Raw genomic sequence first — 72,089 nt, forward strand, 5'->3', positions numbered from 1 at the left:
CCCCCCATTTTTGTAACCAACACTCCAACATAATGGAGTCGCATGTAAAAATAGCAAGTTTTTAATGTAAACATAGCCGGCCAAACCAAGCGTAAACGCAGTGTGTTTGCTTACATTAAAAGTTTACATATCGACATAGTTGACGACCTGTGAGCACGTCAACCCAAAAAACCGGCAGGACGCAACCGTGTGAGTTCTTGTTGTGTTGCGAAGATTCAGACATGCTACCTGTCAAAACCACAACTAAAATATTAAAAGTATATTGTGACAAAGTGAATCAAAACGTTATCAAAAGGCATTAATGAACGCATATTGTTTCAAAGTTACTGTGCAGCCACGGCCTATTGTCGCCACTGTCGGCTCAACACTGTGCCAAAGACTGCGAGAAAGTTGCACGTCATGTTTAGCCATGAAAGACTGACCTCTGCACCTTGCAAACATAGCTAGGCGGCACTCTTTTAACTTTACGGCTGCTGGCCGTTCTAAGGCCAATTTGCGGCGACGGTAAGGCAGGCGTGTTTTTATCACCGCCCGCAAGACGGACTTGTTTACAGATTGAGAGATTAAAGGTTAAATGACAGGCTAGAACGTGGCGAACGGACACGACTAACTCAGGAATATAGCTTTAACCGCACAACAACATCAAAAATGGTATTATGTAACTGAAGAAAATGTTTGGCAAACGAAAGCTGGAACTTTATTTAATTTATTAATTCGTAATATAACTTAATGAACTCTAAGATTTGGCTTATGGCAATTATTTTATTTACGTGTATAATGTGTTACACCCACCCCCTAGGCTATCACAGCCTCGAATCTTCACATGCTAAGGCCAAAAAGCACATAGCACATTGCTAACCCCACTACCCCCTGAGGTACCGGAGCCCCCTCAAAAGAGAATAATATGCCAAAGAAAAGAATCTCGTCAGGTCAGAGCCACCGCCTCTGAACGACGAGAACTTTCCTCCCATGGAGGTGCTACCAGGGGACCAAGAGCGAAAAAAGAAGAACAAGAAAAGAACAAAGAAAAGAAAAGAGCCTGATACAACAACCCCGCAGGCATCCACTTCCCCGCCAATCACGGTGTCGAATTGACTTCCTCTCTCGAGGCCCAGCTACTCGAGGAAGATGGTTTCATGGCAACCAAGGCGCAAACAGTGACTAGGAGCAGTCAACTCAATGTGACGGACTCAAAACAGCTCTCTCTACAGCAAGCTGCAATGCGAGCTCCGGTTCGACTCCCTGTTTTAAATCGCACAATACATATAGTTACATGTATACCTTTATTACTTTGCTCATTTTCAAAGTTTAATAACTTTAAGTATTTTAGCAGCAACATAAAAAATTTTTTCTTCAAAATCAATGTCAACAGTTTTAAAAATCCTCGAAAAATCTTGATTTACCTAATCCACAAACCTCCAATGATCCATTGTCGCCTTGCATCAAATGTTTTTTGCATATACTCTTGCACTTTGGAAAATGGAGTGTCATTTGCCTTTACCCACTTTATCATACCTTCAACCACTTGTAGAAAACAAAATTTCATTTAATTAATATTACAAACCTGAAAATGTTGGCACATCCTTTAACTTTTTGTTGTTTTGAGATATGACGCTGAACATTCAAAATTCTTTCCTGAAGAAAACCTGACGCTGGTAAGCCATCGCAAGCTGGTTGAAATAGGTGTTGCTGTAAATAAAAATGAAGGTGTTAAGTTGCAATATTACATAAACAAACATTTTAATAGTTTAATCTTACATAGCCAGGAGGCGAAGCACAGTGCATCTTAGGAAGTTGCATAACTATTTCTTTTGCTAAAGTTTCCTTTTGGTGTGAAGAAGGGCTGAATAATAAAGTACTTTTAGCATAAAAACCATCTGTTTCCCGTAAAAATGAACTTACTGAGTTCCACATTTTTCCATTAGGCTGTTAACCAGTACTTGCACCAATTGACAACGGCTTGTTGTCGACAAATTCTGGATGAAATGCATTAAACAGCACATGCTCATACAAATAGCAAATGGTTTTAATTGAATTTCGTCATTGCATGACATAGATGTGTACAAATAACACTTGCAGCCTAAGTTCTTTTAAATGTGTTGCTAGTAAACAATGTCACATATATATTTACTACTAGATATCTTAATTAAAAAAAAAACTCAAAAACATGTTAAACTTCTCACATAATTCACTGAAGCAAGAAATTTTTTTCGTGGGGGTGTTGCTGCTTCAGAGCTCTGGAAAAAGCATAGAAATTTTAGACCAAAAATATAAATTTAATTTATTGTGTACTAACTTGGCCAGCTGTTAAATCTGTCATACTTGAATTAGATGAAACATCATAAGCCAGATCATTTTCTAAAAGTTAAAAAAGGCCTGAACAAATATTGATACACCAAAAACATTAACAACAACACACACATTTAGCTTTTACACAATTCAACAATCACAAAACATAAAACACTTAAATGTAAAACTTGTTTTACTCTTAGGTAGCATTGTGAGTAGAAAAATAACTTGCACCAAACAAAAAATGTATCTATAACAGTAAGTTTTCAGGATTATATATCAAATAAAGTCAGAAAACAATAAACTTTTGACCACAATAGTTGCGTTTGAGTGTGTATGGATTATAATCTTTTAAATCATCAAATCTTATAACCTCTTGTAAGTAATATACTCAATATCATAAGAAAACCAATGCAAATTAAAAAGAGTGGCGCATTCCACAGCTCAACAATAAAGTAAACTCTCTAAAGTACTTTATTTTGCAAGATTTAGGTGGTAATAATACCAAAATGCTGGAGCAGCGAAGCGGAAAAGATAGTATCTTCTACATCTAAATATTTATCTAAATCAGCAAACCTTATGTTGGCATAGGATACCATTTTTTCCTTAACAAAAACTAGTTTTTTTGTATCAATATGCTCTTTAAGAAAGAAACGACAGGATAATTACATTTGGTGTCTAAAAGCCATGGTTTTACAAATATTTTTAAAATTGCAAGTGACATGACTAATTTGTCGGAAGAAATTATGTTTTGCTTCGAATCTCATGCACCAAAACTTTGAAAGGGCCAATTCTGTAATACATCTTGGATAGTGGAGCAAATAGTGTTGTTTGGGTATGATACGCAATTCAGGAAAAAGGCAAACAAAGGTTTTAAGATGTTCCTGTATCAGAAAAAGTATGTTGAGCTAATAGAAATGGCAGGAGACATTATAATTTCCAGAATTTGCAACAAAGACAACAATAGATTCCAGTATTTATCACCATCAGGAATGAAATCACCAATCATTAAAGGTAAGTTTATGCCACATCTCCGAAGCTGATTGCTTTAAATGACCATTTTCTGAAATGGCATGTCTTGAAATTTCAATTGGCTTATTCTTAGCCTCTGTGCTAGCATATCCAAAAGACAAAATTCTTGTGTTTAGTTGCTCCAGAGTAAAACATTTTGACTTGTATACAAATACCCTTAACAATTCTTCACAACATAGGGACAAACACCTTCAAAAAGATCATGCATGATGTCAACAGCATAATTTTCCGTAACATGAAAATTGTTTAATGTATTAAGTATGCACTTATTAACAATTCCGAAGTGTGACTTTTTGTTAGCCAAGTTTAGTTCTACAAGATGACTTTCATAATTTTCTTTATCTCTTAAACAGAAACTTTCCTTGGCAAAAGATGACTGCAAGTAGCCTGAACTAAAACATTCAACGAATCCAAACAGCCCATGAATTCCCAGATTGACCTTTACATTTATTAACTTTCTATCCACTGAAATTTTAAAGCCAGTACGTGAACAATTAGTATTAAGAATTTGATTCATTCCATATTTTTTTCTATCAATAGAATGATAAACTTGTAGCAAAAAACAATTTGACAAGGCAGAGTTATACACATGTGGCAAATTAAGAATGTTATAATAAAAAAACCCAAGTTTATGTTAGACGTGTGTGAACCCAAAGGATTGACTGTTTCCATATCATCATTAAAAATATTGAGAAATATATTACAGCTTTCAGAACAAAAATTTTTTTGTGTGATTAAATTTCCATTGAAAAAATTACGCAGAACAAAACTACCACCATTTATGTTTTTTCTAATATTTTGCCAAACACCAGGTAGTTCTAAAAACGATTTAAGTGTTGTTTCAATAGAAACATGATAATATATGTCATTTACAATGTTTTGTCTGCTTCCTTTGCCATCTTTACTTGGTACAAATTTAGTTCGCTGACCCCAAATTTTTTCATCGGGCTTAATAAACGCACCACAATTTTCAAAGAATTAAGTTCATTATAGTTTGTGTCCATGTTTTCAAATATATTGTTGTAATGGGACATTTCTACTTCAATGCAATCCTTAATTTCAGAAAACTGCAAATTTTTGGAAAATGTTTTATTCATATTCTTAATTAAATTTACTTTTATACCACTGACAAGTTCAGAAACCAATATCTTTGTTTCCTCTTTGACAAAATTAAGAACAGCTCCAGTCACAAAAGTGTTTGTTCGAAGTCTGGCTAAAAACACTGCAGAGTTCCACATTAAACTATTAGAGATTGATATTTCTTGGGCATTGTTAGACCAATCAAATAGGTCTTTATCTGGTAACGCAGTTATCCGATCAGAGTATACCACAAAGAGTGTTTGCTCCAGAGGTAGCAGGTGATTGATTTGGGACAACTTCTTGAACAGTTTTCGTTTTAAAATGCGGGTTTACAATGTGCTTACGTAATGAGCTATATCTGGAAAATGACCGAGAGCAGTTTTCTTGAAAATGAAATCCATCCACAAGTGAATGTTCTTCACGAAAATGTCGACCAAGACGAAACAAATAAACTGATTCATGGCATTTAAAACATAAACATTTCTTATCCATAGTAAATATACTTCTATGAAAAAAATATATTATTTTGAAATGGCAGGTCAGGCATCACAAAATGATCTAAGAGAAATAAAAACGTGTACTGTTTTTTTAATTTTTATGGCTTAAAAAGTCAGTAAAAAAATAATTTAGTGGCCCACCTCTTTGATGGCAGCCATTTCCTTAACGTCACTCATTGATAGCAATAGAAATGATTCTTCTGTTATACATTGTTCTGTTATATCAAAATTTTAGCAATGTTGATAATGACACATACACATCAACAGTAAGCCCTTTGCTTTTAGGGGAATGATTATTTAAATAACCTATAGAAGAATCCATTTATGCAGAACTATCCTATCAGCTAGTCTGCATTCTGTGGCACATCCGAATTATTAAATTGCACAGACTTTTTTTTAAAAAGGTTGCGTTGTGAAAGGCCACTGTTGAAAGTATGGCAAGTGCACTTACGAGTTTTTTTAACCTCTAAAAACTGCACCCCAAAAATATGTAAACATCACCAGGTCAGTGAGGTGCACTTTTTTACCTTTGTTATTTTTTGGCCTTGTACCCCGAGATTTTGTCAAAATCTGCCATACTTTCCAAACCGGGTGGTAGGATAGCGAACCTCAGGTGATCGTTGCTGGTCTAAAATCCTTCCACATTTCGCTAGGTTTATATTGCAAACATTATTTCGGTTAAGGAGCTTTTAGTATTTTTGGGAGGGTCAAGAATTATTTTTATATTTATTCTTCCAATTTCAATTTTGACAACTTGTTTTGTTACTAAAAATAAAAAAAAAAGTGGTAGAATCCTAAAACAGGGCCGAATTTTTTACAATTTGATTTTACTACAGGCTTAAAGTTTTATAGGAATGACCTCTTGAAAAAATATTTAAACCTGTAGTAAAATCGAAATGTAGTTGCTTTTATTATAACTGTGTTTGGTTCTGAAGATATTTAATTTAATTCTAAATTATTAACTAAATAATAAACAATTAGACCTTTCCCCTCCTGAACTGTGAACAGTAAAATTTTTGAAAGTTGACCGGTCGGCAGCAATACAAAGGTTGAGCACCGACCGTACTTGTTAGTCAAATTTTCGATGTTATTGACTTAAACCCCAATTCTGTAATTTGCTTGACACAAAAGAGTCAGCCATGCTGCGAGCTCCTTCACTGGTAATCGCAAAAGAACGCACGACATGCTAACGTTTGATTGGCTCATTGCAAATGATACATAATGACGTAGGAATAAATATTTTTTGGGGTGCGATTATTAAAAAACATTTAACAAAGTTATCTAATTCACAAATTTATCTAATTAAGCTTTTAAATACTGCTTTACATTGTAATATAGGCTTCATTTATTTTACTTAAGATACAAATTATACATAAATATGAGGAAAACTTAATACTTACATAAAAAAATCCGACGTCTTTTTTTTGCAAGTTTATAATCTCTTTGGGCGGGAATAAATGTCTCTTGAAATACATTACCCAGTATATTTGTAGTGGACACGACAGTTCAACTGTTTAATACAGGATTGAAGTGTTCTTGTTTTCAAATAGCACCCACGGGTGTAGCCTATACTTGGCTTTCTGCATAGCAGAGCTCATAGTAATCATACATCGCTAGTACGTTTCTTCAAAAGTTACCTAAGCGATATATCTTACCTGAATAAATTGCATAATATATACATAGCAATAGGTACGTCAAATATGTACTACGCGTCTGCGAAAACGGTTTTCTTTTGTGTTATGTCACAATGAGAGTATTCCTATAATTTTTAAGCTTGGTTTCATTTTACACAGTTTATGTTTTGTTTATTAGAACAAAGACAATGGCAAATAACATCAATGTGCTTTTTCACCAGTCACGTTGGTAACAATGACAAATAATGTTGGAAAAGCTAAACAATAGGCCTAAACCAATCGAAATTGGTAGGGCTCCAACCAATTTTTTTTTAGAGTGTAGCAAAATACGCATCGAATGAGACGAAACTAAAGTGTATTTTATTTATTTTCGTATTGTTTTTTATGTTGCACAGACTTTATTATCTAACTTATACGTACAGTGCACACACATGAAACGTTGTTGTTGTGGTCAATAAGAAAATCCTAAAAGCAAAATTATATCCAAATATATCTGGTAGCCATGAAAAAATCATTGCCAAACCTAAATTAGTGTACAGCATTGGTAACCAACACAACTAAACGTTTTTCATATCAAAGAAGAAATACACTCAATTTTTATAAAGCAGGGTGAAAGTATGGTTCAATTCATCAATTGCCTAAAAAATGGGCTAAATTAAGGAAAGCATTAATAAAGTTACAAGTTTGAATAGTTTTTTTTAGCGAAGTCCTGTTTGCATTTGATATAATTCATTTAAGACCTCTAGTCCAAAGCTGACAAACTGGAATTTTACCAGATATGCAATTTTCTTAAGTCCGCAGCACAAAGAAACTAGGCTACTTCTCAACGCAATAAAATCTTGTTAGTCATAATCATTAGTGCGTGTTTAGAAGTCTTTAAAATTATAATTCACATTGTTCTAATGGTCATTTTAACACGGCATAGAGATTTATGTCAAACTTGACATTATTTAACTATTTAACAGTGTGATACGGCGTAACGCTGCTTTGAGACGCATACTACTAAAAAGGCGAGGAAAAGGTTAATTACCAAACGCCAGCTCACAAAAGCATATAGCTTAAAACAGGGGTCAGCCTTGGCAAAATATGTGTTCCAAAAATTTAACTTTTTTTTCAACCTTTTTGCTCACTTAATGTGCTGTTACAATCTCGCTTATTGCAACGTTACAGGTAATCACTCAAAAAAATACGAGCAAGGCTGTCGAGAACTATATATAATTTCTATAGGTGCCTCAATCCAATAAAGGTTGCGAAACACTGGAATCAAAGAAATATAAGTGACCGACAAACAGCAAGCATGTTCGAATTGTTTGGTAATGATAAAATTTTCCGGCTCCGCCATTAAATAAACCAGTTTACTATCGCTGATCAAGTTCGGATACAGGGGTGTTGGCCAGAAAGACTAATTTTGGTGTATGTGTTAGACCGGTATTATAACTTTTTTAAATTTGCGTTTTGTTTTCCGTGGTATTAATATAAACATAACATAAAAAGTACAAACTTACAATTTTTGCAACTTGGCCCCGACCAAACAAAAATAAATTATCCGCCCCTGGAACGCATGTAGCACCTTATGTGGCCCGCAAAGAATATGCAGGAAATATTGTGAGCCGCGATGCCGTCAACCTTGGCACCCTGGCTTAAAAAAAATAAGCAACATATAAAACTGTTGAAGCGAACAGGCGACAAATTGTAATAAATTGAAATCAGAGTTGCCCCATTAAATCCTATAACGCGTGACGTTAAGGTCCTACGCTAGTAAATTGAGTGACCCAGGTCACCCGATCCGACTCGTTTGGGTCGCTTCAAGTCGTCTTATAATTTCACTTCTTCGGCCTTAAAGCAGTCCCGTGGATGTCCACTGACCCACTGGTGGGTAAACTTGCCTGCTTTATGCCAACAGCTTATTCCACTCGGTTCATAGCACTCACGAATCTTCGTGAATGTGATTTACTGGCAATCGGCTATAGAGAAACGCAATATTTTGCTTTTTTATTACACAAAGGTAACGATTTCACCCGAGAATGATGCAAAGATGAACTACTTAAGTAATAACGAATAAAAACAGCAAAAATATATTTAGTTTACGAATAACTAGGAAATACGAAAATGTAGAATTTTTAATATTTTTTTTAAAACTTATACTCTCGTATAAGGGGACTCCCCATTGTAGCGACCGTAACACTAAAAAACTTCAATTCAGCTTAAAAAGTTGTCTTTCTGTCAGCACGGTTTTAAAAATTATGAAAAAAGGCAAAAAGTAATTACCTGATCAGTTAACATTTCCTGTCAGCTATGTTTTAGTCATGATAAAGTGTATTATATTCGGCCCTGAGGGTGTCATGTAGCCTGCAGAGCCACTGCCTGTACAAGTAGCTTTCCCGGCGCTGGTCTAGAATCCTACCACAGTTCTAAAATCAACGCACAAAATTTGAGTTTGGGTGCGGGTTAGCGTTCGGGTGTGGGTGGGTCAAGTATTATTATATTCTTTGTTTAATAATAATACTTGACCCACCGTAACCCAAACGCTAACCCGCACCCTAACCCAAATGGTGTTTCGTTGTGGTAGGATTCTAGACCAGCGCCGCTTTCCCTGTTATTGCATTGCAGCAATAATATATTGTTGAAAATGTTAGGCGCAATCTAACCTATAGAAGATGGTTGCTTACTAGTCTTTACTACCGTTTTGGGCAGCCTAACGTATAGTAAAGGGCTTTGTTACTCAAATAACGCTATACCTGCAGAACGAGTCTGTGACACGACTACCGCTAACATTCGGTCACATTTTTATTAGTATTTAACTGTTTTCACTAGTCTGGACCTATCACTTATCAAGAAACACAGCCGTTTAAGCAATCATTTTTTGTGGCTTGTCTAGTTGCCCAGGTCTAAACATGTAGCGAGCCAACATATTTGTAATTATAACTTGTGCGCTGTGCGTAAATAGACCAAATCTTAGTTTAAAACTGTCCTGGCATATTTCGTTTTCCCCCGAACCAAAGTCAGCAACTGACTAGCTTACCCGCTATCGCCCTTGTCCCGTATGGAAAATATGACAGATTTTGATGAAATCGTGCGATTGCACTGCCAGAAAATTTGGGGTGACCTGATGCAACTAAGGTCAAAACTGCACCCGCCAATATAATTTGTTGAAAAACTGCTATTATGCTATTATATTCATTTTCAAGGGTTGAAGGTCTAGTCCAGTGTTTCTTAACCTTTTGACTTGGTGGCACACCTATATGAAAACGTGGCGGCGCACCTTGTGAGCGAAGCGAGCGAGAATTTTTTTAGGTGTACCCGGTATTTCTCTTACTGCAATTTTTCAAATATTGTTTAATAGTTGCATATCTTTAAAGGGACTCCAGTGTTTAAGACTGAAAACGCCGGGCGCACCGGTTGAGAAACGCTGGTCTAGTCTGTTAAAAATAATTGTGGGTGCACTTGTCATACTTTCCATGATGGACTCTTGTGCTATAATATAGTTTAACACGGCTACTGGAAATACACCCAACCATACACAACAATCATATTGCAATACTTGCGAGACATGTTCTTGCTGCACTGTGAACTGTATTTATTAAAAGCAGAGCTATGCTGAATTTTTAAATTTACATATTTTCAAGAACCTGACAATATGCACTTTAAAACACTGAGGCAGTTTCTTCCGTTTTGATCTTTTTTGTGTTGGCTCATGGACTGCCTCCTTAAACGACTCTTGATAACTTTCACATTCACTGTAATGTTTTAAAAAATGGTGTGCTTGTAATGTTTTAAAAAATGGTGTGCTTAGGAGTATTTTTTTACTTTTGCTCATTGTAGCATCATAGTGCCACCGTGCTATACATCCCCCAAAATCTATACTGCATTAAACTGTTTATGCCCCAAATGCTGTGCATACTATCGTATGTTGAGCTGTGTGACTTATAAATGCTACAAAGTAAATTTTTATTAAATGAAACTATAAACTTTTTGCACTAAACGTCTAATTATTAGTATTAAGTGTTTTATGACAAAAACTCTGTGATATAATTCGCTTCATGTGCTGGGCCTTTAAAAGCTCTTGAAAGAGCATTTTGGGCAGCGACAAAAAAGTTTGTAGGCCACTGCTTAAAGAACATTGTACCCAAGTTGGAAAGTTTGCCTTATCTCATGCAGTTGCACTTTGTGCATTTTATGGAAATTTACTGTGGAATCAGATTAACTCCACAATCACAATATAAAACCCCTAGTACAGTTTTCAGTTGAACTTTATCTAAACTAGACAAATTGCATTTGTAAGGTTATTACAGCCTATTCTGTTCTCCAGGACAGGTGCACACCCAAATTAGTAAATTATAGAAAAAGATGTAGTTGTGGTTGGATTCAGAACTTTAATAAACATTAAACCAGGGGTGTCCAACTCAAACATGCCAAATTTTTATCTTATAACTTCTTCCCGAGCCAAAGCGTGCCAATTTTTATCTTATAACTTCTTCCCGTGCCAAAGTATCGTAACCGAACCAATTCTTTTTAATCATAAAAGCGCTTTTTTACCAATAATCAGAACGTTTATTTAAACTTGAAAATAACTATCTAGTAGAAAGGCGCATCCCTACATCAAAGTGTCTCTCGGTGAGCTGACTTTTGTTTCTTTACACCAAGCTATATAATATTATGTGAATGCTAGCCTCCACACAGTATAATGTTACTATATCAAAAGTAATTGTTGGTTGTCGTGATTGCCGCGATTGTTTTATATTCTGAACAAACAATGGCAATTGGTTGTATAACAAACTTAATATTTTCTGAAAATTGGCTCTATAACAAATTGAGCTTTTTTGTCAATTGGCTAAATAACAATTTTAGTGTTTTTTGGGCAGGACTTGCGTGCCATTTTTTATTAGGTCACGTGCCACATTTGGCCTGAGTGACGCTTGCTGGACACCCCTGCATTAAACCTTGGCCCAACTGAAAATTTGATGCCACTCACCTGAGGTCTTGACCAAATGTGCCATGAAATGCTGACTGAAAACAACACATTTAACGGTTACTAATACTAGCAATTTAGTAGAGTCAGAGCTTTATTATTCACGATATACTTTTAAAAAGGCAATACAGCATTCAACCGCAAAACTATTTGCTAACATTTATATTAATATCATGAAATTAAAACAAATATTCAACATTATAAACAACTGACATTTCAAAAAGTTGTATAAATTGTAGTCCATAACTACCAACAAAAAATATCATAACAGAAACACCTGGTTGTTGCCCAAACTTAATTTTTTGTTTATTTAATGAGTGCGGTGCAACACAATGAGCTCTTTACAAAGGGGGGGAACTGTTGTATTGTATTTAAGTTTTGCTACAACTGATCTGGTTAATCAGCTGAATATGATGCTGAAAAGAACATGTTACTATTTGCCATTATTATCACTGGGTAAAGTAACCTTTGTTAACCTCGAGTAACCCCACGCAAATATTATTATTAGGCGAAGGTTAACAGCAAATAATTAGAAAAACGCTGGTGTCGCAGTACATGGCTACCTTTATAGCAAGTACAGTAATTGTTTCGCCACTGCTACAGACCTTTGTTCAAACTTGCCACTTGCGTATGTACAATTAGGAGCAACTCTTTGCACTCCAAACTCAACCTATACTTCAAGCTAAAAACTATATTGGTTCCAACCATCAAATACAGCAAAATTAGATACAATATAAGCTTAAAGATTCTCTATTAAATATTGAATATCCCTATGTTTAACCCACTCTTCAGCTAAGCATAATGGGTGCAACAAATTCAGTCTGCAATTTCATTAATATTTTAAATTGCGTATGTACAATTGAGGCAATTTTTTGCTGTAAAACTTGAACTATATTGGTTTCAACAATCCAAAACAGCGAAATTAGATACAATATAAATTTGGATTTGAATCTTAAGATCCTTTATTAAATATTGAATATCCCTTTGTTTAACCAACTGTTCAGATAATCGTAATAGGTGCAACAAATGTCCATCAGCAATTTCATTAATATTTTAAATATACTAAAATTAAACAAATTATTATAAGAATGATTAGTATTTGATTACATTCCATAGGATTTAATACATTTTTTGGTATTAGTTATATGTAGGGCGATTACTTTTTGATAAAATGTCCATTACAAATCAGTTATTTTTTCGGGTTTACAGATCTCTTTAATGCATAGGTGATATTTTAGTTATATCTAAATAACAAACAGCTATGAAAATGCCTCAGAAAAACAAGACGCTGGTTATTTTAGAAAAATGTTGTTGGAAATATCTCTTATTGCAAGACAGAATCACAATTATGTTTAATGTTACTTTATACCACTGGATTCTAAATAAAAAATTATATGTAATTTTTTGTACTGACAATATTTGAGACTACTAAATTATTTTCCCTGGATTTTTACACATTATCAGCAAAGATGTACAGTGTACTTTATACTTATTTCTTATCGATAGATAACTTTAAGTATTTCAACCAGCACTTCTGCTAAACTATGTATTGTCCTTCAAACTTCATGAGCATTTTGAGGCATTTTGCTAATAAAGTGTATCTGTACTGGTACAACATTCTCGATTACTAGATAATATAGGTATTTTGGAGTTCTAACAACCTGTTTATATTTGTGTCATTAATTGGAAAATACCAATCAAATTTTAACAACACTTCTGTTTTAATTTATACATATTTTTAATAAATAAATCCTATTAGAATGTTGACTAAAAAAAACAACATGACTAGGCATTTGTTTAAAGAATTGCTTTGCCTGTATTAAAATTGGGGTTTGAAGGCATAGATTTAAACAAAAAAATCAGCTTCCAGACATTTTGTTAGATAACAGGAATCCTAGTTCATTTTTTTAGCTTTAGGAAAAATTAATTACAAATTGGTTACTTGCTTAAATCCTATAGATAACATGTGGAACAGTTTAACATTAGTTTTTTAATCAGGATTGTTTTTCTTTAATTTGTTTTTTAGATTTCAGCAATAGTCTATCAAAATGTACAGTTGCTTTTCTCTGAAAAGAATGATACCAAATGATGAACATGCTATTATTATACTACATGTTATAAAAAAACAGATGAGATGAATATTGAGGATACATCATTGTAAAAGAATTGATTGATCAATATAAACAGGTATTTTAAAATTAAAATGACAAATTTCATATTTCATAAAACAGGGAATTTCAGTGTTGACTAAAATAAAGCAAATGGTATTTTCAAACTACCTATTCTGTTTATAAATTTACATATACATTCAATGGGTATCTTACAGTCCAGTTTGTTGTAACTTAGTAACGGTAAGAGGGATTTTGCTACGACTAGCACTTGAACTATTTATTTTACAGTTTTAGTCAGATATTGAAACCTTTGCACACTATATACTTTGATATTTACTGTCAGATATTAACAACTTATGTATATATATACACAGAGCTACTTTCCAAAAGTCAACTACACAAAGACAACTGCTTGTAAGTTAAACACAACAGGATTTTCAACAGACTAATGTTGCTTGATTAAAGATTTACTCAAACGTTCCAAGAATGCTACATAGTTCTCTATGGGCTTTGATTTTGTTTAAAGCCAACTACAACCTCTAGTTTGTGTTCCAAACTCATTGGCCAATTTGTTAAAAAAACTAATTTGTTTAAGACCGCCATAATTTGTCACTCCTATTACAAGTGCAAGTATGTTTAGTTATGCGTTTGTTTTTATACATTGTTTTTCATTTTTGCTACATGACGTTAATTAATTAAAATTTCCAATAGTGCATGATGTTTTTAAGGGGTTAAATAGCAATTGTACGAATTCGTTAACGGTTTGTTAAGTTGAACAAAGGTTAACCACCACTTATTTACCCCGATATCCCTATTCCAAACGACACTTTAACCTAACCCTTAGTTTGATAAACAAACAGACCAGTGCCCAATCGTCCCATTGCTCTCTAAGCTAAATATTTTGATGTTTTGATTTCAATGTAAGGGTATTCCGGTTGGCCACGGTCTACTCCGTCGTAGGATTACATTTGAGTTTCATAAAAACGTTATTTTATTGCTATTTTGCGCTAATGGTGCTTATTCTCGTTACGCTTTTCTATTACGCTGTGTAATAAATAATAAGCTCATCTGTCATTGGTATATGTTTTTCTACTTAGATTTGTGACTCTTACTCACTAATTGGCTCACACTTTTGTTAAGAATTGCAACTTTCTTTTCGTCAATTTAGAACAAACTACTATGCCATGTAAAAAGTATCTGTTTTGTGTTGCTTTTGGGTAATATTGTTTATTTTTTCCGTATTTGTCTGTGTTTTTAACGTTCTACTCTGAAATGGTAAGAAACAGTTATCAATGTAGGGCGGCCTTCTTTTTAACATTGTTTTGAATATGCTTCTGTGCAAAAAAACAAATACTTTTGACCGTAGTCACTAACTTGATCGATTAATATTGTCATAAATCGTCATCTCCTGCGTAGTATAACTTGCCAAGAGTAAAATTTGATTGTGCCTAATAATATGAAATAAACAAAACAGTTGTTAATAAAATACGATTTTAATGCTGTTACCAAGTTATTTAGAAATGTAGTGCTAGTTAAATCAAGAAAACTATTACGTGGTAAATAACGTGTTATTACAAAATATTACTAAATAACGTGTTATTACAAAAAAATTAAAATTTAAGTGCACTTTATCATAGAAATACATTGTTGAGGAAAAAACAGCTCCATGTTGTGTAGTGTAGTGATCTTGTGACCTTGTGGGCAACAATTAAGTTGTGCGAGCCAAGTTTAAAAACGACTTCGATAACTTATTGTTATCTAATTCACTTTTAATAAAAGCAAAGAATTCAGTGTAAAGCAGGTTTAGTCACGTTCTTTTAAAATATAGTGTTAAAAATTTAACATATCACATATTTTTTCCGCTTTTGTTTAACGTACACGATGGAAAAATTTCATCACTCTACATCTATGCCTATTAATTTGGATTGCACTGGTGTTTTACCAATTTTTATTAAGAATGGTTTAATCTTGTTTTGAAACAAATCCGGTCAGCTGGGTTGTGGTGTTTCAGTGCAGACGACGTTTAATTCGCCTTTGCAAATTGTACAAACGACCTTGTTATTGCGGTGAATTCTATCGCCACCTTGCGGATTACATAATTCTGCGATTTCGTCAATTTATATAAAATATTTTAGTGGAATTTTATGCCTAAGCTCCAACAGATATAATTAGGACAGATATACAACGTCCTAAAATATCGAAGTTTTTATCGATTAGGCCTAAATTTTACCTCAAAAATATTCTAAGGTTCCGTTTTATAACAAAAAATATTGTAAGGTTTTATAACAACAGGAGCCTAAAATGTATAGCTCTGCTGTATTGCTTGGTTTATCTCGACATTTTTTTTAAATAAGATAATCTAAGTGTTACATTAGTGGAAAAAATGATTGAGATGAACTATCATAAGAGATACAAACATTTTGAGACCGAGATAAACACTTAATTAGTATTAACGTGTTCGCTTTACAATGGACATATAATATTTTAATCTCAATATCCAATTCTTGAATCGTGATACAGATTGTAAGTTTAGTTTATTGCATTAAAAACGGCCCGAACAATTAAGGTCATTTCATTTGATTCACTATTAAAGGGTTGAATATTTACTTCGCAAACGTGACAAACATTTAAACATCGACGCATTGTTTTCACGATCGAAATATAGATTCCCAGTTTAAATCATTTACTTCCGAAACGAGAGGAACATTTCAATATCGACATTGATCGGAAAACAGATTTCGTGTTTGACTCATTTCCTTTGGAAAGTAGATGGATATTTCAAGATCGACACTGATCGGAATATAAGCTTCGATATCGACTTAGTAACTTCGCGATCAAAATACAGATTTCGGGTTTGACTTATTTACTTCAGAAACTAGATGGACATTTCAAGATCGACACTGATCGGAATATAAGCTTCGATATCGACTTAGTAACTTCGCGATCAAAATACAGATTTCGTGTTTGACTCATTTGCTTTGGAAAGTAGATGGATATTTCAAGATCGACACTGATCGGAATATAAGCTTCGATATCGACTTAGAACTTCGCGATCGAAATGCAGATTTCGTGTTTGACTCATTTACTTCCGAAATGAGACTAACATTTCAAGATCGACACTGATCGGGAATATAAGTTTTGATATCCACCTATTAACTTCATAATCGAAATACAGATTTCGTGTTTGACTTATTTCCTTCAGAAACTTGATGGATATTTCAAGATCGACACTGATCGAAATATAAGCTTCGATATCGACTTAGAACTTCGCGATCGAAATACAGATTTCGCGTTTGACTCATTTACTTCCGAAATGAGACTAACATTTCAAGATCGACACTGATCGGAATATAAGTTTTGATATTCACCTATTAACTTCATAATCGAAATACAGATTACGAGTTTGTGCCATCTTCTAAAACAATCATCTCAACAATTTCATTTTTTTATGAAAATATAACTATTTTTACAGGAAAAAAACAGATTGTTCTTTAATATTTACCGCTACTTAGTATGTATGACGATATTAAAACATCTCGATCATAAAGTAAACATGTTGATCTTATTCTTAATGTAATCGTTCGAAGGTTGCTCCCGATCGTGGAGCTAATAAGTCAAACTCAAAATTGCTATCTCGATTATGAAGCAAACTCGAAATATATTTTTCTATTGCAACGTTGATAAGCCGATATCAAAACTGATATTTCGATAAGTGTCGATCTTGAAATATTCATCTCGTTTGTGAAGTAAATGAGTCAAACACGAAATCTGTATTTCGATCGCGGAGTTAATAAGTCGATATCAAATCTTATATTTCGATCAGTGTCGATCTTGAAACATTCGTCTCGTATGTGAAGTAAATGAGTAAAACACGAAATCTGTATTTCTATCGCGGAGCTAATAGGTCGATATCAAAACTTATATTTCGATCAGTGACGATCTTGAAACATTCGTCTCGTTTGTGAAGTAAATAAGTCAAACTCGAAATCTATATTTCGATCGCGGAGTAAATAATAATTCGAAATCAAAACTTATATTTCGATCAGTGTCGATCTTGAAATATTCATCTCGTTTGTGGAGTTAATAAGTCGATATCAAAACTTATATTTCGATCAGTGACGATCTTGAAACATTCGTCTCGTTTGTGAAGTAAATAAGTCAAACTCGAAATCTATATTTCGATCGCGGAGTAAGTAATAATTCGACATCAAAACTTATATTTCGATCAGTGTCGGTCTTGAAATATTCATCTCGTTTGTGGAGTTAATAAGTCGACATCAAAACTTATATTTCGATCAGTGTCGATCTTGAAATATTCATCTCGCTTGTGAAGTAAATGATTTAAACTCGAAATCTGTATTTCGATTATGAAGTTATAGTAGGTGGATATCAAAACTTATTTTCTGATCAGTGTCGATCTTAAAATGTTCACCTTGTTTCGGAAGTAAATGATTTAAACTCGGAATCTATATTTTGATCATAAAAATAATGCGTCGATTTTTAAATACGTTAATACTAATTAAGTGTTTATCTCGGTCTCAAAATGTTTGTATCTCTTGTGAAAGTTCATCTCAATCATTTTTCTCACTGTTGTACCATTAAGATTATCTTATTTAAAAAAAATGTCGAGATAACCCAAGTAATACAGCAGAGCTATGCATTTTAGGCTCCTGTTGTTATAAAACCTTACAATATTTACTGAGGTAAAATTTAGGCCTAATCGATAAAAATTTTGATATTTTAGCACGTTGTACATCTGTCTTAATTATATCTGTCGAGGCTTAGGCATAAAATTCGATTTAAACATTTTATATAAATTGACAAAATCACAGAATTATGTAATCCGCAAGGTAGCGATAGAATTCACCGCAATAACAAGGTCGTTTGTACAATTTGCGAGGGCGTATTAAACGTCGTATGCACTGAAACACTACAACACAGCTGACCAAGCATACGACGGATTTATTTTAAAGCAAGATTAAACCATTCTTAATAAAAATTGGTAAAACACCAACACAAATATGTAAGGAATAAGCATAGATGATTTGTTACATTTTTACCTTCTATTTCAAAATAACGTAACTAAACCTGCTTTACACTAAATTCTTTGCTTTTCTTAAAAGTATATTAGATAACAATAAGTTATCCAAGTCGTTTTTAAACTTGGCTCGCAAAACTTAATTGTTGCCCGCAAGGTCACTTGATTACTACATAACACAACAGCTGTTTTTTCCTCAACATTGTATTCCTATGATAAAATGCATAGTCAAAAATACCAGACTTTTTTATTTAAGAACATTCTTGAAATATTTTTTTGTAATACCACGTTATTTACCACGTAATGGTTTTCTTGATTTGACTGGGACTACATTTCTAAATGACTTGTTAACAGCATTAAAATCGCCTTTCATTAACAACTGTTTTGTTTATTTCATATTATCAAGCACAATCAAATTTTACTCTTGGCACGTTATACGACAAGAGATGACGATTTATGACAATATTAATCGATCAAGTTAGTGAATAACTTGAAAAGTATTTGTTTTTTTACACGGAAGCATATTCAAAATGACGTTTAAAACGAAGGCTCAGAGTAGAACGTTACAAAACAGACTAATACGGAAAAAAATAAACAATATCACCCAAAAGCAACACAAAACAGATACTTTTTACATGGCATAGTAGTTTGTTCTAAATTGTCAATGAGAAAGTTGCAATTCTTAACAAAAGTGTGAGCCAATTAGTGAGTAAGAGACACAAATCGAAGAAGAAATACATATGGCAGTTAAGCTTATTCCACAGCGTAATAGAAAAGCAAGAACAAGCACCATTAGCCCAAAAATAGCAATAAAAAGAGTTTTTATGAAGCCTAAATATAATCCAAAGACGGAGTAGACCGTGGCCAACCAAAATACCCTTACGTTGAAATCAAAACATCAAAATATTTAGCTTAGAGAGCAATGGGAAGATTGGGCACTAATCTGTTTGTTTATAAAATTATAAGGGTTAGGTTAAGGGTTGGAATAGGGATGTCAATTTGGGTAAATAAGTGGTAGTTAAGCTTTGTTCAACTTAACAAACCGTTGACGAATTCGTACAATTGCTATTTAACTACCCCTAAAAACATCATGCACTATTGAAAATATTGTTTTTCATTTTTGCTACATTAATTAACGTCATGTAGCAAAAATGAAAAATAATGTACAAAAATAAACGCATAAACTAAACATACATGCACTTGTAATGCGAGTGACAAATTATTCCTTTTTTGAAACATATTAGTTTTTTAACAAATTAGTCTACGAGCTTGGAACACAAACTAGAGGTTGTAGTTGGCTTAAACAAAATCAAAGCCCATAGAGAACTATGTAGCATTCTTGAAACGCTTGAATAAATCTTTAATCAAGCAACATTAGTTTGCGAGAAAGCGTGTTGTGCTTAACTTGAAATCGGTTGTCTTTGTTAAGCTGACATTGGAATCCCTCAAGTTGCTCTGTACATACATATATACAGAAGTTGTTATTATCTGGCAGTAAATATTAAAGTATATGGTGGGCAAACTTTAACGTCAATATCTGACTAAAACTAAAAAAGAAATAGTGAAAGTGCTATTGGTAGCAAAATCCCTCTTACCATTACTAAGTTACAACAAACTGTAGGATTGTAAGATACCCATTGAATGTAGATGCAAATATATAAACAGAATAGGTAGTTAGAAAACATCATTAGCTTTATTTTAGGCATTATAATTTCAACACTGAAATTCACAGTTTTATGAAATATGAAACTTAGTCATTTCAATTTTAAACACCTGTTTGTATTAATTGATCAATTATTTTACAATGATGTATCCTCAATATTCATCTCATCTGGTTTATCATAACATGTAGCATAATAATATCATGTTTATCATTTGGTATCAGTTCTTCAGAGAAAAGCAACTTTACATTTTGATAGACTATTGCTGAATTCTAAAAAACAAATTAAAGAAAAACAATCCTGATTAAAAAACTAATGTTAAACTGTTCCACATGTCATCTATAGGATTTAAGCAAGTGACCAATTTGTAATTAATTTTTCCTAAAGCTGAAAAAAGCTGAAAAAAAAAAAAAAAAAAAAAAAAACTAGGATTCCTGTTATCTAACAAAATGTCTGGAAGCTGATTTTTTTGTTTAAATCTATCTATGCCTTCAAACCCCAATTTTAATACAGGCAAAGCAATTCTTTAAACAAATGCCTAGTCATGTTGTTTTTTTAGTCAACATTCTAATAGGATTTGTTTATTAAAAATATGTAAAAATTAAAACAGAAGTGTAGTTAAAATTTGATTGGTATTTTCCAATTAATGACACAAATATAAACAGGTTGTTAGAACTCCAAAATACCAATATTATCTAGTAATCGAGAATGTTGTACCAGTACAGATACACTTTATTAGCAAAATGCCTTAAAATGCTCATGAAGTTTGAAGGGCAATATATAGTTTAGCAGAAGTGCTGGTTGAAATACTTAAAAGTTATCTATCGATAAGACATAAGTATAAATTACACTGTACATCTTTGCTGATAATGTGTAAAAATCCAGGAAAAATAATTTAGTAGTCTCAAATAATGTCAGTACAAAAAATTACATATAATTTTTTATTTAGAATCCAGTGGTATAAAGTAACATTAAACCTAATTGTGATTCTGTCTTGCAATAAGAGATATTTCCAACAACATTTTTCTAAAATAACCAGAGTCTTGTTTTTCTGAGTCATTTTCATAGCTGTTTGTTATTTAGATATAACTAAAATATCACCTATGCATTAAAGAGATTTGTAAACCCGAAAAATAACTGATTTGTATTGGACAGTTTATCAAAAAGTAATTAAAATATTAATGAAATTGTTGATGGACATTTGTTGCACCTATTACGATTATCTAAACAGTTGGTTAAACATAGGGATATTTAATATTTAATAAAGGGTCTTAAGATTCAAATCCAAATTTATATTGTATCTAATTTCTCTGTTTTGGATGTTGAAACCAATATAGTTCAAGTTTTACAGCAAAGAATTGCCTCAATTGTACATACGCAATTTAAAATATTAATGAAATTGCAGACTGAATTTGTTGCACCCATTATGCTTAGCTGAAGAGTGGGTTAAACATAGGGATATTCAATATTTAATAGAGAATCTTTAAGCTTATATTGTATCTAATTTTGCTGTATTTGATGGTTGGAACCAATATAGTTTTTTTGCTTGGAGTGCAAAGAGTTGCTCCTAATTGTACATACGCAAGTGGCAAGTTTGAATAAAGGTCTGTAGCAGTGGCGAAACAATTACTGTACTTGCTATAAAGGTAGCCATGTACTGCGACACCAGCGTTTTTTTTAATTATTTGCTGTTAACCTTCGCCTAATAATAATATTTACGTGGGGTTACTCGAGGTTAACAAAGGTTACTTTACAGTGTATTTACCCAGTGATAATAAGATATTAATGGCAAATAGTAACATGTTATTTTCAGCATCATATTCAGCTGATTAACCAGATCAGTTGTAGCAAAACTTAGATACAATACAACAGTTCCCCCCCTTTGTAAAGAGCTCATTGTGCTGCACCGCACTCATTAAATAAACAAAAAATTAAGTTTGGGCAACAACCAGGTGTTTCTGTTATGATATTTTTTGTTGGTAGTTATGGTCTACAATTTATACAACTTTTTGAAATGTCAGTTGTTTATAATGTTGAATATTTGTTTTAATTTCATGATATTAATATAAATGTTAGCAAATAGTTTTGCGGTTGATTGCTGTATTGCCTTTTTAAAAGTATATCATGAATAATAAAGCTCTGACTCTACTAAATCGCTTTGCACTGCATAGTTATCACATGTCATTAAAATAAAATTGTAATGACACCAAGTTACATGTCGACGACAGGATTGGCAAGGTAAAATAGTATTAGTAACCGTTAAATGTGTTGTTTTCAGTCAGCATTTCATGGCACATTTGGTCAAGACCTCAGGTGAGTGGCATCAAATTTTCAGTTGGGCCAAGGTTTAATGCAGGGGTGTCCAACAAGGTGCCACATTTGGCACGCGACCTAATAAAAAAACACGCAAGCCCTGCCCAAAAAACACTAAAATTGTTATTTAGCCAATTAACAAAAAAGCTCAATTTGTTATAGAGCCAATTTTCAGAAAATATTAAGTTTGTTATACAACCAATTGCCATTGTTTGTTCACAACAAAAAACAATCGCGGCAATCACGACAACCAACAATTACTTTTGATATAGTAACATTATACTGTGTGGAGGCTAGCATTCACATATATTATATAGCTTGGTGTAAAGAAACAAAAGTCAGCTCACCGAGAGACACTTTGTAGGGCTGCGCCTTTCTACTAGATAGTTATTTTTCAAGTTTAAATAAACATTCTGATTATTGGTAAAAAAACGCTTTTATGATTAAAAAGAATTGGTTCGGTTACGATACTTTGGCACGGGAAGAAGTTATAAGATAAAAATTGGCACTCCGGCATGTTTGAGTTGGACACCCCTGGTTTAATGTTTATTATAGTTTGGAATCCAATCACAACTAATCTTAGGCCCAGCACATGAAGCGAATTATATCACAGAGTTTTTGTCATAAAACACTTAATACTAATAATTAGACGTTTAGTGCAAAAAGTTTATAGTTTCATTTAATAAAAATTTACTTTGTAGCATTTATAAGTCACACAGCTCAACATACGATAGTATGCACAGCATTTGGGGCATAAACAGTTTAATGCAGTATAGATTTTGGGGGATGTATAGCACGGTGGCACTATGATGCTACAATGAGCAAAAGTAAAAAAATACTCCTAAGCACACCATTTTTTAAAACATTACAGTGAATGTGAAAGTTATCAAGAGTCGTTTAAGGAGGCAGTCCATGAGCCAACACAAAAAAGATCAAAACGGAAGAAACTGCTGCCTCAGTGTTTTAAAGTGCATATTGTCAGTGTAGCGATAGTCAGGTTCTTGAAAATATGTAAATTTAAAAAATTCAGCATAGCTCTGCTTTTAATAAATACAGTTCACAGTGCAGCAAGAACATGTCTCGCAAGTATTGCAATATGATTGTTGTGTATGGTTGGGTGTATTTTGTAGTAGCTGTGTTAAACTATATTATAGCACAAGAGTCCATCATGGAAAGTATGACAAGTGCACCCACAATTATTTTTAACAGACTAGACCAGCGTTTCTCAACCGGTGCGCCCAGCGCACTGGTGCGCCATGGAAGGCTGCCAGGTGCGCCGCAAACAAAAAGAAAAAATAATGTAGGTCCTATTATATAAAACATATTTTTTACTTTCCAATTAACTTAGCTCATTGACTTCACAAGGCTTTCAAGTGGAAAACTCAATAAGCCTACAAAGCAGCAATATCTAAATCATATAATTAATCTATAACAGGCTTTCATAGTTGGCCTATTAAGACCACCGAAAAATTCGCAGTAATAACCACGACAGAATAAGATCTAAAATAGTCTAGATAAGACATAACATGTCAAAATAAGTCCAAAATTAATCGGAATAAGACTTAAATGGACAAAATAACGTTTTCAGTCTTAAACACTGGAGTCCCTTTAAAGATATGCAACTATTAAAAAATATTTGAAAAATTGCAGTAAGAGAAATACCGGGTACACTTAAAAAAATTCTCGCTCGCTTCGCTCACAAGGTGCGCCGCCACGTTTTCATACGTCTTTAGGTGCGCCACCAAGTCAAAAGGTTAAGAAACACTGGACTAGACCTTCAACCCTTGAAAATGAATATAATAGCATAATAGCAGTTTTTCAACAAATTATATTGGCGGGTGCAGTTTTGACCTTAGTTGCATCAGGTCACCCCAAATTTTCTGCCAGTGCAATCGCAAGATTTCATCAAAATCTGTCATATTTTCCATACGGGACAAGGGCGATGGCGGGTAAGCTAGTCAGTTGCTGACTTTGGTTCGGGGGAAAACGAAATATGCCAGGAGAGTTTTAAACTAAGATTTGGTCTATTTACGCACAGCGCACAAGTTATAATTACAAATATGTTGGCTCGCTACATGTTTAGACCTGGGCAACTAGACAAGCCACAAAAAATGATTGCTTAAACGGCTGTGTTTCTTGATAAGTGATAGGTCCAGTCCAGACTAGTGAAAACAGTTAAATACTAATAAAAATGTGACCCAATGTTAGCGGTAGTCGGGTCACAGACTCGTTCTGCAGGTATAGCGTTATTTGAGTAACAAAGCCCTTTACTATACGTTAGGCTGTCCAAAACGGTAGTAAAGACAGTAAGCAACCATCTTCTATAGGTTAGATTGCTTCAACAATATATTATTGCTGCAATGCAATAACAGGGAAAGCTACTTGTACAGGCAGTGGCTCTGCAGGCTACATGACACCCTCAGGGTCGAATATAATACACTTTATCATGACTAAAACATCTGACAGGAAATGTTAACTGATCAGGTAATTACTTTTTGCCTTTTTTCATAATTTTTAAAACCGTGCTGACAGAAAGACAACTTTTTAAGCTGAATTGAAGTTTTTTAGTGTTACGGTCGCTACAATGGGGAGTCCCCTTATACGAGAGTATAAGTTTTAAAAAAAATATTAAAAATTCTACATTTTCGTATTTCCTAGTTATTCGTAAACTAAATATATTTTTGCTGTTTTTATTCGTTCATCTTTGCATCATTCTCGGGTGAAATCGTTACCTTTGTGTAATAAAAAAGCAAAATATTGCGTTTCTCCATAGCCGCTTGCCAGTAAATCACATTCACGAAGATTCGTGAGTGCTATGAACCGAGTGGAATAAGCTGTTGGCATAAAGCAGGCAAGTTTACCCATCAGTGGGTCAGTGGACATCCACGGGACTGCTTTAAGGCCGAAGAAGTGAAATTATAAGACGGCTTGAAGCGACCTAAACGAGTCGGATCGGGTGCCCAGGTCATCCTATAGTTAGCATCCAGGAGGTTGGGAAAATAGAGAAGCTATTTGAAAACTATCGGAGAAGAAAGTTAAACAAAACAACTTCGAGCATCTGTTGGTCGATTTTGTGAGCTAACACATATATGCTGTATCTTTGAGTTAATAACATGCGCCGAGCAAAGCAAAGCAAATTGCTAAACAGCTCTCGGTATTAGATAATTACTCTGCAACAATTGAAAAAAAAAACTTTTTAATAAACTTGAATCCCGATTTTTGGAGAAGTTTTTGACTTAACTGGGATGCGGACTTAGCGGGAGATTACTGTAATAATCTTTTGAAACTAAACTAAAGGAAAGTCATCCAAAAATTTTGCCGTACATTAACTTTTTATTTGTAATATACCTTATTTTCTAATATAGACAACATTTTATATAGAATTTTTTTATTTGATTCTGCTTATTTACCTCGTTCTTTGCATAATCCCAGACTGTTAAATTTTTCCTTGACTTCTTTCTGAAGAACAGGAACATTAATCTCCATCATCTGACTGATGTCTTTTTTAAAAATTCTTTCAGCTTCACCAAACACCTATCAAACGGTTCAACTTACAATTGTTGCTAAGTGAAATGCCGGATATTTTTCAGTTAGCTTTTCAACTTCCTTGCGCCTATATTTAGCCTTTCCACATGGCCAACTTTAAAGGTGGCTTTTTTGGCCACTTTTAGTCAATTTACATGGCCGTTTCGATAAAGTGAACGCTGTTTGTGCCAGAGTTTGTTCTCATTCCTGCTGTTGTCTTTGAGTAGTATACAAGCGATAAGAGACAAAACAAGTTATTGCCAAGATGGTGTTTGGAGATATATACGTAGAATAGTAGCTAAAAGACTATGTTGATTTAGAAACTGAAACTAAGAAAGAGAGATGGCGGTTGCTAACTACAAATTGTTATATCCTATTTTTTCCTATTAAAGATGATTTTGCCAAAGCGGTTGCTGTCAAAGTTTCAAATGCACAAAGGATTTGCGCAATTTGTTATATTTTGCATGATATTTATGATCATGAACGAACCCCAGACCCTCCAGATTTTATAGAGATATATCTATCTAAGCACCTCAGGGTAGAGGCTCAACAGAGAATGAATAGTTTAGTGAGGAACATCATCTGTCAATATCATTCTGACAATTATGCAATAATAACAAGTAATCAATTTTGATATTTGTAAATGTTTATTCAAAAGAAAAAATCAAGAGTGCATAGAAAATGTAAATAACAAAAACGATATAGCAAGATAATAAATTAAAAAAAAACGTTAACAGTGTATTTGAAAATAGAATGACAAAAACGAACAAGAAAAAAACCTTCTTTAATATGTTGACATAGAGTGGTTTTAACAAACATTTCAACACAAACATGAGCAGCTCTAATTAGAAGACTCTCTGGCACAACATGGGGGGTTCCAGCAGCAATGTTTTGCGATCTACTGCACTCGCGCTTGTATATACGCGCCAGCAGAATACTGTGCGGCCGCATGGTCCAGAAGTGCACACACCAAACTACTGGACGTGCCAATAAATAACTGCTTGCGGACCATCACTGGCGGTCTAACAGCGACCCCAGTAAACAACCTTTGCTCAATCGCGCAAGGCACTCTTGTGGCCTGACCATCTACTACTGCACAGCAAAATCTCAGGCTGTGCGCAGGCAACGCGACTGAAGTCACGACACTCCTTTGTAACCGCAGCACAGTCATTCAAGAAAGCAATCCTTGATGGCAAAACTGCGTCAGAATGGAAGGAGGCTGGGAAGAAGAATGGTCAACAAACAAGACAAAGCTACACGCATCCATCTCCGCGGCTCGCTACCACGCCCCAGAGCTGTCGAGAACAGCGAAAGTGAGACGCAACCGCTTATTAACAGGAGTCGGCCGTTTTGCCTCCTCTATGTTTCAATGGGCCCTTGCCCCTTCCCCACTATGTGAGTGCGGAGCCACACAAACGGCAAACCACATCGTGGAAGAATGTCCAAACTTTTTCTGTCCCGGTGGTTGGGCAGCGATATTGGCCGCAAAACCCTCTACCACGCAGTGGCTCACAAGCCACTGCCCAGATATCTAACCAACACGAAAGAAGAAGAAGAACAAACATTTAAAAAGAAAGGTATTAACAAATTCAGTTAAAGCTACCAAATTATGGGAAGTTATTTACTTTGAAGGAGGACATCAATAATGTTTTTGTTTTCCCCAGAAATTGCATGATCATCTTAGCAGTGTCTTGCTGTCTTTAGGCATCCGCCAGTGAGGGTGTTGAATTGATACCAATTCAAACTCAGGAACATCAATTCTCATCTCAAGCTGTTGACCCAGCACAGCAGTGTCGCTGAGTCAGTTGGGGTAACAGGTTTGAGTTTTATTTTGTTTATTTAGTAAAACTCTTAGTTTTGTCCAAAACGACAAATTATTGGACTTCAAATCATTGTTTTTATATTGCAAGAAAATGAATCAGAAAAGTCTTTGGACGAAATGATAAAATTGCTGATGAGGGTGAAAGGGATAGAGCAAAAATTTTACAAGAAAATAGAAAGATGATCAATGCAATGGGAGAACAAAAACATTATTGATGCCCTCCCTTAAAGTAAATAACTTCCCAGGTAGCTTTAACTTAATTTGTTAACCTTTCTTTTTAAATGGTTTTTAAAATCACTGTATATGTCAACATATTAAAGAAATGTTTTTTCTTGTTCGTTTTTGTCATTCTGTTTTTAAATGCACTGTACACGTTTTTTTTGTAATTTATATTATCTTGCTATATCATTTTTGTTATTAACATTTGCTATACATTCTTGAGTTTTTATTTGAATAAACATTTAAAAATATCAAAATTGATAACTTGTTATATCATTGCACAATTGTCAGCAAGATATTGACAGATGATGTTCCTCACTAAACTATTCTCTTTTGAGCCTGTACCTTGTGGTATAATGGCAGGCTTAGATATATCTCTATAAAATATGGAAGGTCTGGGGTTCTTTTATGTTCACAAATATTATGCAAAATACAACAAATTGTGAAAATCCTTGGTGCATCTGAAACTTTGACAGCAATCCGCTTTTGCAAAATCATCTTTAATAGGAAAAAATGAGGATATAACAATTTGTAGTCAGCAACCGCCGTATCTTGCTTACTTTTGGTTTCCAAATAAACTTGTCTCTTTTAGCTACTATTTCATATATCTCCAAAATACTACATCTTGGCAATAATTTTTCGGTCTGTTATCGCTTGTATACACCCAAAGACAACCGTACGAATGATAGAAAACTGTGGCACAAACAGCGTTCACTTTATCTAAACGGCCATGTGAATTGACCGCTAAAAGTGGCCAAAAAAGCCACCTTTCAAGTTGGCCATGTGGAAAAAACGCATTTCCCGCTGAGGAGATATAATTATTAAAACGTCGTCGAACTATAGCTTCCTGCTTAACTGATAATAAATGGCTATCTCTTACTTGTTTGTTTTCGTTTTGTACAGTTTGAGCTGAATAATTTACTAATTATACCGAGTTTAAAAAGGGCGATTTTGAAGCCAAGTTTCATACAATCGGCGAAACTAAACTACAAATATCACCAGATTTGTTGATAAGCAGCGTTAATTTTGCTGACAACGAAGTGCAACAGTTTGTGATTGACACGTCACAGAGCCTGTTCTGACACCACAATCTAACAATTTTCAGAGTTTAATTTTACAAGAGTTAGGAAATGTAACAGTTGGAGGGATAATTATTAGAAATAACACCTTTGAATCTTTTGGAAATGAGGATGTCCAACAAATTATAGAAAATGACAAGTGTTTTTTAAGTAAATTTACAAAAATACATGGAAAATGTAAGGCTGTAGTAGTGTTAGTTATAATAAATAGTTTTATTTTTACAATTAATCTATTTTAATAGGTTACAATGCCCGAACTTTCAAAAGAACACATTTTAAAAAAGTTAAGAAAAGATGTTCAAGATATTTTCAACTCAAAATATTGTAAGTTTGTTTTTAATTTGCCAAATTGCATTTAAAAGATGGTTATATTGAAATAAAGTATTTTAGGTAAAATGTTTAACGCCAATAAGGGTAGAATGTATTAAAAAAATAAAGTGTAGCTAATATTTCATGTTTTTTGCAGCAGAGGCTATTGGAAATACAACAAAGTTACCATATTCTAAAAGTTATCTATTAACTATTAAAGGACTCCCAGATGGAGTTAAATTTTGCAAACCGTGTAGGTACGGCCCAAATGATTGCCGGAAAATCATTTGTAGTGCAAAAAACATTCGTGTGTCGCGATCAACAAGAGGTATGTTACGATTAATAAAAAGATAAAAGCAATTAACCCCCTATTTTACAAGTTTACCAACGTAATTAATTCACGCGTTTACAAGAGGGTCGTAGCACTGCGAGACAATCCTGCCCGTAATAATATTTCACTTTTACCAATCTGATGAACCTTTTACCAAACTTTGTGTTTACTCTTTCTTTGGAGTCATGCGGCTCTGACACTAACTTTATCTCGATAAGGCCTAATTCGCCCTTACGATGTGGTCATATAATTCAACTTAATGTTGTTTTTTCCAATATCTGAGATAAGCGCATATTATACGAATCTTTTATGTGTATGAGTATGGACATAGCAGTTGGGTCAATGGTGCAAATCCATTTATTTAGCCCAGTGTTAGTACCTAACTTTTTTGGGCTTGCGGTACCCTACAAAATTATAAATAGTTTGCGACACCCTTGCATCAAATCAACGCACCTAACAAAACTCTTAGATCGCCCCTTCTGGGGTGCAATTTGCAAGTTTGACTTTCGGTAACTCCATGTTTTAAGGATTGGAAACGAAGAAAGATCGACCAAGGTGGATGCGGAGTCTGTGAATAATAAATCGTCACTGAACGATTTAGACAGACCTGTTCAACCAGAAGAACCCGTTCAGTTGGAAATTGAACTGGATGACGACTGGAATGTCACTTTTTAATATTATTATTTATAAAACATTCAAAATAAGTATCGCTTCCAAGTCTGTATATGTTAATTTTAAGTACCGAAAGTTAAGTTAGATCACACATACACGAGTCAAAACTGAGATATAAAGACAAAAACAAAATATTTAACAGCAAATATTTTGTTAAACATTTTCAGTTAGCATTACTACGCTAATTTTAAGACAAGACCCTATTCAAAAACACGCAAGCGGCGCTGATATTGCTTGCATGCCCAAGTTTGCAATAAAAACTTCGTGTGCGCTCCATGAACACCTGTAAGAGCAGTTTGGTTGGACATTAGTTCACAATTTAGAACATTATAAACGTACCCGACCAATCGTGTACCGTACGTGTTCAAGTAAAAGGGTTCACCCTGAGCGTAGCTTGACACAGGCCGTTTGTTTAGAATTTATATGGATAGGTTATAGCGATTGCGAAAAAGCAGCACTTTCACGATCTGCAGATTTAATTAGATTCTTCGTTATATATATATAACTAGATGACATACCCGACGTTGTCCAGGTTTAATAGAGCAGTGGTTCCCAACACGTTTTTAAGGCGACCCATTTAAAAAAAAAATTCAGTTCGGTAAAATCTTGCGACCCAAGCAAATTGTCGTAATATTTTAAAAGCCACCCCAAATTTGCAAACAAACAGCACTACAAATGAGTTTTTTGTGGTAGGGCGAAACTATGGAGGGGTGATCAATTACCGAAAAAGCATTGCCTTGCATAGATAAAATTAGGGCGTCAAATATATCGGCAAGGTAAGCAACTTTTACGTTGAAATATTTTTGCAAAAAATTCTCGGCTTATCCCACACAGTTCTGTTGCCACAGAAAGATAGCAATCTCCTCCCACAAATCACAAACTCACTTCAGGACACTACCTTTGTGACAACAACCGCACTTCTGTGTGCAGCAGCAATGCTTGGTAATCAGAATCCATGTCACTTGCTTTAAAGACGTTACGTCTCGACATAAAACGCTCCATGACTTATTGTTGTATATTTTCCTGTTTTGTGATCTCTTCACGTTTTAAATTTTTTGTTGTTGTTATGTTTTTGCCCAAGATACATTATGCCTGAAAAACAAGCGACCCATGCGTTGGGAAAGAGTATTTACCAGTTTAATTATAACTGGTAGGCTAAAGGATTAATGTAGTTGGAACGGCGATTAATCAAACCCACGTCAATGACCACGATAAACGATGTACGAAGTCTTCCTGATTTTGAATGGGTAAACAAAATGAAACAATCCAACATACTGTGGGCTCTATATCACTATTGCACATTACGTTGTTACATGTTAAAATGTTGTCCTCATGTTATAGCCCATGATTATGGAATGAATGTGGTAATCAGCATAGCCTATAGCAAAAAGTAATGATACGGACAGCGTAAGATCTTCGTCAGAGGCATAAATACGGCGAAAATATTTTTTTAAACTTTGGGTTATAGCAGCAGACTTGATAGCGTGATATTAAAGCAAATACGTAATCCTCAAATGGCGTACAACGTAACAAAATTCTGTATAGTGTTAGTAGTAAAAAATGCTAAACCTCTGCAATAAACGCCATAATTTGCAACTCCATCAGATTTTGTGTAGGAAAATATACTGTACTGTTAGAAGTAAACCAGGTTGAAGAGTAATTGCGACGAACACTCGCTTGGGAAGCGAGATCGTTTCTCCGTGTGTCTAACATAGAAAGAGACTCTTCTATTGATTACGCTTTACTGTTTTAAAAAACACTGAGTATAAAAGTCTTAACTTCCAAAATGTGATGACTTTTATTTACGGTTACGCAAAAGTTGCATTCAACGTCGGACAAACCCCGTATGGAATATGAATTGCTTGCTGTTTGAACTGCGACAAAAAACGCGATGCCAAGATGTTGCGTGGTTAAACAACTGCGAAAAGCATTTTTCCGGTCATGGAAAAAAAGGAGTCTTAATTGTTACACAGCATATGTGTTGGTTGCCTCTTGACTGTTTTTTGCTGATTGTCGCTTCCCCACAATTGGAGTCGCACTTTTTAGCCTGAATTGAAGCGGCATTTAATCGGAAGGCGTGCTATAAATCATCGCATTTATATGCGTGACAGTAAAGCATCTAATTGTTCGTCTTTGTAAACTAAAATTTCATGAATTTTACAAATTGTTGGTAGCTTAATTGTAATAAAAATTGTGTGTTTATTTGAAATGGAACGACTAAATACCCAACGGTTAAGCACCTCAAACATATTTTACGTAACGAAAACCCGTATATATCGATAGGAATAGGGAACCACTAACAAACGTAAAACCCTAATCTGTAGCAACCATTGCGTAATATTTAAGCAAATGCGTAATTCCAGTACCATACTTCGTCCAACGTGAGTAAAATCTCGTTTGAAACTAAAAATTGGTTACTACTAAACCGCCGCATTAAATCAGATATTTTACCACTTCTACCTAAATTTTGCGCGGTAACAGCCTTTAAGTTGGAAACATTTAATAATATTTTTTTAAGGCAATAAATTTTATTTGATTTTATGTCCACGCAGGTGAATGCGTTGAGAGTTTTACGATATGTCGATCACGCGCCTGAGGAAAGGCGAGCGTAGGCTACTTTGATTAACATGTTACAGAACGAGATTTTTTTTAGTTCGTTTATTCCGAAATATAATAAACGTCGAGGTGGCAATTATTCAACAAAACTAACGAACAATAGGATGAATAGACATAATAAATAAGTCGCAAAGAAGCATCCTAAATAACAACTTCCGATCCATGGACTATATTAAACGAAAGAAAAGCAAATTATAAACGAAAAAACATGTTTCCAGTTACACCCATCCATAAAAAAAACTTATTCGTCTGATTGACAATTGGTACAAAAAACAACACGAATGAAAAACTAATTATTAATATTACTAATTCTGAACATGGTGGTTGTTTTAACAAATTGATTACAAAAATACTACAGTATGACAATTAAATCGATTCGGTATCCGAAATATCTGAAAACGAGACATTCTGAAAACAAAGTTCATCTTCATCTTCAGCAACAATTGGATAGCATACGGTAAAACCGATGTTGTTTAACAATGGCGTGCAGGCAGTAGCAGGAACGTAATTTTCAAAGATTGAAGATAAATTCTGCAAATGGATTTCCAATTTTAAAAGATGAACTCGTACAAAAGGCAATATGTCGTGGTGTTGGTCATCGTGCAGAGCGTTTTTCAAATTAAATGACTGCTTTTGGTACAATTTTAGGGTGCTGTGCATCTTTTTTAACGAAATTTTCCTCTTCTTCTGCTCTTTGAATCAGATTGTACGCGTCAATTAACCTTTTTTTTTGCCAAGTGACCAAGATCAGTAAATCGATCTTCGGACACAGCTTGGCTCCACGTAATGCTTGGTAGAATGGCTTCATGGAATGAGGGCACGTCGGACCATAAATTGTACGTACGTTGTTATCATTTTTTTCATGTTTTTCACAATTTTTTTTATATTACCAAATATTTTATTTGCCACTAATTGACCAGCTAAAATGAAATAAGAACAAACACATATAAGTTTATATCTTTTATGACATGCTTATAAAAGTAATCGTATCTTACCTGGATATTTTTTAATTAAAGAACAACAAAATACCTGTTCAATATTCTCCTTCTTTATTGACAGCGGAATGTAACGCATTTACATAGGCATCTTCAAGGGGTGACCAACGTTGTATGTGATGCCTTTTCTCAAATAAACATAGTTTTTTGTCTAATCTGCATAACATTTCATTAATACTTTTGTAGATTTTTAGTGATACTGTTCCATACTTACTTAGCAACCACACCAGCTTGATTAGTTATAGAAGTCTCGTGCATATCACGAAAGTCCCCCCCTCCAAAACAGTCCTAGTTATGCAATTAAATAAATGTTTTCAAAAATAAAAGTTAACTTTAAATTTTAAACTATACATTTTAATAACCCACTTCTCTTTTAACAGCTCATAGAGTGCTATGCTATACTGTTCTTCCTAAGAAAAAATTTCATTTTCTTTTGAAATTGTCTTCTCCTTTGTAGAAGCCAACGTAGCAAGATGTTCACGTGTTATAGGAACTGCAATATGTTCAAGAGATTTAATCATTAGGCAGTAATTAATAGAAAATTTAAAATATTACCTGGTGAACATGCTAACATTGAAGATAAAACTTCTACAATTTCTGTTGAAGTGTAATGCCTAGGACAAACTTACAATATTAACACCATAATGTAGTCATCAAACCTTGTAGCGTTACTCACCAAGTTTCATCCTAACTTTTTCAGAGTAATGTAACAGTGAATCAGTTAAGAAATCTGTCCTGTGTTCAGGCTTCATTTCTTTTGTAATTGTTCTTAGGTATGACCATAGTCTTTCTACAGTTTCCCCTTCAGTTAAACCGAAGCCAGACTTACCCCTCGGACTGTACTCCATCTACAAAAGCAAAACGTAGTATTAATATCATTGCTAGCTAAATGTTAGCTAAACAAAAAAATATACAAACCCTAAAATATAAAATTTAAAAGGTTAGTAAAGGATCAGTTTTCATCAGTGTAAAAAGTAGATAGCCTTTTTGAAGTTGCTAAAACATTTATTTTGGAGATCTGGATCATTTTGTTTTGCTCTTTAAATTACAAACTAGATTGTTTGCATTACCTGACATGCCAGGTTGTGTCCATATCCATAAAGTGCAAAATGGAATATCACCTTTTAACCTTTTTGTAAAATATATGCAAAGTGTAGATATCAATTAAAAAAATGTTTATGATTTTTATACATACCTCCAGATGTCTCCTTAATTTACATGCAATATCATAGTACACTTTAAGGTTTGGCCTTTCCTTTAGCAAATGTTTTAAAGTCCAGACAGCATATCCCAATCTTAAATGGAAAATGTGGATTTGATACTATGTAGCTAAGAAAGGTAATGATCCGGTTTTTATTTAACATAAACCTTATTTTCAAAAACAGAATACAGTTAAATGTGGAAACGTTGCATATACCTTTCTCCGTGTTTTAAGTCCATAAATATTTTTGGATGCTCGTGTTTAGAACATGCCCCAAAAACCCCTTTTATGTCAAGTTTAGCATATTTTCCTTTCAACATGCACAAAAACATAATAGACTAGGAATGTTTAGAAAGCAGTTAAAATTAGTTACATTTAGGATTTAGTGCAAATCAAGAAATTCTAGAATAGTCTCGCTTGTAGTAGGCTTACAAAGACGAACATAGTATCTTTACTTACCAACTGAGCTATATAGGATAAATAGTTCTACAAAAACTAATTTGCAAATGTACCGCAATATTTTTTGGTTCGTTATGTCCTGCCAAAAAAATATCAACTTCTTCTTTATCATGGTGGGAAGCTATACTTTGAGGAACAGCGGCCTTTCTTCTGACTAGTCCGAAGTTAGCATCCAAACAAACTATTTCTCCACATAATTGGTCCTATGTAGCAAATATAAATTAATTTGAGAATATTTTGTTTTCAGATAATAATTGTTGCATTAACTACCCCTTCACAAGCAGGACAAAGGGTGCCATCTGCTATTTTGTCAGAAATAATCTTTTTTGGATGTTTTAATTTATACATATCATGCCGATATGACTCCATAACCTTATTTAAAAGTATCCTTGATAAATCTTTTACCTAGAAATAAATTGTTAAAAAATAAAGCATAGATAGGTAAAGCAAATTCTACTTCACTTTTGGTTGGTATCCAGGACTCCTATCAAAACGATGATTGAGAGCATTACAAAACCCTTCACAGGAAACTTGCTTCTCCATTCAAAAAACTCTTAACAATTCCAAATATTCCACTGAAACTGCAACTCTCGGACACTTAATGGAGCAAGGCCATATAATCGATGACGGAATAGAGTTTCTGGTTCACTTTCACATGAACAGAATTGTACTTCAACATTGTGGTGAAATCCTGAATACAAAATATTCCAATTGATGTCAAAAGTGGCCTTAACAGATAACTTTAAAATTAAATTTTACCCTTTGAATCAACAGCAACAAGTTTTCTTTTGTAAAAATTACACTCATGATGCACTCTCTTTATTGTCCCTGCATATTCAATAAACATTAAACCAACTTACGAAATATATATGTAAAAATCACAACTGAACATAATACCTACTTAAAACATTTAAAACAGCATGCTTTGAGCCTTCAGGAAACTAACTGATTGTAGTAAATTGAATAAGGATTTTCTTGCAAGCAAGGCTCTATCAGTAATGCTATGTGGCTTGTGCCTATAAACAGATTACAGCATGCAATGGTTCTATGGTGGTTTCTTAAATTGTTTCTATCTATGACAGAGCAATGGTCTCAGTATGGCCAAGGTTGTTATGATAAACTTCACCATAGTCTTGGCCTGGTCTTGCTTGCATAAAAGTCTCAAAATTAACAACTGAATTTGGTTAGTCTCATGAAGGTTGTAATTTTCATTGGTCTAAAGCAGTGCTCCGGAACCTTTTTCCACTTGCCGCACACCACCACAACTGAAATAATTTAGAAGCACACCTACAAAATCTATGTCGACAGACAATTGACAACATCAGCAAAAATCCGAGGCAGCCAATAGAAAAAGAAGCGAATGATGATTGAACGTTTTAGAGGAGCTGAAATTTTTATCTATTTCATTCCTTTGTATTCTGATTTTGCGGTTTGCGGACTTCCTAAAGTTTCTTAAGCCGGTTAAAGTCCTGGAAATTGTAGCCTATACTCCCTTGCAATAGCTGATTAAAAAACAGAAAGCTTTTAATAGCACTCAAAAAAAGAAACTTGGCCTTGGTGCTTTTCATTTTTTCCATAATTTATTTTGCGAAACAGCTACCAAGACTGATTACACAATTACATAATGCCAATTTACAGCTGTATTTTATAAGTTTCAGGCATATGGTTAATCTTGAATTTGGTGTAAAGTTTTGAAATATTAGTTGTATTCTGCTACTCCTGGTAGTCTAGTCAGTTAGGATATATATTTTAATATTTGAATTCTGGTGATAAAAGATAACATAGGTTTTAAGTTTTAAATGTTATGGAAAAGTTCAATAATTACACCTGGCGATTATCGCATAAGATTAAAATACCTGCCTTGATATGATATATATACGTCAATTCGACTGATTATCAAAAAGTACCCTTAAAAACGCAAGTAACACACCCCCAGGAACGTCGCGGCACATCAGTTGCGGAGCACTGGTCTAAAGGACAACACTAGAGTTGTGCGCATAATAATATGATTGTTTTAATGACAGTTTTAAAAAACAAACTTTACATTTATACCTTCCATATATCAGGCAAATGAAACCATAGATTTTTATCCAAACAACGAATGCTGTTTTGTTGTTCCACATTACAAATAGAGCACAAAAATGATTGTGGTTGAAACAGCTCAAGTTCTAAAGCCATCCATCAGTTTGCCTTCCATTGCGCTCCAACTTTCACTCAGATTGGCGCGCCTTTCCTTATAGGAAACACGTGATCCAGAGCTACATTCTTCTTCAAAAGATTCTTCTGAATCTGATATTTTGGCAACTTGAGAAAATGCCCTAATAAATGGGGTGGAACCAAGTGGATTTTTTTGTTTTCTTCCTGAAGTTAAATATATACTTTTCTTTCTTTTGCCTTGCCTTTTAAATTGATAAGATATTTTTTTTTTGATGCTTTACACTAAAAAAAAAAGCACATTAGATTAGATAAGAAAAACACAATAAAGTTTGAGTTTATAAGCAAAGCAACTTACTTTAGTTAATACTCTGTCAGCCATAGTCCAAAATCACAAATTGAGATTTTACTTTACTGAAAAGAATATACAATATACTTCGGCACACTATGCACAAATCTGTAATGTAGCTAGAAAATGAATGTCAAAGCCAAAAAAGGTTGAGTAAATTAACATCATCTTAAATAAGCATTTTAATATGCAATTATATCAATATAAGGTAATAAGACGAATAAATATTAAACCTCATTTACGAAGGTGGAACACAATTCTATCTCATAAGATATCAATTTTTTTACAGTTTAACATTAATTTAGGCAATATGTTAAAACAACAAAATGTTTTATGTTTAGGAGGAACAGTTTTTAATAAGTGAACAGTTCTGTTCACTGAACCCCAATTAGACAAATAAATGTAATAATAGGCTCTGTTGACTGGTATTGGTTGAAAGCCATTGCACCTCGTCAAGGTTCCAGTCAGTTGTTGCAATGGTGTTTTTTTGGCAGAAAAACATTTCATTCGGCTACACAACAAAGCCGAATAAAACAAAAAACTGCTCTTTTAAGGTAATTACGTTGTAAATGAATATTGATCATTTTTCATTGCTAGAAACAATTATCTTCTACTGAGCCACATATAATAAAGCTAAACAGTGGTCAGCAATTTTTTTGTCGTGTTCTAAAATTCTCTTTCCGGATCTGTTGAAGGCCCATTGCGTGGAACCACTACAAAAACATAGGGTCTAGAATTTTTGTTTGGACTCATGACATGCAAGTTTTTAGAATTCAGCAGGTAGAAAAAACCTATTCAACACGTTTTCTTCATTTTAACCCTGAAGAATAGGTGGCTGAAATATTGGAGAGAAACATAATTACAAGGGAAGCTTTTTCTCTCAAAAGATCTTATTATCTCGAATAATAATAATGGCAGTTAACACACTTCACTGGGCTGACATTCTTAAATTTATATGCACTCGCATTTTGAACAAAAGTAAACACCATTCTGTGAAATATCCTACAAATTTGTTTTATCCATAATTTAACCTGCCTATTTATTTTGGCAATATAATTTGTGGTATTTGTAAAATATCAACATGTAAGACACCCGTAGGTCAGTGATTCCCAAACTTTTTTCTCGCGCACCATTTTGAGCTTTTGTACCCAAACTTTACCAAACGTTATACCAAGACAAAGAAGCCATAAATTAAACTAAACCCAGCAAAAAAAAAAAAAAAAAAAAACATACAACAATACACGCACGGCTCACTATCAGTTTATCAACAATTAGCGTTTTATTAACGTGCGAAACCTCAAATTTAAGGTAACTAAAACGCAGCATTGCAAATTATCTGAAATTTATATGTAGGCTAAAGTTAGTCGCGTACCACCAAAAATACTATCGCGTACCACAGTTTTGGAGCCACTGCCGTAGGTACTTTTAAAAGACACAAATATATTGAATTATTAACAATTAGTACAAGGAAGAGAATATTCTGGCTTCATCACAAAGGACCTAACAGGGCTTGCCAATGTATTTTGACTAAGCTTTTACAGTTATTGTTGGGTCAAATAAGCTATAACTAGAGATGTTCAGAGTAGAATATAGAATCCTTAGATTCATATCCAATTTTACCTTTATTTTGGATAATTGGAACCGGTATAATTTATTTGTTCTATGCAGATTGTTGCGCCTAATTGTAATATGCGAGTGAAAAGTTTAGATAAGGCCTGTCGGCCATATGTGTATTTTCCAGTTTGCCATTTTTATCAGTTCAAAGAAAGCCCAGGTGAGTCTCCAACAATCTTGGTCTCCTAGTCGGCGGTTCTCCCTCGCTGTAATCGGCGGACTCAATTGACAAATCTTCCATCGCCTCATTCATAGGGCTGTTTCTTGCTACGGTGGGGGTGGTAGACCGACCACATTCATGAATATTTGGCACCTGTATGACGACAACACAACAACTTAAAGGACAACATTTTATTAGAAATAATTGAATATATTATTAAAAAATAAAATTCATTGAAGGTGAAACTGCTTGCACCATCAAGCTGTATTTTTAACCAACGCACGCATGAGTAGGTTTCTTATATTTTTGTGCTCTATGAGGCATAGAGTTCAAATTTAGATATATATATTACTCTATTTAGCCATATTTACCACAATGGAGCCAACAAGTCGAAATTTTATTAATTTTAACTATGTGTCACTTTTATTCACAGTACCAGACTGTCCCATCAGTCAGACTCTTAAAGACCGTTCGCCCCTGTCAGACGACACCCAACCATTTTCGGTTATCCAGCATTTTAAACAAGTGTTTTATAGATATCAGTGAAAAGGTCCGTTTGAGGTAATCTTCCATAAAATTGGTTGCATTTTTTGTGACCGAGCGATTTTTCATTTTACTGTATAAAAAAATATAAAAACATTACAACGTTACATCAAGGCTTATTATTTGGTTACATCAACAACATTCGTAAGCGACCGTCGAAACTTTGTTTTTCTTATACCGTTGAGAGTGGTACACGTCTGGTTTATACATGATTTTCTCAAATAGTTCCTTTATTGCTTCATAAATATCTGCTGAGAGACCGGCTGGACAAAAATTAGGTCCACTACCCATCGAGGGAGGGTCCGTGAACTAGTTTTAGGGATACATGAAGGCCGCCTAATGGAAATGCGAGTGTAGTAGGTGTTTTTGCCATAAATGTATTTCGACTTAACTTCACTTTCACATTTTTCGACGGAAATCAGCAGATTTGTAAAGTCTATTTGTATTTTTGCGGCAATTCATGACGTCATCTCTGCAAATTGCTCGCCAACCGTCGTGATATCCACGCTAAGCCCCCAAAAATAAGAGTCCGTGGTAAAAAAAGTTTAAAACCCCCTGGGCTAGTTAAATAAAATGTAGCAAATATTTTTTTATTTCAAACATGAAGTTACTCTACCCTGTAACCCTAATTTATCAAGTTGTGACGCCGTGCGAAAGACTTGTCTTTTTTTTAAACGTTCGGATAAGATTAACAACCTATTATTTGTTCGACTCTTAAAAATCATTCAAAAATAAGCTATAACCGATTCATAAACATGTTTCCCGTCTTCGACATTTAAGAAATTCAAGTAGGTCTATAGCAAATTTTAATGTAATTTTTCAACAGATTTAGATTTCTCGGCAGCACACCTACAAAAAATAACCAATGTAGCCGGAGGGCGAATATCAAAATTTTGACGTATAATATATGATCAATCCTTGGACTTGCCTCGGTTGGCCCTAACGATACTAATGATTAGAAAATTGAAACTCATTTCAAGACTGCAAAATGCACATGTACTCAGGTACGCCGGAGCGATTTCAGGGCAAGGGGCGACTTTTTTGGTAAGGGCAAACATAGATGAGGCAAGCGTAGCGAGCCGAAATATTGGGGGGTCCGGGGAAAAATTTTTGCGGCAACGTCCTCTAGATTGGCTTAAATTGGTACCAAAAATGTTAATGATTTCCGTCGAATAATATTTAACGTTGTGAAAGCAATATATCATTTTTCATGCAAAGGGCAGGCAGGAGGGGCGCTTGCCAAAATTTTGCAAAGCAAGACATTTAGTTCTTCTAAATGTTTTAAACCCTTGAATGTAGAGCCAGTAACCCTTGAATGTAGAGCTCTTACTGAAGGTTTTAGGTGAGCACTTGAAAATTAACGTTTTCATGACACAGAGGAGGCGCTGTTTGGCAATGTCTACCGGCTCTTTACAGGCTTTCGCTTTTGCATAAAAACTATGTCTATGCTGCTTCTAAACCGCAATGACAGAAATGCACAGAATTGCTTTGCACCAATGATTGTGGATCGCGTTTTCTATACCAAACTTGGAAATAGTTAATAAATCAATATTTGTAAGAGATGTACTTCATATTTATTTAAGGCAAAACAGTGTTTTAAGAATGTTTGATATAGATTTTGACCCATTTTAGGGGGTTAGCGATCAATTCTTGCAGCTACAAGATTAAACACAACAGATGATACAACTTCATTACCACTTCTGCCAGAGGTAAAGATTATCTGACAAAGATTTCCTGCCAAAGTGCATAGAGACACATAATAAAAATAGTTTCCGATTCCGGAAGAGGCCAATGTGATTGTAGGGGGCAATATTAATTGTTATTAAACACAGCAAAATGACATGATGGGTTGATATCAACAAACATAGCAACCCCAACTTTTACCTTCTTCGATTTCCAAAATATCTTCTTTCCATTTTTTTGAAGGTCCTGTCTCTACAATGCAATGTCAAGATGTGACAACATTTACATAAACAGTTGTTGTATCACACCTGTCATAGTTGTGGAAACACTTTGCCCCTCCTCGTGAGTTTCATCTGTACATCAAATATAAAAAAAGTAAAAATCACAGATGAGTTTGAAGTAAAGTTAAATATTATAACAATTGAAATATTGCAAGGGTAAATACAAAAAACATGTTGTTACACAAATTGCTACCTAAAACTATATCAAGGTTTAATCTGTTTTTGCATGGTAAAATCTGACCTTCTTCAGTTAAAAAACGCGGGCCGATCTCTTTCTTTTCCTCACATCTTTATCCCTCATCTGAATCAAGATTTGAAGTCTTCTCTGCCAGTATGCATAAGCGTGTGCCTCTCGTCAGCTCGTACTAATAAGTTGAAAACGCGCGATGAAGAAAAGGGAACTGTGGCGATATATTCTGATCGTAACAAATTTATACTTGCTGACAAATCGTATTATAAAGACTTGGCGAGCAAAGCGAGTGCGATTTGTTGTTGTCAAACCCGCAGTTTTTTAAACTACTTGCAAGTTTTTATTTCATAGGCCTCATACTCGCTATCTCTAAAGTACTGAATTATTTATTGCTATTAAAAGCTTATGATTTTGGGGTCGGCAAACCCTAGAACGCGTACACCGCACGTTGTTATAAAATGATTGCAGAACATATTTCCAGTTCGATCTGCAGTGTTTAATATTCGGATTACGTCAAAATGCCGTAAAATTGGCGTGATTTTTTTTACTGCATTCTACAAATATGCTGTTGCTACCAGGCATAGTATATTTAAAACAGGTTCCTCTGGCAATATATATTATTTTCTACCAACGTTTCGGCTTACTATCCGGCAAGCCTTCGTCAGGGACTGACACACAAAGCCAACAAGACACAAAAGTAAAATCACAATAAGAAAAAAGGAGCAAAATTCACAGGATAAGACAACGCGCAATTTAGAGGTTATCTTTTAGCACCTGTCGGTACGGCGCTGGAAACAACAGGGCCTTCTACATTAAAAGTAATCACGTGCGTTTTTGTGCAACTGAGAAAATAAGCGCGAAGAGTGAAGCTAATAGTTTTAGCACTTCTAGGTATCGGCTAAAAAAGCGTCAAAGTACATTTCAAAATAGCGGCAACAGTATTATGTTCGTGACAGATCGTTCTTTTTCGCAGTATGCCAAATTTCGAAACACGGCGCATTTAAGGCCCGTTTACACTACAGCTGCAAAAAAATATTGTTTTGAGCGATTTTAACGCTTTGCTTAATTTGCCCAGCGCAGCGTAAACAGGCCTGATGCGTAAGGAAGATTTACACAAAGTGCAAAAATTTTATTTATGTAGAGTTGTGGGGAATAGACTCGTGTCCAGTTTGTAAAAATATTTCGGGATAAATAAGCAACATTGGCGGGCCGTATTTTGCGTATTTAACTGGTTTTAATATCAGGTGTTGCTGTAAGTTTTGTGTGTTATTTTAGTCACTCAGTGAGCCTAAACTGTGCAACTGACGGCGTATCTTTATGATCATTATTCCAGAAATGAAGTTTGAAACCAATCGATTCTAAAAACGTTCATGTTCAGCGCCTAGGACAATAATTGGCTAGACCTATAGGCAACACAATGCAAAAAAATTGTTAAAAAAAACATGGGGTATCTACAGCTTGCTTTTAGTGTAAACAAGGTTAATTTGTATATATATATAATGTGAGCGAAATTATTGTTTAGGGATTTTCTGGTTTTCATTTGTGAGAGCCCTGCTTATGATATTTGGCTCAAATGAAGTTGTAGCAAACACACGCAGAGAATCTGAGTAACCTCGCCGGAGATTTAACGTACTTCATACGTGCTTCCCAAAAGTGATATACACATTGCGTGCTCGTAAGAGCAATGATTGAATTTATCATTTAGGCTGGATTCACACTGAAAGTCAATCAACTCCATTTGCATTATTAATTCAGAAACATCATCTGGTTTGGTAGAAAAAAACACACGAAAAAAACTTAAAACTTGACGCATACTTTTTAAAGTCATAAAATATGTTTCCGAAATCTATTATCAGTTTCGAAATGAGTTCTGCATACTTACAACTGAACAAAGTAGGAAAGTGGGTAAGGTTTTTATTGTTTATCTGTTTTTCCCACAGAGATAATTTTGATAGAAAAGCTTTCGCATGATCAAACATGCAATTAAAATTAACTGTCTCATTCCTTGAAGACGACAATTATCGTATCAACAAGAAAAGCTAAATCGCGTACCCAATTTGCATCATTAAACTTAACAATCAGCTGACATTTTCCTTCCATAAATTGTTGTATTTCTTCCTTCAGCCTAACGTCGCAACAGACATTACATTTTACATTTTCAAAGTTATCTCGTTTCTTAATCGGTCAAAAGGGTTTTCAATCCGTTCGCCGTTTAATCTGTTCGTTTCGCGGACGGCCGAAATCGTTTAACGTAGAATGACCTGCTTCAACGCAGTATGTGGTTTGTGACTGACAGAGGGGCTGGTCTACTAGAATCAAAAGGATGCGGGTTTGAGTAGGTTTAATTACTTCTTGTACCACCCTCACCCAAATATTGTACATTGCCTTAATCATAATCACAACGCTGTGGTAGGATTTCAGGCCAGCGCCAAACAGTTTTCATTAGTCATGTACACACATCACCTTTCTTTTGTCCACTCCTTGTATATAGCGGTTGACCAGCACACATTAGCTTAACTTTCCTGCACTTATATTCTGTGTGCCAGGTAAACTGAAGCACAACTATACAGTCAAAAACAAACTTCGGCAAACCAAACTCAAGTAATTCTTTTTTTTTTTCAATTTTAGGTTTATTATAAAAACGAACAAGCAGCAATAGGTGTCGCCGAAAAATCGGTTGTGCGTCAGCAGTACGTAATAATGCATACAGTGCAGAGTTTGTTCACTGCCATGTAATTACGACGCTGGAACGGATTACTTTTCAATCCGGATTGAACCTTAATGCGTTTTATGGAAGTCCCCAACTCTTCGACACGTCGTGCAATAATGGTTTGCCTAGAAAAACTTTTTTTTTTTTTAATTGTTCTTTCTTGTCAGGGCAGATGTTAAACATTCTTTGACACATTCGGCTTTAGAGCATTTTTTCGCAACAACAGATTTTGTTTGTTGTCTAACAAAAGTCTACTTTTCAAATTGGCAACTTTGTCATACGTTGGTGTGCATGAGTAGTCAAGATTTCTGTCCACCTCTCTTGAAATATTCTTTATCTGTCTTTTATTTGCCATACTAAATATAAACCAAAGACGAATATCGCAGCAACTTGACTAAAATGTTATCTAAGATTGAATAATGCTAGATCTATACTTCGTCTTACTGCTGTAGTTTAAAATATACTTAACGATAATGGCCATATTATGTCACTTATTAATTTTCTGCCACGTGTCTACTCTGTTGTGTTAAAATTTAAGAAAATTCCTCGGTTCGGAAAGTTGTTTTATTTTGCGTTACTTTCTCGCCAATGTGCGCTTCGCCAATCACAATAGGCCGTATATGGCAGTAAAACGAGTGTTCTACGAAAACCCATTTCGTTGAAAATACCTGAAGCGCTGCATAAAAATGAAAGTGGATTTGACGTGTCTTCTCTGTTGTGTTAAAATGTAAGAAAATTCCTCGGTTCGGAAAGTTGTTTTATTTTGCGTTACTTTCTCGCCAATCACAATAGGCCGTATATGACAGTAAAACGAGTGTTCTACGAAAACCCATTTCGTTGAAAATACCTGAAGCGCTGCATAAAAATGAAAGTAGATTTGAGTTAAGACATGTGTCTTAAGAAAATTCCTCGGTTCGGAAAGTTGTTTTATTTTGCGTTACTTTATCGCGCCAATGTACGCGCTTCGCCAATCACAATAGGCCGTATATGGCAGTAAAACGAGTGTTCTACGAAAACCCATTTCTTTGAAAATACCTGAAGCGCTGCATAAAAATGAAAGCGGATTAATATGTTAAGGTGTGTCCCTGTTATATATTGCGTTAGAATTTAGAAATATTCTTCGGTTCGGAAAGTTGTTTATTTTGCCTTTCTTTGGCGTTAATGTGCGAAAGAAAATTGTGGTAAAAACGTGTTTTTAAAAATAAAAAAAATTATTTCGCCGCAATGACAATGGTCCAAACATTGAATTAATTCTACCTAGTGCTGACCAATGATATTTCCACACATTCATGCGTCATGCCTTAACTGATTTAAAGAAAAATGGCCTGCAAACACTGCAACGCACGGGGTTTCAAGAGACCTTGTTCATTTAAACTTCCGTAGAATGGGAAAGCGTCGGTGAAAAAAGTGAAGTTGTGTCCTCCCTCCCTGTCCACGGACGAGCAACGAGCCCTTACGTCATGAAGATGTTGATCATATTTTAACATTTTGGTCACCATGGCTTGCTTACTTGATCTTACGTTGTTACAAGCTGTTTTTAATAAATGCGAAGGGTTCAGATACAAGGAATTTTTAATTTTTTCTGTTGCTAGAAGCAAAAACAGAGCTTTTAATTCTCCTACAATTTCTCAAAACATACTTGCAAGGTGGCATGCATTGATGTTATGGGTTGGATAAAACGCCAAATCACTCATTATGGAGCGCATGTAAAAATGCAATGCATGGGGAGAGACACGATGTTTTGTTTAATTAGAACAGTTACAAAATGCTTCATTTCATCTACAGAAATATCGCTGGTGCGGTAAAAGTTTTTCACTTCTGACACCAATTCATCCATAACGTGCTTTTGAATGCCAGGCTTTGTCCGCAAGACATTTCTTAAAAAACATAACTACCTTTAAACACTGAAAATTCTACCACATTTTCGTCTGGGGTTATATTGCTAACATTATTGGGTTAAATTTTGGTTGAAATTTCTTATTCTGTTAAACCCTAAAAATTCATACATAATAACAAAAAGAATAAACTAAAAAAGATCCGTTGGGTCGCCGCAATGAAATGCCTGATGTATATTAATCAAATAAAGCCAGTTTAAAAATTTAATTTCTTGTCAAAGATTAAGTCTGTTCAGGGATTATGTGCATCATTGGATCAATTGGAAATATGGTGCTACCTCTAATGCAATACCTAAAATACATATAGATATGCAGGTATAAATGGCTTTTGGCGAAAGCTCCTGAACTTCTTTATGTACATTAATGTTACTAAAAATATAGTTTTTTAATGATATGTTTGCAACAGGCAGAAAATAAATTACAAAGAGCTACAGGTTACCGGCAGACTAGTTTTCTAATTCATTGAATTAAAGCAAAAAAATGCGGCTAATTCTAATTATAATCTAATCATTTACTTTGTCCAACGGCATTTTTAGTCTCTCAGTTCAAACACAGAAACACAGAATTTCAATTAAAACTTTCTGGTTGAAAAGACTTGTATGTAATTTTTACATGCTAAAACGCATAAATAGGCACATAAGAATAAATTGCGATTAAATCAAATTGGTTGTAAAAACCAAATGTGATTCTAGTTCAAATTCTAGTTTTATGAATTCGGTAATTCTAAAATGCTCTTAGCGATTTTCGTAAGCTAAACATTTTGATCTTTTTTTAATTGAAGATCTGAATTAATTTTTTTGGCTTTTTTATAACATCTAATTTTCTTCACTCCAAAGTCGCAAAGTATATCTATTAACAACATTTTTTTTAAACTTTCTTCAAAACATATATCATTGTGGTTATAATTGCGTTGTTAAAATAGGTGAGCCTTCTGAAAAATTAGCTTCTGGGTGGGTCTTTGAAATCTAAAATAATCTGAAAATGAGACTCTTTTTTGACATGCCGGTCATCAACAGTAACCAGATCTATAACATCAAACAATTTTCTTGTTAAATCCAAACAATGTCATCTCTCGATAAACGTTGGAGGAAGGGTTAGGAATGACAAACATTCATTCCATCTAAGCTGAATTCTAAAAGAAGAAAATTGCCGTAAAATATTCCCAAGACGTGGGGCAGATGGCCCTAAGGTTTCGACACAAGGTTCTAAAAGTCGACGATGCCGGAAGTGCGTTTTTCAACAACGACGCCCTGCTGGCCGCCGTGAAGTTTATGCACCACAATGCGTGAAGCGCGCCAAAACTCACGGCGACCGGCAGGATAATAACCCACGAGGCCACGTGCGCCTTTATAACAACTAACGCGCCGAATCCACTACACAAAATGGCAGGCCTCGAAGAAATGGCACCAATGTGAAGAAGGTTCGTGACAGCCGAATGGACCCATGACAGTGCGACGCCACAACTAGGCAATCAGAAGAGAATCACAAGTGACCTCACGGATGAATTACTTACGGAAATGACGATAGAAATCGTGGAAAAGCTGGAAGAAAGACAAATGGCAGTTCAACCATCGTTAATACAAATGCGCAATGTGGGTCACCTACTGCAAGAGGACAACAGCGAAGAAGAGGGGGAGGAACAACCGAAGAGTAGTCAATCAACGACGAGTTGTTCTCAAGCTAGCAAAAGATCATGCCCTTCAAGTCAAGAAGAAGAAGAGGCAACACCAGCGAAGACATCACGTGTTGAGATTGCCACGGGCTTCGCTGGTGAAACCTTAGAAGAGCTGTACGACGATGGGAGGAAGTGTGAGCACAATGGAATGTGTGCACAGTGCATGTGCCACGTAGAAGAGAAATCAACAAGCGAAGATTCACTAACCAAAGAGGACTTTGAATATGTAAATTTGTTGGAAGAGGCCATGGCCGAATCCGGTATTCAATTGTAATTACGTATTGTTGTGTTATATTGTATATATGTTATGTGTTGGTAGGACTGGGACTAAATAAATTAATTATTAAAGCGTACTAAAATATAGTGCAATTTAAAAATAAAATAAATAGTCCAAGTCCTAGTGCAGAGGGGTGGTTATGCAATGAGTTCGTTTGACCCTCCGAACTACAAAAAAGAAGAAAAATTTGAATCAAAAGAAAAAAAAATATAAATATGCTAATTAGATGACACTATATTATGGACTGCTTATAACTGCTACTTTGCAGAAGAGGAACTCCTTAATTTCATCTCGCAATTCAAACAGACGAGACAGCACACGACCACGCGACAGCCACCTTACTTCGGTGTGATATAAAAGCACGGTGTGTTCCTTACCCAACTCCTCACAAAACAATTGATTGAAACAGTCGGTGATTCAGTGCACGCCCACGAATCGTGTTCACAACCTTCACGCAAATTCGCAAAGCTTTGTTTAGTTCGAGGGGCAATGTTTTTGACACAAGAGCGTGCCGATGTGGTGCTCCCTCTATCAGTGCATATCGAACCAATCCTGTCTAAGTGAAGTTGGTGTTTCAGGAAGAATTCTTTTATCATATCAAATACGTCTTTGGCTCGCGATGCAGTTTTTAGTGACTGACAAAACAAAAAACTTTCTTCAATTTTCATGTATCATTGATATGAGTGAAGATATCCTGGATCAGGTTGTTGCTGACATCAAAGCGAGTCCAGTAAATATTTCACTGCAAGTTGATGAATCCACTGACGTGTCAAACTGTAGTCAGGTAATAGTGGTAGTCCGATATGTGAAAAACAAGAAAATTGTTGGTTAGTCTGTTTTGGGAAGTGGTTGAATCACTTCTCAAATGCAATTTTACAGTAGTTGCACTGGTTGCAGATGGTGCTTCATGTAACCGAAAAATGTTTAATCTTCTCAAATGGATCTAGATTAATGAAATATGATAAGCATTACATTTTATGGCAGCATTTCTGTAAAGTACCCCAGCTCTTTCAAAGTACAGAATTGAGAAGCTGCAAATTAACAGACTGTCACTTTTCGCATCAAAGTTATGCAAAAATGAGAGTTTGTTATGCTGCTCAACTTCTTTCAGGATCTGTTGCCAAATTAATGGCAAACCGTGGTGGCGAGGAGATGACAAGAAGTGCATGGTTTGCTGACCTGATGAATAGATGGTTTGATTTAATGAACACCCGAACAGATTTGATATAATTCTGACTTAAAACCTTACAGGTCAGAAGATGATCCCCGCTTAGTCTGGTTAAGCACAACCTTCCTGGAAGAACTGGAAAAATGGAAATGTAGTTTAAAAGGTTCGTTGGCAGAGCAATTTTTAAGCCACCAAACTTATGAGGGCTTGTTGATAACTACAAAAGCAATTACAGAATTGGTCAAATTTATTCTTAATAACAGCCCGGAAAATGTTTATGTAGTTACATCCATTGGAGTCATATTTTGGCCACATGAGACAAATAGGGCGCAGGAATGAAATGCCTGATATATTAATCAGTACTCACAATTTGAAAATATCATTGTCTGCAAAAAAAATATAAAGTCTCTCTAAGGCAAGGGTCTCAAACTCAAATTGCTCTGAGGGCCAAATGAGGACGTGTCAAATGCCCAAGGGCCGCAATTCACAATAAATAGAACACAATAAAATATAAACACATGTAGGCTGATTTTAGGCTATAGTTATTTCTTCTGGCTGCTTTACTGGCAGCGTTTTTGAAGGACAAGAATCTCGATATTAGAGTTGAATAGGCAATGTGACGTAATAGTAGATCTTTTACCGCATAAATGGTAGCGTTTGAAAGTGATATGACAGTGAAGTTTGGTGAGTATAGTTTCAGTTTTTTGAAGCAATTTTAAAGTGAATTTTAACTTTCAAATCTGATAAAAAAAGATATGTGGCACTTAAATATTGTTAAATACTTGGAAATCCAAAATTTCTACACGGGCCGCACAAAATGTTCTCGCGGGCCGCATGCGGCCCGCGTGTTTGAGACCCTTGCTCTAAGGGTTAAAACATAAATTGGATTGGAAGAATGCTCCAGTATCTGATGAACAGCTACCAAAGCGCCAAAGAAACCTGACATAAAGCCTAAACGGCCGTTTTCAGGGCCACCCTGCTTGAAAAAGAGATTTTCAGATACAGTTTGCGCAATAATAATATTTATTAATAAGTAACGATATTATTAAAATAAAAAACGATAAAAACAGTAAGTTTACAAAACACCAAATGTTTCAAAGTTATTAGTAAATATAAAAGTGTGTGAAGTAGTAAAATGACTACAGTTTATATTTAGACACAGTGTGCATTTTAAAACACATACAGAAGTTACATTTTGTAAATGATTTACATGACTTGCATGTAAAACTTATTCCAAACATTATAAAAATGCTATCTACTTATGTATTCAATTTGATATTTAAAACTATGAATGGTTAACTTAACAAATGAACACTATTTCATTTTTTTACGCAAACTAACATTTTGGTCGAAGTTCACATTCATATTCGAAGTTATATTTTTTGCCTTTTGATGACAGCGAATTTTAAGAAAAAAATGAATAACTTTAAGCAGCAACCTGTGTAAGCAATTATCATATACAAATTCATTAAAAATATGCTGTACATAAACAAAATTGATAGATTCTAAAACAGTTTTTCTAGTATTTTCAACAGAATAATATTTTCTAAAGTTTATTTCCAAATATATCATGAACTTCGTTACAGATTTTACTGGCGTTGTAAGAGAGCCATAGTTGAAGTACTATCACTAGAAATACTTTCACTGACCATAGCTTTTAAATGAACGACCTCATTTCTACATTTGCAGCGTCTGATAAGTTTGTTTAAAATGTATCCAGCAATGTACTCAATTATACTCTCTTCGTCTTTGTTAAGAGTGTCATTAAGATTATGTTTAATTGAACAGTTTTTTTTTTTTTAATTAAACAAGTAAATATCAAACATTTTTTTACTGTCCCTAATTCTTGAATTCGCGGTAAGCAAAACAATGATGGGATAATAGTTATTCCATCAATGGAAAATTTACGAAATAAACTATCTCCAGATGGTTTTTGCAAAAAAAGCTTTAAAAAGTATTCCAGTGCGTTGGAGTTTAAACTTTCATTTTCCCCGCCTGCCTCCAGCCACCACTTCAAAACTTCATCGTTTGAGCAGGATTGAACATTTTCTGTAAAAATAAGTTAGCTTGTTCCGATATGAAATCATGAACTCCTAAGTTATGTAATATTAGTTAAGTAGTCTGTTCTTGTAATACCATGCTTTTCTTTTTGATGCCAGATAACTTCGTCATTATTTTCCAAAATTTGATCACACTTTTGGCATCTGTACATCATTGAAACATTTAGTTATTAACTGGCTAATTAGTTTCTAGTTAAAAGTTACACGGATGCAATTTACTAAACAGTGCATACAAAATTAGGTTTATTACAAATTCCAATTCCTACTTTTTTGTTGTAAAACCTCTTCCGCTTCTATTTCATCACCAAAAAGAACTTCAATAGATAAATTATAATTCATTTTGCTAGGCACCTATCATGTTAAATAAACTTGGTTAATTAATTTTATAGGATCTATTATAGTAAAATTTTGCTGTTGCTGTACCCTTCTACTTAAAAAATACTTCAGTAATAACTATTTTTTACATTGTTAATAGAGATAGACCGATATTATGGTTTGCCGATAATATCGGCCAATATTTCGCTTCTACCGATATATCGGTATCCGTAAATGTAGACGCATATGATATAATCATTCCTGTATAACAAACTACTTACCCATTTTGTGTTAAAAATAATTTGGGTTTAGCATTACATTTCAAAAAAGTATCAGTTGACAAAATTGTAAAAAAATCTAGTACCATATCCGTCCAAAAAAGTGATATCGATCAATCTCTTATTCTTAACCTGCTAATTGCTGCTATACAAATAAATAAAAAACCATAAAGTATCATTGACACTATGTGATTGTATAATTAGTCTTTGCATCTGTTTCAAAAAATAAATTAAAAAAGGGCCTGTAGTGTTAATAATATTTGGGTTAGGGTGGGTCAAGTATCATTATTTTATTTATTCTTACATAGTATTTCTTCATTGCAATTTCAACTTTGACAACTGGTAGGATTCTAGACCAGAGTACAAAAAAGTACTAAGGTCAAGTTTCATTTTTCGAGTGCTAAGGGGTACAAAATAATGGAATACGTAAAAGTTTTGGGTTGCAGAGCACTGGCCTAAAGGAACTAATAAACCTAAAAAACGTCAAGCTTTACAAATTTCATTTAGGTGCGAGATCAGCTAAACTAAACTTTTGAATCTGGAAAATTTTGCTTTCTTACTGAAAATGCAGCAGGCAACTGCAAAGCTCTGATGCTAGTCTTCTGCAGCAGCAAAGCACACTATACAATGTTTGCGTGCCTCAGCTTACGACAGACTACACCTAATTATTTCTGCGTTATTGCGCCAAAATTTTGGCTAACTAATGTACCAGTCAAACGATAGTTGTGCTTGTTTTACTATTATGCACCATAGCGGAACGCTGTCGAAAGTAGAACAATGGACTACGTCACAGTTTGTCCTCATGGTTATAATCTCTTTGTGTCAACTGAAGAAACGCTCTCCTATAAATAAACAAAACTTGTAATTTCATGAAAATGATTACTTTATAACGATGAACAATTTGCAAAGGTTGACACAATTTATTTAAAGTTTTTGGTTGTTGACTTAAAACAAATGCAGTTCTTTGTCACTACAGGAATATATAGGACAGGTATTTCTATTTATTGTTACACATACATACTTGAAGTTGTTCATTCAATGCTTTTTACTATACCAATTATATTCTTTACTTCTTCAATCACAGCTTCTTTTGATAGACATTTGACATTTTTTTTAAATTTACCAAACGCAACATGATAACTATATTCCATAATTTCTAAAAAAAGATTAAATAACTCAGCAAAATATGTATACAATGTTAGGGGAGATGTTTATAAAAAAGAAATAAAAAATGATGACATATTCACATAGACTTGCCCATTTAAAGATACTGACCAACCATGAAGGCAGACATATCAATATTACACTGGGATCCTTTTTAAAATTTGAAACAGTGTACTTTAGTTTTACAAAACTTTTTTTCATTAACTGTATAAACATCAAGAGCCTGAGAAGAGATTTACTAACCTGGCTCAAAAAACACTGTTTTGTCAGTATTTTTTACAACTGAAAATGTTTATTAAGGGCTGCAACACTGTTGAACAAATACTGGAGAAATATGAACGACATCAATTACATAAACACACCCCTTACTGTACCTGATACCATTTATAGTTTTACTGAGGAACATTGAAACAAGTTAGTTTTCAAAGAACATCTAAAGTTTTTACAAGAAAAGAGGAAATTTCTGCATCGAGATTTAATAAACACACCGTTCTCTGCCAGAAACGTCTAAATTATCTAACAGACAAGAATTTTCACTGTATTCGAAACATTTTTGCATAGGAACTCTCTTAGCAACACTATAGCAAATATTTTTAAAATTTCCAATATTTTTGGCAACTCTTTCAAGTTTTTGATGGAAAGACTCAAAGCGCAAACACCACAGATGTAGAAGGCCATAATATGTTACAAGTCGACGATAATAAAATAAATAATGAAATTTGGGCTTCAATAAGTCTGGAGTAAAACAGGCGCGTCGCTAATTCGCGTATTTCGCGTCATTTTCGGTAAGTAGTCTTGGAAAAAGCTTAAAGACCAATATCATTTAGATAAGAGATGTTTAGGCTTGCACTTCATTCTGCAGTAAGGAAAAAAAATGTCCTTCGTTAAACTTGATTAGCCGTCTCTTTATTTTGCCATAGTTAGTCTTCCAAAAAGTTATTTCGTTGGAAAACGGTGAATGGGTAGAGTTAGAGACCAATGTCATTTAGATAACAGGTGTTTAGACTTGCATTTCTGCAATTTTCAGCTTATTTTGCAGTAAAAATAAAAAAATAGACAATAAAATTTATTTCGCCGAAGGTAATAAAAGTCATCCACCGTTTGAACGAACTATTTTTTATCCATAGTTATTCGGATAACAGGCTACAGGCGGAGCAATGTTTTTCGAAAAGTCATTTTGTGCTGTTATATATAGATAGTTTTGTCATATCATGAGACAAGGGTGAATGAAAAATCCGGAGATAGATGCTAGGGGTGAACAAATCTAAAAAAGTTTAAGAAGCACTGGTTTAAGGTACAAAACAGTAGTAGTTCACATTCACACAAATAAAGGTTCTTAAACAAATGTTGTAAAGAAACTTGAATTTTCCTAAAAATTTACTGTGTGAATTTGAACATTTTACAATTTAATTGTCATGCGATAGTCCAGGGGTCGGCAACTCCGCGGGCCGGATCCGGCCCGCGCCGCCTCTTTTGACAAAATTATACAAGTCCATTCCACATACTTTTTGACTATTGTTACTAGTTAATTGCGAAAAAATTTTGCGTTTCGCGCGAATCTTCATTCTACGTCCGCTTTGTTTAGTTTTGATGCTGCGTTTTCAACTAGATCTGCGCTTCGTTACCGTTGCGCCGTGGAAGGCTGCCAAATGCAACGCGCAAAAACGGAAAACGTATTCAAAAATATTAGACATATATTTTTTAACATTTTTTATTTTCGAAAATAATACAAACTTGCAAGAAATTTTTGAAAGAAATACCAGTATACAAAAAAAAAATCGCGCTCGATTCGCTCGCCAGGTGCGCCTTGACTTAAAACGGTTAACAAACACAGAGCTAGATTAACTTTAAATGTCATCGCGTTCCCTATAGTAGTTTTACTACACTTTTCATTAGTAGTATGGATGACGACGTGTGAACTCGAATTTTAAACAAAACAAACGCTTTTTTTTCGCGCTTTGCGCAACACTACACTGCCTCTGTAAATGTATTTAAACACGTCTTTAAGTGGAAAAAATATCCAAGGCCCGCCTGATTCACAGTTGTTCTAACATTTCAAAAAACCATTCTTAGTTAGCATTTTGTGCGGCCCGCAGAGACCTATCTCAGTTTGGTTTTGGCCCGCGACTAGAAAAAGGTTGCCGACCCCTGCGATAGTAGAACCTTGACGGCTATAATTTTTTCCCCTTCCCACGATTTTCCTAAAAATTACTGGCACTAACTCCTGCCATTCAGTTTTTTGCAGAAGAATAACTTTTTCCAAGGCGTTTCTATGAAAAAAATTCTATATTTTTCGTGCGAAACCTCCCAGTTTGGCGGACTATAACTTTTTTTTCCCTTCCCATGATTTTCTTAAAAATTACTGTTAAACTACTTAATACAAGACCTAAGACCTAATAACATGACGTTAGTCACTGACGCATGTCATTCAGGTTTTTGCATAAAAATTACTCTTTGAATATACGAAAAAAATGCTATATTTATCGTGCGAAACCTCCCGGCTATAACTTTTTTTCCTTCCCATGATTTTACTGAAAATTACTGTTGAACTACCTACTAATACAACACTTAATAGTATAACGTTAGTCACTAACTCATGCCTTTCTACGAAAAAAATTTTTTTTTTTTTTCTTGACGTTGCATATGCGTTGGCTTGTAACAAAACAAGAGTGAACATTCGTCGATCTGGAAAGCCTCGAGATATCGCACACATGTAAAGAAGGAACATTAGGCTGGATCCCCACCTGTCTAATGACTTGTCGCGTCGTGCCTGAACGCGACTGTGTCTAATCCCCACCGACAAAGCGCGCGAAACTTGAACTGGTCAAAGCTATAGGCGATATAATTCAGTTGTGATCATGGCGGAGGCAAATTAAATGGAAATTTTGGCAGTAATATGGATTTGGAAACGTAACCAGCAATTTACTCGACCAAACAAGTACTGGGTTCACCCTATTTGTGAAAAAAGGTATACAGAGCGAAGCATACCCTCTGCTACAAAATCTTATGCGGCCTTACCCGAGAAGAGCTTTGGATAACGAAAAACGCGTGTTTAATGCTCGTTTATCTAGAGCAAGAAAAAGTGTTGAGTGTGCATTTGGAATGATGGCTGCTAAATGGCGGGTTTTCGAAAAACCTATATGTCTGCAACCAGAACAAGTCGACAAAGTTGTTAAAGCAGCATGTATACTTCACAATTATGTTAGAAAACAAGAAGGCACCGTCATTCTCTCCTTCTGTGATATGGAACAAGTTGCAACGCATTCTTATGTCCATGTAAACAGATCTAGACCTGCATCGCAAGCATTGGGCATTCGTGACTTATTCAAGCAATATTTTCATTCACCAAACGGAGAACTTCCATGGCAATACAATTAATCTTATGTAAATTTATTTTATAAAATAATGACTGGGTACAATAAAACCGTTACAAATTTGTTACTTCACTAAAGTGGAAATTGCATACAACAATCGTAGGTGTTAACACATGAGGTACCTTAGTAAAAAAAGCATATAACGAAAAACGAATTAAAACTTGAACAACAGTGATGAGAATATAAGGCAGTGGCAAGAAAGGCAACAGTGAAACGAAAGGCAGGTGCGGTGTGCAGAACTTTGAAATTGAAAAATAGCGTGAAAAAATGACACAACAATAAAAGGAAGAACAATTAAGGGTTGCCAAATACCATTTTTAAAAACGAATTCTCTAAAACAAAAAATTATCTTGACGTATGGTATGACAAACCCAAAACACAATTTTCTTAAATACAACAACTATTCCACATATTTTTCCACCACAGTAAGAATATCTTTTTTAAAATTAATTTTTTGGGAACCTATTAACTGCTTCATTTGGCAGTATGCTTAGCAAAAATAGTCTATCTGGGTCTTCTTCCCTTGGCCTCTGACTTAAAAAATTTAGCATTGCCTCCTCATCCACTTTACTTGAAGTACTGGTGGATTCCCGCCTTCGTTTTTCTTGCGAGGTGGGTGATCACCAGATGTTTTAGCATTAGCATCAGTTGCTAGGGCATTATTATCAGGTTTAAGAACAAAATGTTCAGCAGACTCTTCTATGTCCCCAAAAGTGACCTCTATTTCCTGTACATCATCACTTGATGAAGTTGTGGAAATATTTCCAGACATACTGTAACATACAATATAAGAAAATTAACCACTCTAGTTGTTATATATTTAAGTTAGTAAATTATTGTTATTTTTAAAGCAAACATTGTAAGCAACACAGATATTGTTTAGGTGAAAAATAGCTCCATAACAAATACTTTAATAAAAACTATGGTTCTAAATAAAGCTTTTATCTTTACCAGAACTATTTATTATTTTTAATTTGTGACCTGCAAACAAAGTTGAAAAATTATACTATCTTGTTATATACATTAAGCAATATTTGTCCCCTCGTGTATGGTTTATATGTGTGTATACTGGGGATGTCTGATAATACTGAATAGAACCAATATGCGGTACTATGTGTTAGCTTCGTAATCATACCAGGGTGGTGAAATATTGGCATTGGAATTTGGGACATCCCTATTGTATACCCACTACTTAATGCTAAAAATTTTAAAACAACAACAAAAACAGTATATTACCTTCTGTGTTTCATAAAGGGAGCTAGGAATGACATTTTTGCTCAGCAAGGTACCAAGCAAATCCTGTGCTTACCGCCAGATCCACTTGGTGCAGTTTTGGACTCACGCAGGTGCCTGGAGTAGGAATTGCGAAGGCCTGTCCAAACCTTGTTACATGATCCAACTGCAATAAAATAACACAGCCAACAGAATGTAGATAAAATATATAAATAAAATACTGCAGTCCTACTTACCATGTGTAGACATAAAGCTTCAGCAGCTATGATGACCAACTTTGCTCCTGCATGTCACGGTTATGATATGTTTTTAGTGTAATATCATACATCCAAGGCCTTTGAAATATTTCTTGTATAAGTTTTTCTGGATCCATTTTATAAATTAAAATTTATATATTACACTACTGCTAAAACATTAATGAGCAGTTCAAAATCTGGCACTGGTCTAGAATCCTACCACAATTATTATTAAATCAACACACAATATTTGGGTTAGGTCAAGTATTATTAATATATTCATTATTTAATAAGAATACTTCCACCCCAAACCCAAATAATATATGCGTTGTGGTAGGATTCTAGACCAGCGCCCAAAATATTTTTTGACCATAGATTAGCACTTTTGTATTAAGCGTAAACTAAATTTTTGTTATACTAAGATAATACATGTATAGGCAAAGTTATGGAAAACTCCAATTAAAACAAACTTGAAAAGGCTTTTCAACTGTTCCAGGAATATATTTTTATATTAATTTACAAAAAAATACCTGCTGAACCTTTTGAAATAACATTCCTTACATAAAACCTACAAAAAACCGTAAAAAACTTATGGTTTCTAGCAAAAAGCATCTTCAGACACGCTAAAAAAGTAGTGCACGCGCTATCTCGCTAAAAACGCGTTTAGTCATGTCTGTCTGCTGTGCGTAAGATTTGCGTCAAGTCTGGTCGGTGGGGACGCGACAACAAAAGAAATAGCGTTCCACTTGATTAGACGCGATCAGACTGCTTTAAAGCGTTGTTCTTACGGATGCATTTAACTACGTGTTTATGAATTGAGTAGACAAACAAAATAAAGAATTCATCATAATAAAAGAGATCGCAAGGTAATATCTTGGATTGGGTTATATATAACCTATTTTTTGTAATATAACAAATATAACGAAATAATAACTAAAATTCAACACAACATTAGTTAACGCAAAAAAATTAAAATAATATTGCCAGGGTAATTTGCGTAAAAAGATTCTTTTAATTTTATTGCAATAAATCTCAACAGCTTCAAAGTACTAGAAATTTGTTAGTGGACGAAACTGTTGGTTTCAAAAGCAAATATTTGTAAATAAGCCGAACTTTCTAGATGGCGGGTTGTTTTTTTGTAGTCTCTTAATATTGAGGAATTTTTCTGTATTTCTAAGTTAACCGGATACATGATATTTTCTACATATTAGAGTTTAGTCAGAAAACAGAGAGTGAACTTGACTTTTTAAAGTCATGACAAACTTACATAAACACGTGTTTCTGGATCAGGCACCCATATAAGTCAAATATTCGTGGTTGCTACTTTTTTAACATCTTAGGTTGGAAAAAATAGTAAATTGAGCAGAGCCGTTTATTTAGTTCTGACAGAACATGCTATGCGCAGCCCCCGTTAAAAGAATATGACCTTTTTGGATATGAACTTATCTAACACTCTCAATCGTCTTTTTGAATAATCTTAAAAAATTGCCTACTGAATTTGTAAGTGAAACTAGACGTATATAATTACGGTTCAAAGGCTTGTTTTACTTCAAACTAAGTATTTTCAACTTGACTTGTTTTAGGTCTACGTACCCGTCGGTGTGCGCAAGAAGACAACCTTCTGCAGTCGTCCAAAGCCGTCCAGCCTGCCCACAGTCCTGCTCGTCACCGACAGCAATGGACGGGAGAGCATCGTTTACTCACAGGTAACATAAAGTGTAGCCAAAGTAAAAATACAAATTAAAAACATGGTAAAACAGAAAGGATAATATCCAAAAACTATATGGAACTTTAGCCTTGTATAATTTTGTTAAATGCTGTACGCTCAAGGGGTCGCCTCTGGTACTATTAAAAGAAATATATTATTTTTGAAAACATTGGATTAGTTCATATTCATTTTCTTATTAACAAAAAAAAAATACCTAAACAAAAATAATTTGGTCCACACAATTACCTTTGATTTTTCAGGTGGTGAAGTAGTGAGCGAGCAAGGTGTTCTCTCTGTAAGCAAGATGAGCGCTCCACACCTGCACGCCACCCAAGAACAACTTGTTCTACTTTATCCTCCTCTTCTTCCTCCGTTGTGGGCCTTTGGTACGAAGCCCTTGGTAAGAGAGCCTTGATCTCCCTACATCTTCTTGCTCTGCCACTAAGGTTTTGGTAAGAGCCCTGATCTTCTTCCTTTATCTTATGCTTCTGCAACTAAGGTTTTTCTTTCTTTTTCCATCAAAGCCATTGGTAAGAGCTCTTATCCTTCTTCTACTAGCAAAGCCTCTCTAATCTTTCTTTTTCCAGCAAAGCCAATGGTTAGAGTCCTCCTAATCTTCCTCCTTCCAGCAAAGCCGTTGGCAAGAGCTCAAATCTTTTTCTACCACAACCAGAAAAGGCCCAGGTAAGAAGAACCCTAAGACCTTTTGGCTTGTTTTCGCCTTTGTCCCAAGCCATTAGTTGTCTATAAAAGTAGTTTTAATGACACTTCTGACAACAATGACTTATTTGGATATGAAAATGATGATATGGTCGTTGTTTCTGCTGTGGATAAAAGTAATATTGATGATAATAGTTTAGATGAGGACCCCGGTATTTCTAAATTTGACATTCTTAACAAAATAAATGATTGTCCATCAGTAAGGTTTGAATATGGAATTAGAAAGTAGTCCAGGGTTGTTATTTTGCATTTGCCGAAGCCTTATAATAAATATGATCTCATGGTGGAATGTTCTTTCTGTAAGGGGTGGTTCCACCCCCCTTGCATTTTTAAAGACTCTTCCCAAGTGGATATTCCCAAATAATGTGGGAAGTTCTGGATTTAGTTTGTGAGGGTAGGGTTTCAAAATATGCCAACCCAGACAAAGTATATTATCACCCACCAAATTTCGATAGCTGCCAAAATTTAACATTGCCCGATCCGATACCTTTCGAAAATCCTTCTGAGATAACAAATGAATGTGACCCAATGATAATTGTTCCAATTAATTTGGCTTTCGATACTACGTCAACTTCCTCTTTTGGCTCTTCCAGTGATAATGGATTTTTTTTAATTTTCACTATGAATAAATAAAGAAACTTTATGTGATTTGGCTCAAATTCCGGAAAATACCTTTGAATGTTGTAAACCTAAAACAGTGTTAAATGCACAAAAGAGTTTTATATTACACTGGAAGAGTGGAAGAGAATGGTTAAAAATCGATCAGAATTTTAAGGGGAATATTACTACAAAGAGGTCATTTTGAGAAAGTTATGGTAAGTATATTCGAGATATGTACCAAACATTTCAAGCAATTATTTAGTGGGAAGGGACGGAGTAACATATTTAACCGATTCTGACCAGTTTTATAAGGAGGGTAACATAAAAGTTTACTGTGACCACAACAAATGTTGCGATTGTATGGTCAGCATTTTAATAACACTACATTCTTTTATAGATAAAGTTGTGGCAAAAGTTAACATCAGTGGAAAGCGAAACCATAAATTGGGTGTACAAGAAGTAAGAGAATAACAGAGACATTCCGAAAAAAAAAACTTGAAAAACGCAGGGAACTATTTAAAACTCTAACACCTGAAGAGCGTGCGTTGGGGTCACATTCATTTTTAGTTTACCATCACAATCTGTCCTTAATCAACTTAAAACATAGAAGTGGTAAATTATGGTATGTAAACCTAGACTGGATAAGCAAAGATAGGCGCCCTTTCGATAGAAAAATAAGGCAAGCACCACCAATGGTGCTCTTGTACTCTTGCTTTTAATACGTAATTCAAATAAGGGTGGGGTCCCATTGCCAGTAGCAACATATGTCACCACATATCTTGATACAATTAGTATCAGTCACTTCCTAGAAAGTTTTTTGTTTTACGGGAATGTCGTCATTCTAAAAAACCCTCTTCGATTATTGTTGATGGCTCCATGGCCATGTGGAATGGTGTTCTTAAGGCAATGTGCCAAGAGAACAAGTTCAATTATTATTAGCTTTGCTTCCGGATAGTGTGTGTGGCATTCCAACAAAACAGATTTGCAAAAAAATTTTGTTCATAATTGTTACACTCATTCCATGAAAGCAGCTAAATCGTTATAGATAGATATGTTTATTGTTAGGGAAGTAAATTCCCAGGGAGCAGCGAAAGACCGTTATTAGGTCATCAAAGTCAGCCGCTCCCTGACCGCACAACATCATCCGAATACATGGTCAGGTATACGACAAATTAAATCATTAGAGAACAAATTTGAATACAAAGAAACAACTTAATTTGTGGAGCAGTGGTAAATGTTAAACTCCATTACGTCAAAAACTGAGGTTTAAGGCTGAACGCTTAATTTGCAATATCTAGCGTTTAAAAATATTCACAAACGAAACACCACAATGGTTAGTTAGAAAAGGTGCGCCAAAGAGGCAGCAATTCCTAATTCCGTGATGAGTTGCTGTTAAATTATGTGAATTCAGCTTTTAGTGGAAGGCTGGAAGCATTGCATCTTATGAAATACATCGGAGCCGGAGCTATTTTTTAAACAACTGGCTCCAGCTTCGGCTCCGGGGCTCCGGCTCCAAAGCCCTGACTATAACAGTGAACAACCTTTTGTAGAAAAACAAAACAAAAAGAGGTACAAACAAACAGAAAAAAACAATAATAATCGTTCTACATTTCTTTATACTTTAAACCAAATGTTTTCTTGCAACAGTTTTTCAAAACTAAATAAAACAGTTTAAATTTTTTTTGTACTTACAAATATGCATCCTCAGCATATTTTTTATTGTTTTATTAAGAAGATTTTTACCATGAACACATGACTACTGACAGTATTGATTGTACTCCAAACATATGACCAATTTGTTTGCAAAAAAGTTTTTCAAAACATACTAAGCCGCATATGCTCAACATCTAAAATGTTACTTGGGGACCTATCGCGGCACATAGTTGAAGGAAAAGCTAAAACCCTGATAAAGTCAAATGGTATTTGGAAGTAAAAAAAAATGTAGTGCTTTACAATAGTCATCATTTCAAACAATTTGGCAAAATAACTCAACACAGGTATAATTGAGGAGCACTTTAGGGATTTGAAAACAAATTCTTTAAACAAAAAACGAATGGCTAGAATTGATGATTTTGTTGTTAACTATCATAATTCAATTAAAATCCCCCCCAAAAAAATTGTCAAAAATGTTTGATGAGACAATTCACCAGTGCACTTTAAAATCTTGTATCAGTGACACTGCTCTTGTCAGCAACAACAATCAAACATTGTCATGGTTTGACTTGTGCTCACTCTGTACAAACCCAATCGGTAAAACATATCGCGCGATTCTTGTATGTATTGGTGGTCAAAGATGAAATTGGTTGGCTTACAGATAAAGTTGTTGACTGTTACATAGCTAGAACAGTATTTTAAGGTATTTGTTTTTTTTAGATTGCATATTGGCAAGTCAAATCCTAAAAAGAAAAACCTATAAAAATATAAACACAACTCTTAAACCTATACTAGATATGAGTAATAATATTCGTAACTGTTTTTACCATTGTTGTTAAAATTTCATGACCACCGTGCTATCTGACTCCACTAAATCGAAACTAAAACAAACTTTCGTTGTAATTTAAAGAGCATACTGTCAGGTCGCTTATAGATTTATTGTACATTCACATAATTCAGCATATTTCGCTTTTAATAAAAGAGTAAAAAAACACGTGTTGTCAGTAAGGCGTGCACCCTACATAAGCATACCCTTGTGGATTCCATTTGTTGTGAAATTCTTGAATATAGTCAAATTGATTTTAACCAAAATTGCTTTGAGGGTATTGTATGCACTTGTTCAGGATTCAGTAAGATGTGACCAAAGGATATCACTTTGAAAACCTCAAATGTTGTTGGAATTGGTCTTCCTAATTTTGCTAATAATTGTTGGTTCAATTCTTTTTTACAAGCAGGCACAAAATAAAATGGATAATAATAAGTTTAAATATATGTATTAAGCACCGATTTACAACTGGAAGATAATGAACAATGATATAACTGAATTTATGTTATGTAATTTTTCCTCGATTTTGGAAAATTGTGGTTTACAAAGTTTATTTAAGATAGAGACATTCTCTCGATCATTCTTTTTTTCCAATTCCAATGTTTTCTTATGTGTAACAAACTTGGGCAGTCCGACGTTCTTTGTATAATTCTTAGTCGAAACGGAACTGGTTTTAAATGTTTTAAAAAAGTTGTACCGAACAAATTTTTGATCACTTATTTTAATGAAAGCATAATTGTCCACCTTGGAGCAAGTGTTAATGTCGGTCATTATGTTACCATACGCTATTTATGGAAATAAGATTATACAATACAACGATGAAAGTGTTAAAATCGTTATTTGGTCTGCAATTGAAACACAACTTTTAGAAAATTCCTTTATTTACTTTTATAAAATCACAACAAATTTAGAGTGTATTAGAAATCGTAACACCATCACAGTAGACTTGAACGAACAACCTCCAATAGAAAATAAGGATGATCATACAAACCCACCTTCAGCAGAAAATACTAATACCACCCAACAAGATTTTGATGAAAAAAATGAGAAACTTTTTGACAATCGCATTGTAGTTGAAAGATCCAACTATGCGAAATCATTGAATTTAGTTTAATCCAAAATATTTGACTTTCAAACAATATTTTGCGAAATAGTAAATCAAATTCGAATAATAATTAAAACTCCACACTTAACTGCAGAGAAAACCCCTAGTTGTTGTCGACATTTGCTCTTTATGAAAAATAAGCCTTGTGTATTTACTTTTAATTTGACAATAGGTTTAAATAATGGTAGTTTAAACTATGATCAAAGAAACGTGTTGTATATAGCTTTATTGAAAGTGAACTTTGCAACTATAGATATCGGGCAATTAAATTCCCAGATGGTCATTTGTATAATAAAACCTATTCCGGAATCGATTTAAGGTGAATTCTTTGGAAGATAAAATTAATGGTAATGCTGTAGAGCAGGGGTTCTCAAACTGGGGTTCGTGAATTAGCTTTAGGGGGTCCATGAAGGCCAAATTGAAATATTAGTGTATATTTAAAAAGTAATCATTTTTTTTTTCAAGAAAAAATTGCAAATAACAGGCCTAAAACCGACTTGACTGTCTTTGGGGCAGATGTTTGCTAATATGTTGCATCAAGATATCACGATGATGCACACCATCACCTGTAGTTACATCAGGGCCTACAGTGGCAGGCTGGTAGATTATGATGGCCAAATGTCACTGCTTCGATTTAACAATTCACACAAATTATGTAAAATACAGCAAGCTCCAATTATTGTTAGTGCAAAATCTATGCATGCTTCAATCTTCCTTAGTATATGCGCCACCGGGTCTTCAGCTTTCAAAATGCATTTTTCACTACATTGCGTGCACTACTGTGATTACAATTAAGAGATTCTTTTTCTGGAGAAATTATTGTAGGGCCTAATCATTAAGAACCAACACACAACGCTAGCGTTCACAGACATTTTCGCTTAACATTTTTTCCCTAACCCGTTTTCACCGAACCATGTAAATCCACTCGCTTATCGTGTTAACTAACCCACTCATGTAATTAGGCTTAATAATGTCTCTATAATTCACCACACACAATGTAAGTCAAATAGGTGTAATCAAATTGTTAAACACTAAATAGAATTAGTAAAAATTGCTGCTTACTAAAGGTCTTCGGAAACTGCCTACAAAACGGTTTGCATGAAACTTGTAGAGAAGTTTATCCTGTTCTGGCTGACAAAAATAATGACAATGCAATTGTAAGTTTGCTATCAATCTAAATACATTTTCTGATAGTAGAAAAATATAGGCATTCAAGCCGTATTTGGTTTTGACCAGGGAACGTGGTTGATTAGCCTAAGGCAGAGGTTTAAAAATGCCCGTTGGCCAATGAAACAGTAAAGTGAGAGCCATGAAGCGTAAATATTTCAGGTTATAAAGACCAGCTCACCCCTGCTAGGCGCAGTTTTTGTGATAAGATGTGTTGTTATTTTGAGAATCCATGTAACAATAAACAGTTTGTTTGGTTGGGTTATCAGATTTTTCTTTCAACCATCTATATTTATGTAAAGTTTAAAAGTTGTTTAAATTATTAGAAACAAGACACAGAACATGATGAGGTATTTGAAGATGAAATCGGCCCAAACCAGCACATAAAAAGAGGAGTATGGCAAAAGTACTACAAGTGAGGCGGTTATGCTTGTTCGTATGATGCGGACTTATCAATATAGGCGCAAGGAAGTTGAAAAGGGGGGAAGAGCTTATTGAAATTGAACCATAAGACTATTACATTAAGGCAAGTATTTTAAATAGCAGTCAGTTAAAACAGAATCATCGTTTGATAGGTGTTTGGTGAAGCTGAAAGAATTTTTTAAAAAGACATCAGTCAGATGATGGAGATTAATGTTCCTGTTCTTCAGAAAGAAGTCAAGGAAAAATTGAACAGTCTGGGATTATGTAAAGAACGAGATAAATAAGCAGAATCAAATAAAACATTTCTATATAAAATGTTGTCTATATTAGAAATAAAAAGTTAATGTACGCCAAAATTTTTGGATGACTTTCCTTAGTTTAGTTTAAAAAGATTATTACAGTAATCTCCCGCTTAAGTCCGCACCCGTTTAATTCCGCATCCCAGTTAAGTCAAAAACTTCTCCAAAAATCGGGATTCAAGTTTATCAAAAAGTTTTTTTTTTCAATTTTTGCTAAGTAATTATCTAATACCGAGAGCTGTTTAGCAATTTGCTTTGCTTTTGAAATCGCCAATGAAGATGGAACCGAAGACTTGCTCGGCGCATGTTATTAACTCAAAGATACAGCAGTGTTAGCTCACAAAATCGACCAACAGATGCTCGAAGTTGTTTTGTTTAACTTTCTTCTCCGATAGTTTTCAAATAGCTTCTCTATTTTCCCAACCTCCTGGATGCTAACTATAGGATGACCTGGGTCACTCAATTTACTAGCGTAGGACCTGATTTAATGGGGCAACTCTGATTTCAATTTATTACAATTTGTCGCCTGTTCGCTTCAACAGTTTTATATGTTGCTTATTTTTTTTAAGCCAGGGTGGCCCAAAGTTGACAGCATCGCGGCTCACAATATTTCCTGCATATTCTTTGCGGGCCACATAAGGTGCTACATGCGTTCCAGGGGCGGATAATTTATTTTTGTTTGGTCGGGGCCAAGTGGCAAAAATTGTAAGTTTGTAGTACTTTTTATGTTATGTTTATATTAATACCACGGAAAACAAAACGCAAATTTAAAAAAGTTATAAAATACCGGTCTAACACATACACCAAAATTAGTCTTTCTTGCCAACCCCTGTATCAAAAATTGTAAGTTTGTAGTACTTTTTATGTTATGTTATATTAATACCACGGAAAACAAAACGCAAATTTAAAAAAGTTATAAAATACCGGTCTAACACATACACCAAAATTAGTCTTTCTTGCCAACCCCTGTATCCGAACTTGATCAGCGATAGTAAACTGGTTTATTTAATGGCGGAGCCGGAAAATTTTATCATTACCAAACAATTCGAACATGCTTGCTGTTTGTCGGTCACTTATGTTTCTTTGATTCCAGTGTTTCGCAACCTTTATTGGATTGAGGCACCTATAGAAATTATATATAGTTCTCGACAGCCTTGCTCGTACTTTTTTGAGTGATTACCTGTAATGTTGCAATAAGCGAGATTGTAACAGCACATTAACTGAGCAAAAAGGTTGAAAAAAAAGTTGAATTTTTGGAAAACATATTTTGCTAAGGCTGGGACCCCTGTTTTAAGCTATATGCTTTTGTGAGCTGGCGCTTGGTAATTAACCTTTTCCTCGCCTTTTTAGTATGCGTCTTAAAGCAGCGTTACGCCGTATCACACTGTTAATTTAGTTGTGTTGGTTAACAATGCTGTACACTAATTTTATTACATTTTTTGGTTTGGCAATGATTTTTTCATGGCTACCAGTTGTTTTTAAAAGGTACATATATTTGGATATAATTTTCCTTTTAGGATTTTCTTATTGACCACAACAACAACGTTTCATGTGTGTGTACTGTACATACTACATAAGATAGATAATAAAGTCTGTGTTACATAAAAAACAATACGAAAATAAATAAAATACACTTTAGTTTCGTCTCATTCGATGCGTATTTTGCTAGGTAATATAAAGTAACCTTCATGAATAATAACATTCAAGGAGATGGCCATAAAGCAGTTTAAAAAATGCGTTTCTGGGGTTGAATTTGGCAAAATTGATAATTTATGAAAAATGACATATTGGGTGTACGTACAAAAAAGGTCGCACATTACTTAATATAAAGTAATTCATGGTCAAAGGATTTGGTCATGTTGGCATAAAAAAAAAAAGTTAAAAAAAAAATGGCGGCTCCCTAGCAGCTCTGGCTATTATAAGTATCGGGCTCTTTAAGCCACGGTAAATAGGTGAAACAACTGTTACCTTGCGGTCCAGTGTTTGTGCGCTGAAGCACTCCGCAGATAATATAGTCCAAGTAAGCAACGATGAAAATAATCCGTGTGCTAGTGAGCACGTCTTTTCGCGTTTTGGCTTGGTCAAGCACAATTGCAGATCTCAAAAAATAGACTGCAATTCAGAAAAAGGAAAGCTGGCAATAACAAAACAGTGACAAGTCCAGCCAGTTGCCCTTGCGGCCTCTACTCCTTTACAATTGTGATCTACTTCTTGACAGTCTACGAAATAGAAAGTATGACACTGTGTTTCTGAAATGTTCTTCTGGTCAGCTGGTGTGTTGCGGGTTAGTAGTGTCCGTATTTGTTGCATTTGCTGTTGTTTTCATCGACTTGTTTGCAGAATTGACATCTACGGATGAGCTTTTGACATCTTACGCATTGGAAGGTTCCGCCACTTCCTGTAGGAGCAATTGTTGTTTTGCAGTACGTACATATTTCCAAAAGTGATCTTCTGGAAAAGGAGGGGTCGATGTGGTTGACGCTGTGTTGACAATGTTGAAAGTGCTTGTTAGTAGTGTAGTTCATCTTCCTTGGGGAGTTTGCTTGTGGGGGGTGTTGTCTTGTTTTTTTCTGGCTTTGGTTTGTTGTTGTTCTTCGGAGGAGGGTTGTCGGGTGGTTGTTCGATTATTATTTCTGGTCCGAGATGTATCAGGTTTTCATTGATTGGTTCAAAGGATGCTTCTGATTGGTCGGAAAGTTGTTGCTGAATTGCTTTGTGTGTTGCCGGTGAATTTCGTATGGTTTATTGGGAGTGGTGCAGGTTGTTCGAAGGGTTATGCAGTCTTCTTTGATATGACCGAAGTCTTTACAGAGGTAGCATTGCGGTGGTTGGCCCAGGTACCTCACCGGGAAAGTGAGGCCCTGGCACCGCACTGTAGCTGGGATTGGACTCGTCTTCAAATCTTTCGTTCTAATTTCCAGGGTGATTCCCCATCGGGGAGTGCTGTGAAACAGTCTTTATTTCTTTTCGTTTCTTTGACGAAACCGTGTTTGGGTTGAACGACGTTGATGATCGCTCCTATGTTGAAGCGGGGAGGTACATGGGCGAGCTCTACGCTGGTGAATTCTGCTTTGTAGCATCGAGCGAACTCGACTTTAATTTACATAGTTCCTGGGCCTGAGGTCGGAGTGTGGCACGTAAAGTCCACAAATCCAGATTTCCGCTCGATGATATCTTCGAGATTGCATATATCAAATGAGATGACATCTAGGATCTTGTAGATATATTCTCTTGACTTCTTCTCCGGGAATTCTGTTTCTCTTGAGAAGATTTGTTTGACAGCCTATTTTTTCCTAATTTTTTTCTTTTACCGGGCTCAGGGCCTCGGGTGACAGCTGCACCCAGGGGAGCATCATTGCCCGTTGTTTTACTAAAGTTTTGCGAAAAACGAAATAACACAAGTGAAAATTACAATGAAAAAAAGGGAAATACAAGTTCTCTCTTGACGAACGAAGATGTCTTCATATGAGATTGAAGAACCTGGAGGTGTGGCATCCTTGAACGTCTGATATGTAGAAAAGGCTCTAAAATGTGGACTCGTGCGCATACAGCTCGCATCGCATCTTGCTGTAGAGAGCTGTTTTGAGTCTATAGGACAGTCACATTAGGTTGACTGCTCCTAGTCACTATTTGCGCCTTGATTGCCGAAATCTCCTCTATGGTGAAGTCGAGAATCTGTTCCTCTTCCTTGTGGCGAGTCAATTCCAATGGCATTGAGCGGGTTAACCATCTTCCTCGAGTAGCTGGGCCTCGAGAGAGGAAGTCAATTCGACACCGTGACCGGCGTCGTTGATTGGCGGGGAAGTCCTGCGTGGTTGTATCAGGCTCTTTTCTTTGTTCTGTTCTTCTTTTTTCGCTCTTGATCCCCTGGTACCTCCATGGGAGGAAAGTTCTCGTCGTTCAGAGGCGGTGGCTCTGACCTGACGAGATTCTTTTCTTTGGCATATTCTCTTTTTTTCTCTTTTGAGGGCTCAGGTACCTCAGGGGGTAGTGGGGTTATTAGCAATGTGCAATGTGCTTTTTGGCCTTAGCATGTGAAGATTCGAGACTGTGATAGCCTAACATTTAGTTAGGTGGGGGTGGTGTGTTACGTGTTCACTAACACATTAAACACGTAAATAAAATAATTGCCATAAGCCAAATCTTAGAGTTCCAGCTTTCGTTTGCCAAACATTTTCTTCAGTTACATAATACCATTTTTGATGATCCAATGTTTCATTATTGTTGTGCGGTTAAAGCAATCTGTCGATTTAATTACAAAATTCCTGAGTTTTTCCTGTCCGTTCGCCACGTTCTAGCCTGTCATTTAACCTTTAATCTCTCAATCTGTAAACAAGTCCGTCTTGCGGGCGGTGATAAACACGCCTTACCGTCGCC

At 34.8% G+C, this 72,089-nt stretch overlaps 1 long non-coding RNA gene and 1 pseudogene across 1 annotated transcript; both read right to left on the reverse strand.

The window, feature by feature from the left end:
* Positions 1–34,860: 34,860 nt before the first annotated feature.
* On the reverse strand, positions 34,861–47,023 carry LOC146136696 (uncharacterized; annotated as a pseudogene).
* A 10,900-nt stretch (positions 47,024–57,923) lies between these two features.
* On the reverse strand, positions 57,924–59,267 carry LOC146136697 (uncharacterized). The gene is made up of 2 exons (XR_014501622.1): positions 58,979–59,267; positions 57,924–58,515 (listed from the first exon to the last, which is right to left on the reverse strand). It is a non-coding gene; the product is annotated as an uncharacterized LOC146136697 (long non-coding RNA).
* Positions 59,268–72,089: the final 12,822 nt, after the last annotated feature.

This window comes from Ascidiella aspersa, chromosome 8 (assembly GCF_963924565.1).
Source record: "Ascidiella aspersa chromosome 8, kaAscAspe10.2, whole genome shotgun sequence".
NCBI classification, from domain to species: Eukaryota; Metazoa; Chordata; class Ascidiacea; order Phlebobranchia; family Ascidiidae; genus Ascidiella; species Ascidiella aspersa.